General features: G+C 34.8%; 1 protein-coding gene across 3 annotated transcripts; it reads left to right on the forward strand.

Annotated features, from left to right (window-relative positions):
* Nucleotides 1-30,715: 30,715 nt before the first annotated feature.
* On the forward strand, nucleotides 30,716-40,132 carry Tbx22 (T-box transcription factor 22). 3 transcript variants are annotated; one of them, XM_046421867.2, is made up of 9 exons: nucleotides 30,716-31,000; nucleotides 31,587-31,645; nucleotides 31,709-31,833; nucleotides 32,645-32,746; nucleotides 34,166-34,340; nucleotides 35,282-35,446; nucleotides 35,815-35,879; nucleotides 36,228-36,313; nucleotides 39,519-40,132. In XM_046421867.2, exons 1-9 carry the CDS (start codon nucleotides 30,823-30,825, stop codon nucleotides 40,130-40,132), a joined length of 1,569 nt encoding a protein of 522 aa, XP_046277823.1. In that variant the 5' UTR covers nucleotides 30,716-30,822. The 3 variants fall into 3 exon arrangements, with proteins under 3 accessions (XP_046277823.1, XP_046277833.1, XP_046277842.1); XM_046421877.2 differs by having other exon boundaries at nucleotides 31,590-31,645; XM_046421886.2 differs by having other exon boundaries at nucleotides 31,590-31,631; nucleotides 31,704-31,833.
* The last annotated feature ends 31,957 nt before the right edge of the window (nucleotides 40,133-72,089 follow it).

Genomic DNA, 72,089 nt, shown 5'->3' on the forward strand with positions numbered 1-72,089 from the left:
AAATACTGATAAATAGTGATTTAGTTAGTTAATAAATGACACTGTAATTATGTAATAGAAATAAACACTTTATTATTTGTATGCAATAATCCACCAAGACTCAGCATTGTTGTTAAGAAACAGAGGGGAAACAGATCCTATCATTAAGGAGGCAGAGGGTTCAGTTATATAATAATATATGAAGTAATGCATAACTCTCCTTATAATTTATTATTGTAAACTATAAATATTATAGGTATTTTAAGAAAGAAAGGTGGCAATGTAATTAACATTTACTAAGTTTCTATAGGAGCGGGTATAATAAATTGCATTTAGAAGAAAATCTAATTTTTACTATGATTTATAAGACTCTGCCTAGTCTGAATTTGATGAATATTCCAGTGTCATATAATTCTCTGTCTCTCTACCTCATTCACTCTACTGCAGCCACAGTGATTGTCCAGATATTCTTGCAACAAACCAAATACACCTTACCTCACAGTTTCAATACTTAGATTTCCTCTGCTCTAGAAATACCCTTATTTTAAAATTCTCTTTCCACAACCTTTCTTATAATTTACTCCTTCATTTATTTCAAAGCTCAGGTCAAATGTCAGTGTCAGAGTTGTTTTGTGATCATCCTATCTTAAATAATATTACCTTCAGAAATTCTCCACTCTTCTGTTTCATGGTCTTCATAACACTTATAGTGAAATTTGTACAATTTATTTATTCATTTATTGCTTGTCGTGTGCCTTCTCCATTCAAAAATCAGTTTTATGAATGCAGGCACTTTGAATGAATGAAAGAGTCTAATTTAATCATCAAAAAAGTCCTATAACCTACATGTCATTTGCATTGTGAATCAGAGTAAATAGGTTGTCCAAGTCACTCAAATAAAATGTCGTGGAGGTAAGAATAAAACTTAAATCTATGTGACTCAAAATTCATTGTTCACTGAACCATTCTAAGGGAAATAGAGACAGAGAAAGGGAGAGGCTGCATTAACAAACATAGCCTTGTATAAATTATAGAATTTACACTAGCAAAGAGAAAGCATTTACTCAAACACAAAGTTGGAAAAAAGAATTAATCTAACAAATAGTTTTATAAAGGATGATGTGGAATAATCATATTTCAAGAAGGTTAAAATATAAGCTTTCCTGTGTGTCAAATGTATGTAATGGCAGAAAATGTTGGTGAAGGAATCTGAAGTCAGCTCATAGAGAACTATCACAAAATGAAGAATGTTAATTTAATAATATTGTGGGGAAAGATTGATTTTTTCCCATCTGGTAAGTAAGGTCAGTTTTTTAAACTTTTATTGAAGTATACTTGACATACCATGAAATTCACTTATTTTAAAGATATAAGTCAATACATTTCGTTTATTTGCAGAAATGTACATTCATTACCACAATCTAGTATATTTTAGTATATTTTCATCAACTCATGCCCATTTATACTGAATCCCCATTTCTACACTAAAGATGAAGCAATTAGTTCTTTGTTTTTAGGCATACATGACAGTAGAGTATATTTCTAATTTTTTTAGTTGTAGATGGACAAAATACTTTTACTTTATTTATTTATTTTTATGTGGTGATAAGGATATAATCCAGTGCCTCACACATGCTAGGCAAGTGATATACCACTGAGCTACAACCCCAGCCCCAGTACAATGTATTTTGACATATATACATGAAATATAACATATTCTAATTAGGATTCCATCCTTGAAGTTGTACATGATTTGGAGGTTCACTGGTAATGTATTCATATATGAACTTAGGAAAGCTATGCCAATTCATTCTACAGACTTTCTTTTTCCCATTCCTATCCCTTCCTTTTGTTCCCCTTTGTCTAATCCAATGAACTTCTATTCTTCCCTTTTTCACATTATTATGTTAGAATCCACATATCAGAGAGAATATTTGGCCTTTGGTTTTGTGGGAATTGTTTATTTCACCAAACATGATAGTCTCCAGTTTCATCCATTTGCCAGCAAATGTCATACTTTCATTCTTTTTTTATGGCAGAGTAATAGTCCACTGTGTATATATACCACATTTTCTTTATCCATTCATCGGTTGAAGGACACCTAGGTTAGTTTCATAGCTTAGTTATTGTGAATGGAGCTGCTATAAACATTGATAAAGCTGTGTCACTCGTGTGCTAATTTTAAGACCTTTAGGTATAAACCAAAGAGTGGGATTAGTGGGTCAAGTGGTGTTTCCATTTCAAGTTTTCCAAGGAATCTCCATATTGCTTTCCAGAGTGGTTGCACCAGTTTCAGTTCCCACCAGCAGTATATGAATGTACATTTTTCCCACATTCTTACCAACATTTATTATTACTTCTATTCATCATTCTAACTGGAGTGAGATGAAATGTATTTCTCAAATTACTAGAGATGTTGAAATTTTTTTCATATATTTGTTGACCATTTGTATTTCTTCTGTGAAGTGTCTGTTCATTTTCTTTGCACATTTACTGATTGGGTGATTTGGGGGGTTTTTTGGTATTAAGTTTTTTGAGTTCTTTATATATCTTGGAGATTAGTATTCTATCTGAAGTACAGGTGAAAAAAAAAGCTTTTCTACCATTCTGTAGGCTCTCTGTTCACATTCTTGATTCTTTCCTTTGCTGTGAAGAAGCTTTTAGTTTGATAAAATCTGATTTATTAATTTTTTATTTTACTTGTTGTGCTTTAGGAATCTTATTCAAGAAATCAGTTTCTAAGCATATAAGATGGAGAGCTGGGCCTAATTTTTCTTCTTTTAGGCTCAGAGTATTTGATATAATGCCTATGTCTTTGATCTACTTTGAGTTGAATATTATGCAGGGTGAGAGACAGAGATTCAATTTCATTCTACTACTTGTGGATTTCCAGTTTTCCCAGCACCATATCTGGAAGAGGCTATCTTTTTTCGAATGTATGTTTATGATGACTAGTATGAGACAACTGTATTTATGTAGGTATGCCTCTGTGCCTTCTATTCTGTTTCATTGATCTTCATGTCTGTTTTTGTGCCAGCATCACACTGGGGTTATTTTTTAAATATACTTTTATAGTATAACTTAATTTCTGAAAATGTGATATCTCCTCCATCACTTTTCTCACTAAGGATTTCTTTGGCTATTCTGCGTCTCTTATTTGTCCAAATGAATTTCATGACTGCTTTTCTAATTATCTTAAGAATGTCATTGAAATTTTAATAAGAACTGTATTAAATCTGTATAGCACTTTTGGTAGTATGGCCATTTTGATAATATTAATTCTGCATATCCAAGAACATGGGAGATCTTTCCATCTTCTAAAGTCTTCTTTAATTTCATTCTTTTGTGTTCTGTAGTTTTCATTGTAGATGTCATTTACTCTTTTGATAGATTGATTCCCAAATATTTTATTTTTGTGAGGTGATTGTGAATGGGATAGTTTTCCTGATTTCTCTTTCAGCTGATTCATCAATGAAGTATGGGAACACAATTGATTTATGGGTGTTAATTTTGTTTCCTGCTACTTTGCTGGATTTGTGTATGAGTTCAAGAAGCTTTCTGGGTTTTCTAAATATAGAATCATGTCTTCAGCAAATAGAGAAAGTTCAAGTACCTCTTTTCCTATTTGTATCCCTTTAATTTCTTTCTTTTGTCTAATTTTTCTGACTAGGGTTTCAAGGACTATGTTGAATACAAGTGGTGGAAGATGGCATCCTTGTCTTCTTCCAGTTTTTAGAGGGAATGCTTTCAGTTTTTCTCCATTTAGGATGATATTGACCTTGAATTTAACATATGTATCTTTTACAATGTTGAGATATGTTTATACTATGCCTAAGTTTTCTAGTGTTTTGAGCATGAATGGATTCTAAGATTTGTCAAATTATTTCTCTGCATCAATTAAGATAATCATGTGATTCTAAGGCTATTGATGAGATGAATTAGTACTCTTCTACAGGGATTATTCTGACAACACTGTGTAGAATAGATTAATTCAAGAAACAAATAGACATTAAGTAGTAAAGCTAGTTTAACTTGATAAATAATATACCCATGAGTTGATGAGGCCAAGGTGACAGTATAGGAAATGAATAGAAAGTGTGAAATTTAACCAAAATTGATAAAATTTTAACTATGCTTATAGAAATGCTTGTTTTGGTTGTTTATCCCCTCCAAAATTCATGTTGAAACTGAATCTCCATTGTAGAATTATTAAGAGATATCACATTTTAGGTGATCATTAGGTAAAGAATGTTCCTTCCTCTGGAATAGGTCTAAAGCCTTTATAAAAGAAGTTTTAGGATATATTATTTCTGTCATTCTCTCTCTTCTACTATCTGAGTACATAATGTTAATTCCATTCAGAGAATGGAGTAACAAGGTATCATTTTGTAAGTAAAGACCGGACCCTTACACAGACACTGAGCATGTTGCTAACTTGCTCTTGAACTCAGCCTTCAGAATTGTGAAAAAAAAATGGTTCTTAAAAATTATTCATCCTTTAGGGTTTTTTCTTCTTTTTTAAATTGTTGTTGTCACTTGGTTTTGATTCTGAGGTTCTAATGCAAGTCTTCACATATTCTAAGCACACACTCTATCACTGTACTACATGCCCATGCCCATTGGTATTTTGCTATATCAGAACAAATTGACCAAGACAAGGAATAAACTTGGCAAGTAGGAAAACAATTATCAAATTGTTTATGCAATGGATAATGAATTTATGCAATGGAAAAGATGCTAGAATAACCAACATGATTCTAAAAATTAAAACTAAATTTGTACAAATTGTAGTATCTACTTTCAAAGCTCACTATAAAACTAGAGTCATTAAGATGGCATGTAATGGTATCAAGATAGAAAATAAAATAAATTCTAGAAATAGATTGACATATAATAGTTCAATTGATTTTCAAAATTACAAATTAATTCAGTAGAAACACCAGAGACTTTTCAAGATATTGGAACAATTTACTATCTATATGTAAAAACATTACATCAACCCTAAATTCCATCTCATTCCACAAGGAAAAGTTGATTCAAGATAGATAATCAACTTAAACATAAAACTAAAACTAGAGCTGTATTTGCTAAATGAAAACACAAACCATAAGCACCAAATGTAAATGAAAATGTGATAAGTAGTAATTCATCAAAACCAAAAATCTGATGATCAAATTATTCTATTTACAAAATGAAAACACAAACCATGGATTTAAAAAAGATATTTGCTATGCAAATATCAAACAGAAGACACATAGTCAGAATGTATACCTAACTTCTATCATTTGGCAATGTTACAAAAAGCAAACCAATTAAACTGGGTCAAATATTTCAATGGATACTTCTGAAAAGAAAATAGGAATGGCTGATTAACACAATGAAAGATTCTCAACATCAGAAGTCATAAAAAAGGAAATAAAACCACAGTGGAATTCAATTTCATATATTCCAGAATGGTCAAAATTAAAAAGTCTGGCTGCACAAAATCTTGGTGAGCATGTGGAAAAATCCCAACACTGATACATTGCTCATGAAAAACATTGAAAAACAGTTTGGCAGTTTCATTTATATGCTTCTTTGCCCAACAATTTACTTTAGGTAAATGAAAATGTAAGCTTACACCAGATAATTTTACTCACAGTAGCTGAAAACTGTAAATAACCAAGAGCTTCTTAAAAAAATGAATGGACAAATAAATTGTGATATATCCATAAAATGGAATGTTACTCAGCAGTAAAAAGCACTGAACTGCCAACATGTACAATATTGAAAAAAATGTTTTAGACACAGGCATGATGGCATATGCCTATAATTACAGCAACTTGGGAGTCTGAGAAAGGAGGACTGTGAGTTCAAAGCCAGCCTCAACAATTTAGCAAGCCCTGAGCAACTTATTGAGTCCCTGTCTCAAAAAAAAAAAAAAAAAAAAAAAAAAGATAAAAAGGCCTAGGGATGTTGCTCAGTGGTTAATTGCCCCTAGGTTCAATCCCTGGTACCAAAGAAACTTTTAATATAAAACTGTTGTCATTAAAACAGTATGGTCATCAAAGTAGAAAAATAGATCAGTGGAACAAAATACAGTCCAGAAATACAATAACATATAATCAGTCACCTGATTTTCACAACCACATACTAAGTGTAAAGGCTAAGTCACACACTTAGACAATAATAAAAATGTGAATACATTTCAGAAGCATTTTTAGTCAAAGAAGTTGGACACAAAAGATGGAATACTGTACAATTCAATCCATAAGAAATGCTAGTACAAGCTAAACTAATCTTAGTGAAAAACAAATAAAACAATAATTTATTCTATGGGGCTGATTTGTATGGCCCACAGGAACATGTAATGAAATGACAAAATTGTTCTATATATTAGTTGGAATGGCTATTACAAAGGTGTAAGTACTTTTCAAAACTCATTAAATTCTACACTTAAAATATTAACAAATTAAAGGCTGAGGTTGTGGCTCAATGGTAGAACACTTGCCTAGTACATGTGAGGCACTGAGTTTGATCCTCAGCACCGTATATAAATAAATAAATAAAATTAAAAAATTTAAAAAAGAATGATTTAGAACTGTTAACAAATTAAAACATATAATTTATTTTACATAAATTAAAATTTCAAAAATATTCAGAACTATGATGAATATAAAAAATAAGGGTGTAAAATCTCTAACACATAAGAAAACAGTGTAAAATTGAACAATTAAATCAGTATGAGATAACACAAATAGACAAAACACTTGAACTAAACACAAAGTCCAGATATAAAATAAATATAAATAGATATATGTATGGCAACAGTGCTAATAAAAATGGGTTTTATAATACATGGTTTGGGGCAAATGGGTAGAGATTTGGAACATAAGTAAAGGTGTATTGATAACTCAAATCCTATGCCATGAAACATTCCAAAGCTGGTAAACTGGATGATATAGAAATAAAAACATCTGTTTTAAAATACACTATATAAGGTCAAAGGGCAAATGAAAATTCAGGGACACAGAAAAAGATACAAAATTTATGACAGATATAAATCTCATAGAAATTAGGAAAAAAGGAATCAACATAAATGACTGAAAATTATGCACAATATTCACAGTACTGAGATAATTCACAGCATAAGAAATAGGAATATGTAATAGAAAAATGCTCAGGCTTACTCATAAGAACAGAATTGCAAATTGAAACTACACTGAGTTACCATCTCCAATTAAATTACAATACATTCTTTCCAAAAGAGAGTGTGGAAATTTATTTTCATATAAAGATAGTGGAAAGAGCAAAATGAGGTGCTTATGGAGAAAAATTCAGTACTATTGATCAAAACTTCAAATGCCTGTGTCCTTGATCTCAGTATTGCCACTTCTGGGAATTTATTGCACAAAATACTCACACAGTGAAACACATCAAACAACACATGTGAAGAGTTATTCAATGCAACATTGTTTGTAATAGCAAAAGAATGAAAAGAACTCAGTGCCCATCTATAGTGGATTGATAAAGATAGCCATAATTCATCCAAAAAATGGAATACAGTGCTGCTGTAAATGATAAAATCAATTCCCAGATTCCTATGGACTACAAATAAAAGTGAAATATAATTTAAAAAGTGAAATAATAAAATATAATTACTGAAACCTTCATTAAGTATTCAATCATGCTTAAAACCTTTGTTAGGACTAAAAATTCCATCATAAATTTAGATATGTGAGGGGCTGGGGTGGTGGCTCAGTGGTAGAGCACTTGCCAGGCATGTGTGAGGCACTGGGTTCGATTCTCAACACCACATATAAATAAATAAAATAAAGGTCCATTGACAACTAAAAAATATTTTTAAAAATTAGATATGTGGAAAATAAGCAGTAAAATATGTATAAAAATTTTCCCGAAATAAATTCTATATTACATTTGTTTATGTGATCAGATCACTTCTGGGTAAAATATGGCTCTCAGATATATTATTTCTAGCAATTATAAAGGGCTATAATGTATATATTCTCACTTATTGATTCTTGGTTTTATCTTTTGAGCTTTCAGAGTCTTATCATGTAAGTCAATGCCTGTTCCAATATATTGGAGTGTTGACCCTATGTTTTCTTGAAGCAGTTGCAGTGTTCCTAGGTCTTTGATTCACTTTGAGCTGATTTATGAGCAGGCTGAGAAACAGAGATCTAGTTTCATTCTTCCACATATGGATATCCTGTCTTTTCAGCACTACTTGTTTAAAAGGCTATCTTTTCTCTAACACACAATATTGGTATCATTGTCAAGGGTCAGATGACTATCTATATGGATTTATCACTCTGCAGTATAATTTGAAATCAGGTATTGTGATACCTCCAGCACCACTCCTATTGCATAGGATTCTTTTGACTATTCTGAGCATTTTATTTGTCCATATGAATTTTAGGATTGTTTTTTCCTAGTTTTGTGAAGAATGCCATTGTTATTTTGATGGGGATTACAGTGATATGTTTATCACTTTTTGGTAATATGGATATTTTAATAACATCAACTCTGCCTATCAAAAAGATAGGAGGTCTTTATATCTTTCATGATTTTCTTCACTTTCTTTCTTTAGTGTTCTATAATTTTTATTATAGAGGTCTTTCAACTCCATTGCTAGATTTGTTCCCAGATATTGTTTGAGGCAATTATGAATGCAATTTTTTCATTCATTTCTTTCTCAGCAGGCTTACTGTTGGTGTATTGGGAAGTTATTGGTATTTGCATATTGATCTTTTATCCTGATACTTTGCTAAATTTGCTTATTATTCAGCACAGCAAAGAAATAAAAGCATGAAAGGAGAGACTACACAATGGGAGACAATCTTTGCCTGCTCCTTCTCTAACAGGTAATTAATACCAAAACCAAAACTTAATACAAGAAACACAAATAATCCAACCAATAAAGAGAAAAATGGTCTATTTTCAAAAGAAGAAATATCCTTTTTTTTCAAAAGACAAAATACAAATAGAAAACAAGTATATGACAAAATGTTCAACATCTTTAGTAATCAAGGAAATGCAAATCAAAATTCCCCTGAAATTTCATCTCATTCCAGATAGAATGGCAATCATCATGTGTACAGACAGCAGTAGTCACCGGTGAGGATGTGGGGAAAGAGGCAAACTTGTACATTAGTGGGGAGACTGCAAATTATTTCAACTACTTTGGATATAAGTATGGAAATTCCTCTAAACACTAGGAATGAAATCAGCATTATGATTCAGAAATTGATTCCTTGGTATTTATTCAAAAGAACTAAAATCAGCATACTATAGTGACTCATACATACCAATGTTTATAGCAGCACAATTCACAATTACCAATTATGGAAACAGCCTAGATATCTGTCAACATATAAATGGATATATAAAATGTGGTGTATATATACACAGTGAAGTATTACTCATCCATAAAGAAGAATAGAATTACATCATTTGCTGGTAAATGAATGGAACTGAAAAACATCATGCTAAGTAAAATAAGCCAGACTCAGAAAATCAAGGGCCAAATGTTTTCTCTCATACATGGAAGATAGGAAGATAGATGAATAAAACAGAGATTGCCAAAAAAATTAAAATGAGACCCATAGAATAATGGAAGCTGTTCAAGATGGAAGGAGAGGACAGGAAATGTGGAAGTGCTGCGAACTAAATCCAAGAAATCATGCTATATCCCCTTATCTATATACCACAAATAATCCCACCATTATGTATATATATAGTGCATTAATTAAAATAATAACAATAATAATAATAAAATGGAGATTGGCAGAGTAGAAAAAACAGATCATAATGACTGAAGAGGGTAGAAAATGAAGGTACTAGGAAGTGAAATTGATCAAATTTTGTTATGTTCATGTTTAAATATGGTGTAATGAATCCAACTATTATGTGTACTTTAAACATACCAATAAAAATAAATTAAAAACAAAGGGTAATAATTGTGTGCATGACATGATCAAAACAGAAAATATTAGACATTTTTTAGTTGGCATATACATTAAAAACATAATTGAAATAATTAAACATACACAAAAATTCATGAATATATACATATATATGAATAAACACACATAAAAATATGAAGCATATGAAGCTTTGAAGCAATAGTTTTCTGTATACAGGTCTTCAGGCTACACTTGCATAGAGATGTAACAATTATACTTATTAAAATAGGTTTCATATACAAAAAAAAAACTTGTACACTTGATACCTGGAGCCAAAATTTTAAACATTTCTCTGAAATTAAACTAGACTCTTTCCCTACATAACCATTAAGTTTCATTATAAAAGTAATTGACTATCATAATGCACCAATAAAAATTAATAAAAAGCAGTAATTAAAATAGGTCAAAGAATACATAGAACCCACTTTACATGGTCAATGAACCACAAGAATGAGGAATCTGCAGAAAGAATACCCACTATTTATAACATTAACTTCTAAAAGCTTTTTTCCAGCTGTTTTGAATATTCCATTCTCTGATTGCAAGATTAGACATTTTTTTTTTTTTGCTTTAGTTCAGTTTGATTTTTTTAGTAAGAGAGGAGATTTAGTTCCTTTCTTTTCACATCTTACATCAGGAATGAATTGATTAATGGAGGTATATAACAAAGTATATATTACTACAAAGATTGCAGTATAGCCCAGCTATATAACATGACCAAAAATAAGAGGAAAACTCTCAAAATAATTTATCACTAATTTTGTACTAATGTGGGGTATTTTTTGCTGGGGTACTGGGCAATGAACACTGAGGTACTTACTTAACTACTGCTCCACAAACCTAGCCTTTTTTATCATTTGTTTTGAGACAGGGTCTCACTAAATTGCTTAAGACCTTGCTAAATTACTGAAGCTGGCCTAGAATTTGTGATTCTCCTCCCTCAGCCTCTGAAAGCACTGGGATACAAGCCTGTGTCACCGCTGTCCTCCTGTGTGTCAATTTTTAGAGAAGAAAGTGTAACAAATAAGCAAGAGATTTATTTCTCAAACCTTCATCATTAATTAATTGAAAAGAAAAGAATACAAACTAGTGTTTGGAAATAACAACAGGGATAGAAAGCAAAATTCTCAAAGTTCAAAAAAAGGTAGAATTTAATGAAAGGATTTCCCCCACAACATGTCAGAGTGAGAAGATAATAAGCAAAACATAAAGGAAGACTAGAAATTTTCAAAATTCTGTTTTCATTTTATGCACATTAGCACATGATTTTCCCCAGCTTTTCAGGGTAGAGTTCACTTCAGATTTAATCTCACTTTGTAGGAGCCACAGTTCTGCACTTAAGCATACATTATATATAAATAAGATACCAGAAGTTCATAAAAGTTCATTAGAGGAAAAATAAACTTAAAGATGAAATTAAAGCTGTGCTTAGCGATATGACATTTGAGAATAGAGAGGGAAATTATCTCACAAGGATCAGAATAAGCTACTAGATATTTTGCCAATGTTTACTTAATCCTTGAAATATTTTGAAATAAAAGATTTGTCCTTAAAATGTTTTAATGATTAAATTTGATAATAGGCAGTAATTAATTTAAATGGTCAAAACTATCATTGGTGTGTTTATAAATGACGACTTTAAAACATATTAACATAAACCATTGTATTTTAGTGAATTATGATCAAATCCTTCAACATTGTATTTGTTTGTTCAATACAAGTACAAATTTTATATCACCTGTAGAGTATTTCCACCATGTTTAGTATTACAAATTCACTATGCTAAATTTTTATCTTCCTTCATTGATAATAGCATGTGTAAAAATATTCTTTTAACTTTAATTAACAGAAGAATTTCTGTTATAATAGATTTTATATCAAAAAATTAAGACAAAATATTAAATGATTTTTTTAATAAATGAAAGTTTCTTTTTAGTTTAACATTTAAGATTTTATGATAATCACAAAATACAGTACATGAACTATCACTTCAAACTTAGATGATTTGTAAATTTCAGCTTTGTATCTCATCTTATAAATTGTCAGTAATATTTATTTTAAATGTTCTAGTAGTTATCGCAGGCATTTCCAATTCAACTTTAAATATATGGAATTTATTTATTATACATTTTTATATATCTTTGAAATCATTACATTCTGAAACAAACTTTAGTATACATCTACCAGTTATTTTCGTTAATTTTCAAAACTTTTGTATTCAAATGACAGTAATCCTTTTATGAACAATGTTTTTTCAGGGTGGACTAAAATATACTTTGTACCTAAAGGAAATATGTCTTTTAAAAAAGTGTAACTAAGTATCCAGGTAAACAGTTTGAGCACAGAAGTCTAAATTACTGTATTAGGAGAGAAATTTTTGACCATTGAAACTGGGCTAATTCTCCTATGCTTATATAATATTGAAAAAATGCAGGACCTCAATGTTTATGAGGGCAAATGAAAAAAAACTCAAGCGGTCAAACTTCAGGGGATTTATCTACACACTACAGATGCTAAATAACTGTGATGAGTTTTTAAAATATGGAACAAGAAATGGCTAATTTAATAAAATGTGTTATAAAAATGTTTTTAATAATTTTAATCCACTATAACAAAGATATTTTCTAAGGCCCAGATGATGTCCATAGACATAATGTTTTGTTGATCTGGTTACATGATTTGCTACTTTAACTTAAATAGTAAGATAAGTAACTATTGCCCATGTCATCATAGTCATTCACAAAACTATCCAATAACTGATTATATTATGTAGAAAATGTGCCAAAAGATATCTAAGCCTGGAGAGCCAATGATTCCATAGTAAGAAAACCATATATATATATATATATATATATATATATATATATATATATATACACATACATATATACATGAAAGAAAAAAGAAATACAGTAGAAGTAGATGATTCTGATAGGAAGAAAAAAAAACAATCCAGGGGAAATACTTTATCCTATGTTTTTTTTTTTTTATTTCCAATTAGTAATCAGAGTAACTCTTTTCACAATAATGATCACATGAACCAGAAGTTATCCAAAAAATTTGCTCTTTCTGCCATGCCTCTAAGTTGAATGTGATAAATGATTAGTCAAGCAGTGACAAGATTGCAATTGAATCTTAACAATCCAAGAACATAGTCAAATGGATGAAATAAAGGCAATTGTCAGGTAGACAAATAATCATATTACTTGTAATCACCAGAACTGGAAATTTGTTGTCTTTCAGCAGGTGAATATTCAAATAAATTCCATAATTTTAAAAAAGACAAATTTCAATGCACACAACAACTTAGATTAATCTCTAGGGAATTATGTTGAGTGAAAAAGCTCAAAACCCAAGCCCCAAAAGTATATTCCATTTATGGGAGTGGTATGGGAGAGAGAGAAGCATGTGGAATCTTTGTGTTGATTGCATTGTCCTATATATTGACTATGTCAGTGAGCATACATACAAAAACATGTATGATTAAATTCCTTAGAACTAAATACACATATCAGCCTACATATGATGATGAAAGTGTGTGAACCTGGTGGAAGTTGAACAAAATAATTGGTTTGTATCAGTGTCAATATCCTGATTCTGCTTTTGTACATGATTTTGCAGTATGTTACCACTGGGGGAAAACTGGGTGAAGAAGACACAGAATGTCTACTTCATCTTATCAAACTACATGTACTCTGCAATTATTTTAAAATAGAAGTTCTTAAGAAATGTATGAGAAAGGAGACTAGGGTACATTATTCATGGTTTTTAAATTATACTATTCTATACTACCTTTCATTTCTAATTACAGTGTGAATGCATCAGAAATCAAAATATTTCACTTTGATTTTTCAATCTAGGTAGGATTATACTATATAAAGTAATTATAAAACAGCCTAAACTTAAATTTGAAACAAATGAACCATTTGAAATGGTGTCATTCCAGAAATTTTTATTAAACCAGTGGACATAAATTAATGAGGATTATTATTGTTGTTGTTAATGAGTACTCCATAGAGTTTAGCTAGATGCCAGGAAGATATTGTCTTATTCTTACAGGAATTTATGAATAAGAAATACTCTTTTTTTCATATTTTATAGCCAGGAAAATTGATGCTATGAAAAGCTGAAAAATTTGCAAGCTTATCGAGTAATAAGTGGTAGACTCAAAATTTACGTAGGTCTTACTCTTAATCCAGTTCTCTTAACCAGAATGCTTCAATGTTGAAGGTATAATTCCATCACTGAAAAACTATCTAAGGAAAACTTTTATTATTTTATATAATTATGTACAAAACTATAATAATCATAGGAAAATAATAATTTTATCAAATTTTCACAAGTTTTGTGTTCTACCTTAAAATGGTTATTTAAATATGGAATGGATTAATGACAATATATGTTATAATGGGAAGCATGCTAGTATAAAATTCAAATTTATAATACTGCATATTGCTATAGTTTTAAGATAATAAAATATAAAAGACAACAATAAAGTTACAAAATTAAATACAGGGGATTTATCAAACTGAACAATTACCAGAAATCTAGACACACTTTTTTTTGTTATTGCAAGAATGAAGTGTTTAGTAGAAAATTCAATCATGTGCCAGCTGAGATTAGTTATGTTGCAGTACCTACTTTGTAGTTAACTTTTGAGTTTCAAAAATTAATACATGATTCAGTTATTGAACATATTCACAAATATGAAAATTAGGTGTTTTCTTTGAGGGTTTATAGATCAGTTTTAAATACATTGCAGTTTATATTTTATTTCTTTTGCTTACTGAACAGAGTGTACCAAATAGCATAAAACTAATTTCTTGGAACTCAGTAAGATTACAAAATGCAGTAATGATAAGAGCCAATCCATAATGCATAAACTTTCCCCCAATTCAACAGAAAGTATACTGAATAAAGTCACATTGACTTAAAATGTTCCTGATTATTTGATCCTCAATTGTCTTTTTTGGTTCTTTTCATTTTTCACCATAGAAAATTAAAATGATTTGGTTGATCTTTGTCCAAGTTTTTGAAATGTATTGTAATAAAGAAATAAAACATTATTTGACATACTTTAAAATGATGTGTCATGTGATTAGAGATAAAGGTAACTCAAGTGCCTTCTATCAATACCAATAAAATATCAATTCATGGAAATATAGAAAATTCAATAGTTCTTCTTAATATTAAATTTGTGATTAAATGCCACTCTAATGACAACCATATTTGGTATGTGCATTTTAATTACACCTTTATGGAGAAGGACCCCATAAATTTGGAAATTAAAACTGGAAATGACATTGAGATTAAATAATGAAATAGTTCCTCACTTTCTTTATTTTCTTGCTAACACAAACAAGAAGAAAATCAAGTAAACAGTAATAACATTTAATGCTAATTCATCAAATCACAGGAAACTTAGAATTAGGGAAATAACATAAAACAAAAAAAAGCAGAGTGATATTATTTAGTAACATTCTACTTAACATTATAATAAAATACCTTCTGTTATATAAAGAAAGAATTTAGAGATCATTTATGTGTGATTATAAATCTTTTGAAGTTTGACTAGTTTTGGTAAAAATAAGTATATTTTCCATTTTGAAGTTTTATTGAGTTTTGGATTCCCCACAATCCTTTTATTGTCTGCAATAAAGGTTTCTTAACTAAAGTAATAATGTCTACTTTATTTTTTTTCTTTTGGTAAGACACTTTCTGACAACTCTCCTTATGACCAACTCTCCTCAATCAATTAGATGTGCTATTTAGTCTGCTTCAGTTGTTGAGATGGCCCTAAGCAGAACAGTCAGTTTTCAATCCATGTTTTTCTTCAAATATACATGGCTTTTAAATATAAAAAAAAAGTACATTAATAGAAAATACATGGACATAACTGGGTTTAAACTTGTCATTGAAAAAGAGTGATAAACTTTAACTGAAAAAATCTAGTCCAGAAGATTATACAAGAATAAAGCCTAATTTTATTAAAGCATAAATAGTTTAGCCAGCTCAATACATTTTTCTTGGGTATTGAGAAATGAATGTGTTGAAGAGAAATTGGAATATTTAAACTTTCATAAGCTTTATTTTAGAAATATTATATACTTCATATACCATAAAATCTCATATATTATAATGTCATCTTTTAAACATCACATTAAGAAGGCAATAAAACAGCTGGCAATGTCATTCAGGATCTTGGGTTGGAAAGTGTATTGTGTTTCCTCAAAATGTTGCTGCTTAACTTTTACTATAGTGAAAAAAAAAGCCACAATTGCTTTTGATTTCAAAGCTACTTTAACAAACCTTCAAAGATCTTTTCAAAATAATGTTAATTTAAAGCCTAGCATAAGTGTGCAAATTAACAAAACAAAAAATGTTTTGCATCCTAATTTTCAAAGCCATTTCATTGTGTTCCCTAGCTGCTGAATGCACCTGGAACTGGCTACTTATACTATTGAAAATAAAGGTAAGTGGCCATATTAGACACAATTAAGCAGCTGTTCTAGCACATGGCTGGAAGAAAGTGAAGCTTTTGCAGAGCACTAAAGGTGCCTCTTCCGCTAACTGCTAAGACACTCAGTTTGCTCTGAGAGATAGTGCCAAAACAGCAAAGGCCATCACCCTAAACAACATGTTTTCTGCTGGCTGCCAGAGGTGACAGCTGGGCTTTTCTCCTGGGCTCTACACAGCCCCATCTCTCCAGGATTCATCTCAGGGACCTAAATTTCAGACTGTTCAGAATTTTTTTAATTTATGACCCTTGAACAGTGATCTTGCAGAGTCACTGTAACTCTGAAATTGGCCATTCATTTCACTATTAATGTAATCTCTTTGAGCCTTGATTATTTCATAGGGATAATGGGAGAATGAAATTATCTATATCATTTGTTTTTGTTTCTGTAGCAAGCTTCAAAAATAAATGGCAGTGGTTATGGTTAGAGGCCCCTCACCTGAGATTGGTGTCTCTCCAGAACTCTGTCATGATTCCCTGAGCTGTGGGAAATCCCACCCTTGTTCTCCTCCACTGAGCAGCATCCCCAAGTCTACTTTGACAGGAGACACCAGGAATTTATTGCATCTTTTGAGGTCAAGAGAAAATGTAAGGTCCTCTTTAAAATGTTAAAATTTTCTCTCAGCAGATGGCCACTCTGACAACTACTCCAGTATCATATACCATGCCATTACCCCAAAGGTTGGAAATGAAGGATCAACTGGCTGTCAGGGAACACTATAGTGTTCAGAGGAGGGAGGCAGAGGGATTCCGGTCTGCTGAGTTGCTAGAGTGTAACTGGTGACAACATAGACACAAACCTCTTTTGCTCCAGAAGGCTAAGACCTTGCCACCTCAGGGTGGGCCAGCACTTGCATTCAGCCCTCTTCCCACACACTCCCTACATGAAAAGACTAGCCTGCATTCTGAGAAAATGTTTTGTACTGGGAGGCTCAACCTCAGGTCTTGCTCCTCAATGCTTTCTGTTCTCCAGCACGGAAAAACAGCTTCTTTAATAAATAATTGCCTAGTGCATTACTGGGGAAGAAAAATAGTTACACATTCCTTTGTTTTGCTTGGGAAGTGATGGGATTTGGTTGGTAATTGCCCGCCTGATCAAGAGCCATTTCCTTCATGGTTAACCAAACATCAACTGGACTCAGTTGGGCCGTTTTAAATATCACCAAAAGTGAATAGCCCCAATTACGACAGGAAACACATTTTCCAACATGAAACGGAGGACCAGAAACAGATTTGTCCATGTTTTAAAATGCACTTCGTCTGTCTTAAGGTTGGGCTTGCATGCTGTTCTTATTTGAAACTCCCACTCCCATCCCCCTCCCCCACCCAGACACACATTTTTCATTTAGGGGCTGTAGATGCAATGTTGGAAAATCCTTTTTCTTAGTTCTCTTCAAAAATGGCTGGGACATGTTTATGTTTATTTCAGTAAAATTTTCGAGCATAAAAATTGAAATAAAATGCAAAGGAAAATCATAAATGAAATACAACTCTCCCTTTTACTTTCCTGGAGAAAAGAGGAAATATTCGCCATAAAATTAGAAAGAGTATTTAATCTCCATTACACACTTTTAACTTTCTTCGGAAATAGTCAAGAAAAACAGATTTTTGCGTGGTTGGCTGTGAATTGGAAATCTCACAAACTGAGAATTCATTTATATACCCGTCATGCATCTCAAGCTCACAATTTAGAGTCCAACTTTGATAAACAATGGGTGGCCCTCTTTGACTGCTGGTTTTCCATGCTGAGTCCGCGCACATGTTACCTGTTTCAGAGTTTTAGTTCAAGGGGCTTCTGGTTCTTTCTGTTGACCCACATGCCCTGGCGTGGTAGCCGATTGCAGAGTGGCCATGGTTTCGCTGCTTTCCTTGAAATGGTGCTTCCCGCAATGGAAAAAAAAAATGCTCAATTGATCGTTCAGTCACACTGATCTGTAATCTATCTTCTCTGGGAGTCAGTCCACTGAGAGTAAAACCAAATATTCATTTTTCACGTTCTGATGGGTCACTCCGTGCTAGTAATCTTTTCTGGCTTAAGGCCATAGCCCTTTTGTATTCCCTCTTAGTTGCCCTGGAGAAATAAATCAACTAGGAAAAATCAAATATGTTCTAGTCTGCATCAGGATAATCTGTCAGCCAATATATTTCTGGAGAGAGAGAGAGAGAGAGAGAGAGAGAGAGAGAGAGAGAGAGAGAGAGAGAGCTAGCCTGACTTTTCCTTTGGGAGGTGTAAGGTTTGGATATCTGGCATATCTGGGGACCGGTCGCCAAGAATTACGGCGCTGCCGAGGGCAAGGAATGGGTTGGGTAGTCTGCTTGATATCTGAGGCTGAATAGGTTTCTTAGGGAGAGAGCTGTTGCACTGCAAATTGGGAGCTGAAGCCCGAGAGGGCAGAACCTGCTGAGCTGTTATTGATTGACTATTGAAAGGGTTTCCAACTGTTAGTGCTCTCCATTGGTATGGAAATAGATCCATTACACTTTAAGAGCAATTCACTCCAGGTTCTCCAAGATATTTTTTACCCCCAGGAAGTGTGTTATATTGCAGCTCAAAACAGGACACTGTACAGAATCTGCACAGGAAGCCCAGGGAGGATGCGGGTTGCTGCAGAGACAGCCTTTTAGCCTTCATGGCTGGCCTTGAGTCAAAGCAAGGAAGAAGATGTAGGAAGGGTCGGACTCAGGAAATATCCTTCCATTAGCCACTGCTGACTAAAACATCACATTTTCTTGCACCCTGGTTGGAGGCCACACTCTGACATCTGTGGAGCTAAATATCTCAGCCTGAAACTCCACTTTACCTCTACTGGGCTAACATAGCCTGGATTCTTTTTCATTTTCTTTTCTTTTTTTTTCTTGGTTCTTTTTATTTATATATGACAATATGATTCATTTTGACCTAATGATAAAAGCATGGAGTATAATTTGTTCTAATTCAGTCCCCAGTATTCCCTCTTCCCCTCCTCCCTCACCTTGATCTCTTCCCTCTACTCTACAGATCTTTCTGCTATTTATTTAGTTTAGTTTTTTTTTTTTAATAGTATCTTGTGGATGTACTTCTTGACACAGAGATGAGCATCCTTGCTTCTTGCTTCTTAGGAAAAAAACCCTGCTTACTCTCCAGGCTGTTGGTTTTCTTTGGGTATCTTCTGCACAGCACAAGGATTCCCCTTAGCCTCTGTCTTTCCTGCTAGTTTTAATGAGACAAGTGCATAAAATTAGGAAAGCCTCACTAAATTCAAAATTGCTGGCTTCATCTTTGTTCATCTGGAAGCTTTGTAGCAGAGATCCTGAGATCAATTATTTTTAGCATGTGATCCTATGTGGAATATTAGTAAACCTTAAAATTAATGAAGACTAGTATCTTTACCTGTTGAGGGTACTGTTCTGATACCGGAGGAGTCCCTCTTCTAGTCTGAGATGCTGCAAGAAAATCCCAGGTCACGGAAATGATGCATCCTTATAGTTGGGGTTTACAAAATACTTTTAGAGAACCAGGGAGTGAGGGGAAGACACCCATGTGCCTTCCTGGAAAGTGAGGACTATGGCTGGTATGGAAGCCACTGGGCTGAGTGTCTTGTGAGAAGATAAACCTGACCAAAGTCTCTAAGCCATGATGTTTTCTCCTCGGGCTCTTCCCTAAGGAACACTAGATCACTGATCCAGGAGGATTTTTCAGAGTCCCCTTTGCATTTGCTTAACTTTAGAGGGGACAGCAGAATGACACCTATTATTTTTTCCTGCCTTTTTCTCACCAGAACTTCTCAAGCACTGCAATTATAAGGCACATGTGTGTGCGCATGCACACACACACACACACACACACACCTCCAAGGTAGTGAGACTACAGAAACATCTTTTACAGAAAGGGATAAAGGGATGTCAAGGAAATTGCTATAAGGTGGTGTGGTGGGTTCTGCACATCTCAGAGAGAGGAAGAGAGATAAAGGAAACAAAAAAAAATAAGAGACAAAGAGCTATAAAGATGGAAGGAAGAAAGAGTGCTAAGCAGAGAAAAACAAATTGAGAGACACAAAGAAACACACAGGAAAAAATCAAGTAGAGTAACAGAGGCAAAAATAAAAGCTAGAGAGAACATACACATAGAGAAAGAAAGAATGACAAAGGGAGAGGGAAATAGATTGTTTTATCAGTAGGTCATGCCTCTGTAACAGTTAGGCTGTCTTGTTGCTTCTAAAGAACTTGAGAAAATATAGTGGGATCACTTTCAAACTGAGATTCTCAGCTCAAACTTCTGGAGTCCTATATTCTAATATAATCGCTCTAGTTTATCAATACATCATTCATAAACACAATAGATAGGGAATACATGTTATATAAACTCACTGTTAGCTAAAAAAAATTCATTCAAGACTGACTTTCACACTTTTCCAATGCCAAAATGAAATGATGGAGAAGAGAGGGTAGAACTTCTATAAAAGAGAAACTACTCTTTTGGAAAATGCCTCATAGCACTCTCTATATGAATGCTTTCATGCATATTTACTTAAAAATAGAAACCTGTAGGCACTTTCAAAATACACACAAACACACAAATAGCCATTGTGAAAACTTTTCAAGAGAAAAGGCTTATTAAAACATCCAGAGACAATCTAGACAGAGACAAGTAGGGATGTCTATGTGGTAGCTGTTAGGAAAGGAAAAAGGATGTATTTGTGTGCCAATGTAAGTGATTAGTGGTTTAAGCCTGCCAAAATGTAAAGAAGTGACTAGATTTTAGTTTAGGCTAAGTTTTTCAAAATTCATGCACTTATAATAAAATATACCAGAACCACAATCTAAGAACAGAAATCAATTGTGACAACAGATAACAAGTACTTTAGTATATACTAAAATGCTAGGAAATCAGACTCTCTAAATCAACTATTTGCCAAAAGGTCTCTTGCAATATCATCTTGAAAAAAATCAATAATCACTTTTCATAAACAATGTGCATGTACACATGATTTAAAACCTTATGGATTCACAATCATAAAATATAGAAATGGATGTGTGTTCCAACTTTTCAACAACCTCTTTGGTGCTGTCATGTGAGTCAAGTTTTAGTCTGGAGTTACAAAGACTCAAGTAAGAGATATGGAAATTATTTAACTGGCTGTACTGAGATGATTTATTCAAGCCCTTTAAATGAACAGTGACTAGAGTGAGATGTTACATCATTGTTCTGAGGACCCAGTGCTAACATTCTATTTGCTAACGCACTTAATCATTGATATTACTTTCTTTTCCTACTCTCCTCTCCCAGGAATTAAAACATGGTGAATTCTAATAGTGAGTTCTTTGTAGTTTTAACTTTTAACGGTTCCTCTTCTCTATCTTTCCTATTTATCTTTATTGTTCTATTATTAAAGCCACTATTTTTCATCTTGGAGTACTAGGAGTACTCAGTGTATCCTATGGATTTAGGATACACTGAGTACTTGGAGTACTCAGTGTATCCTAAATCCATAAACGTTTACTTCATGCAGAAGCAGTTTTCTTCTCATAATGTTAATGTAGGAACTGTGGAGAAGTAGACGTGGTGAAAGTAGGCATAGATTGGCCATAAGCATAGCCAATGTAGATGTTTGTCTTTATTTGATGTTCTGATAGACTTAGGGAAAATACCTCTTCTTAGAAATATTTACCACTACCAGTACTTCTATGGATGTTAGGTATTGAGAAGCCTTGATCAAATAGAGATCATTATGGAAATATATAATGTGGCCTTTAATATCTTATTCACATGTTCTAGACATTATAATGTAGGTTTCTAGAGCAAAAAGAGGGAAAAGTATTGAAAATACCCAAGAAGAAGTAAATTATATGGACAGGAGATTTGGTGGGCCCAATGTATGGAGTTCATGAAGATTTCCTTCTTAGTGGCAGAATTCAGTTTTTCAGCTACATGGCTGCCCAGATCAGACCAAACCAAAGGAATATGACCCATTGATTTGAAATCAAGTCTTTGACTGTGTTCATTTCATATAAAGTCTTTTGGTGAAAAGATGTTTGGGAGAGGGTATAAAGCAAGTGTTTATTTAATTTCAGAGAGATGCTACGATTCTTCAAAAACAGCATTTTTCCAATAATTAATTGGTGGAATAAACTTGGTGTTTGCTTGTTCAAAAGAAAACTGTGCTGGTGGTATTTTGTTAGATGTGTAATTCATTTAAATATTTATATATTTAATTAACTGTTTTGTCCATGTTCTTGTGCATGCTAAGAAACTGCTCTACCATTGACCCTCACACCCATTTACTTTTGATTGACATGATAGTACATATTTGGGGGGTACAATATGATGTTTTGATTCATGTATACATTGGGTATTGATCAAACATATTCATCACCTTAAATTGTTATCAATTGTTTATGGTGAGTACCTTCAATATCCTGTCTTGAATTATTTATTTTAAAATTATCAAACTGGTAAATGTGGCAATTTCTCAAATTCTAACCCAATTTCTTTGTAGCTTATACATAAACCTTACTTGAAGGTAATTTGTAATCTCATTTTTATAAGAGAAAAAGGTAGTATGAAAGAAATGATAAAAAGGAAAGATTAGAGGTAAGAGAAATATATTAGCCATAAAATGCAAATTACAAAAGCTTAACATTAAAATACATGTAATGCAAATTTGAGCCTAACAAACTATTATTTCTAGAAATGTTGATTTGGCCTTCAGTTAATATAGGACTATCAAAATATCTATGGAAAACTAGAGTGATTACATAAAAATATACAAGGTTTGACTGAAGCTCAATGCTTTAATGAGAAGTGTTTGAGGATAGAAAGATGCAGAATGCATTTTCAGTTTTAAGTAATTTACACTATCACAGTCAAAGGAAACTGAATGGTGGTTACACAATGACTATTCCAGCAATTACTCAAGTCACTATAGAGTAGGGCAACATCTGGATTTACACTTTTTATTATTTATTTTCTTTTATTCATCTACTTGGCCTCAAATTAGCCAAGGATAGGATTATTGGATTATTCTCATAATTCTGGGGGTGAAACTCCTAGATATGAAATTTTAAAGCAATCTGCCAACCTCAAATTATGAAATGAGTGCAAGAAATGAAAAAATTTGTTGCATGCTATTGATATCCTTTAGTGAGAATGAGAAATATAATGAATCTAAACTTAATACTATAATCATTATAGGAAAGCCTTCATCACATGATAATAGTAGGAACACATGATTAAATTCAATTTTCTTCAGCTAATGTGTTGGACAGCTTAAGCATTCAGCTTCCAAACTACCTATGAGAAGTACAGAATGAACATAGATATAAATTTGTCTCCCTACCCTTTCTTCCGCACTCTAGGAACAAGGATGACAGAGTTTGACTTGCATAACACAACTGCTAGATACATGAAAACTCAGATTGCTTTACAGATTATATTAAATTAAGAAATGGAAAGATCCAGTGTGTGAATTTCATTAATATTACTTAGGCCAATTCACTCAAATATCTAGAGTGAGAATACAGCTTTGTTTTAGGGGCTTATAATTAACAAACATTATTTAATTATACAAGACTAACATACACTAATATTACATTGGTAAAATACTAAAATATCTTTCCAAGAATTAAGTTAATAAAATCAGATTTTATATTCTATAAGACATGTTTCCTGGGAATTTTTAAAACTCAAAGGAAATCTTTTGGTTTAATTCATTAATTTTACTTACTAAACAAGTTCTAAAATTGAGTTAAGAAAGATGAATTCTCTAAGGACTTCTGACCTTTTGAATCTGCTTTAGAATTGAACCAAATGTTGGGAGTTCCATCCAACATTGGTCCAAATTTCTATTTCTTCTACTTTTCCTCCTCCTCCTCCTCCCCCTCCCCCTCCTCCTCCTCCCCCTCCTCCTCCCCCTCCCCTTCCTCCTCCTCCTCCTCCTCCTCCTCCTTCTTGTATCTGCCTAAAAGGAATTATGGTTATATAGTTGAAACAAAGATTAACATATTCAGGGAATGAACTTCCATCATCTCTTTAAGGTTGAAAACAACTGTAAATGCTTACTGTGTTCTAAGCATTGTGTTAAGTGTTTTGCATAAATTATTTTACTAGGCCCTTATATTGATATATACACTACAGAAACATTCTCTTTGATGAAGGTATTAGAGGTAATATCTTAGATGTTTAGAAGACAGTTATTTAATTATAAAAAAGAGACTTGTATAAGGTCACTCAGAAAGTATGAGTTAAAATCTGAATCACGTCCATCTGGATTCAAAGTCTGTTTTTCTAATGTTTAGTTTTACTTATATATTATCATTTTCCTGGTAGCTCATTTAGGAATTCAAATTTGTCATCTAGGAAGTCAAACTTGTGGTTGGGATTTACAACTCTGAGAGAATATGAATTTTATAATTTCTTTTTATTTTTTGTGTTTGTTCTAATTAGTTGTACATGACAGCAGAATGCATCTAAACTCATTGTACACAAATGGAGCATAACTTCTCATTTCTCTGGTTGTATACAATGCAGAGTCATTAGTCATGTAGTCATATATGTATATAGGCTTATAATGTTAGATTCATTCTACTGTCCTTTCTACCTCTATACCCTACCCCTCCCTTCACTCCCTTTTGACCTAATCAAAGGAACTCTCTTCTTCCCTAGCCCTCCCCCCATTGTGAATTAACATCTGCATATTGAAGAAAACATTTGGTCTTTGGTTTGTTGGGATTGGCTTATTTCGCTTAGCAGGATATTCTCCAACTCCATCCATTTACATGTAAATGCCATAATTTCATTCTTCTTTAAGGCTTAGAATATTTCCTTGTGTATATATATACCCCGTTTTCTTTATTCATCTTTTGAAGGGCATCTAGGTTGCTCCCACTGGTTGGTTATTGTGAATTGAGTTGCTACAAACATTGATGTGGCTGTGTCACTGTACTATTTTAAGTCCTTTGGGTATAAACCAAGGAGTGGGATAGCTGGGTCAAATGATGGTTCTTTTCCAATGTTTCTAAGGAAACTCCTTACTACTTTCCAGATCAGTTGCACCAGTTTGCAGTCCCACCAACATTGTATGAGTGTGCCTTTTCATGCACAACCTCACCAACACTTATTATTGTTTATATTCTTTATAAATGCCAATCTGACTGGAGTGAGATGAAATAATAGAGTAGTTTTGATTTGCATTTCTCTAATAACTAGAGATGTTGAACATTTTTAATATATTTGTTGGTTGATTGTATTTATTCTTCTGTGAAGTCTCTGTTCAGTTTCTTAGCCCATTTATTGATAGGGTTTTGTTTTCTTGGTGTTAAATTTTTTGAATTCATTACATATCCTGGCGATTAGTGCTCTATTCAATGTGTGTGTGATAAAGATTTTCTCCTTTTCTGTAGGCTCTCTCTTCACATTGTTGTTTCTTTTGCTGATAAGAAGCTTTTTAGTTTGAATCCATCTCATTTATTGACTCTTGATTTTTTTTTCATGCGCTTGTAACTGCATGGACAGCCAACAGCTATCTTATAATTTCTCTGTTCAAAGATCTGGTAGTATTGAGAAAAGGGAAAGAAGAGGAAAGGAAGAAATACAGGAGAACATGATCTTCCAAATTTTCATCTACATGAGTTTATTTCTCAAGATTCTTTTGTCTATAAGTGATAAAAACCCAGCTTCAACTCACTTATGCAAAAAAAAAAAAAAAGATGAATTAGTCCTTCATATAATTTGGCTAGTTCAGGTAATGTTGAATTCAGGTACTCAAATGATTTTGAGAAGAAACTGACTCTGCATTTCTTGACTCTTCTGTCTTGAGGGTTCCTTTCATTACATGACAAAATACATGTGATAATCAACTTAAAGAAGGATTTATTTTGGCTCATGTTTTCAGAAATTTTAGTCTACAGTTGTTTGGGCCCATTGTTAATGAACCTGTGGTGAGGGAGAATGTTGTGCTGGGGAGCACTTGGTGGAGTAAAGCAGCTTGGAAGGAAAAATAAATAAATAAAAGTAGGGGGTGTCTTCATGGACCTTTCAAAGTCACCTCCCAGTGATTGACTTCTTCTGACTAAAGCCCCACCTCCTAAAATTTCTTCCACCTCCAAATAGCCCATTCATCCATGAATTCCTCAATAAATTGGTCCATTCATGAAATGAGAACCTTCATGATCTTATCACCTTTTAAAGGTCACAACTGTGAACACCGCAGCATTGGGGATCAAACCTTCAACACATGATCTTTTGGACGACATTTTTAATCCAAACCATAACAGGAAGACTTTCCCAAGTAATGGAAAAAAATAAAAATGGTCATGAGCAACTTATTTCAGATTCACATTCCATAACCTTAGAATTACATCAAAATACCTTAATTGTGGGGAACAATTGGAAGAGACAATCTCCATCATGAAGTCACTTGTGCTTCTGCCATAGAGAAATTAGGTACCCAACCAGTATCAAAATACTTATTTTATTGTGGGTATGTGTATGTATGTATACATATATGCACATAAGTCCCCATATATATTTAAAATCTTTATTTATTTATTTATTTATTTATTTATTTATTTATTTTCTTCCCTTATAATTTAAGTAGGAATTGGGATCTCTCCATATATATTTGGGATGAACCCTTCAATCAGTAAGTATTGTAGAACACAGGCAATTCTTTTTTTTCTTCTTCTAGGCAGACAGACACAGTTCCGTTAAAACATAAATTTGGCCAGACACAGTGGTGCAGGTCCATAATCCCAGAAGCTCAGGAGACAGAGGCAGGAGGATCCCAAGTTCAAAGCCACCCTCAGCAACATAGTGAGGCCCTCAGCAACTTAGCAAGACGTCTCTAAATAAAAAAATAAAAAGTGCTGGCATATGACTTAGTAGTTAAGTACCCATGAGTTCAATCCCTGGTACCAAAAAAAAAAAAAAAAGATTTTTTCAATGAACCCATACTGTGTTTATAGAAACCTAGAGAGTCTCTGAATCTTTGTCCTTTATATATTATAAATTTTGGATAAATGTAACAGTGTTTACTATAATTTAATCTTGATAATATACTTCTATGTACATACAATTCACCAGAAACATTATTTTCATAGCTTCCTTTGTTTCATGAATGTGTTAATGAACATACCCATTTATATTTTTTAATAAAATGTATAGACTTTTATTAAAGATTGAATTCATTTCTATGTTTTATAAACTGGCACAGGAATCATATTCCACAAGAAGGCTAGTAAATTCAGTACACTCTGAGACACATCTATCACCTCACTATCTTCATAGAAAATGAACAGATTTTATTTTTGTTAAACACAAATTTATTTTTTCTTCAAGTAAAGAATGTTGTGTTCATAGTAGAAGGTTTTTGGGGTAATTTAAAACCAACGATTCACTGTAAGGATTTTCCTGTTGTTAATTTAAAAAAAAAAAAAAAACTACTCTTCTTTATAATGTGGGCATCTGTGAATCATAGAGCCTATCTGTACATGCCATTCCATGGGTTGTAAACTCAATTATAAAGGTTCATGTGTGTTCCCAGATGAAAAATAGAGACTGCTCAAACGTGACTCCCAGACTTAGATTATGAATTTTTGGCAAAAATATGTGTTCCTTGGGTCCCTAGTACCTGACAGCATTGAGCTTCAGCAGCTAAACAGGCTGTAAAGCTGATTCTGAGATAAGCAATTATTTTCTCTCATATACGAGATAACAGGAATTAACTGTTAACAAGTTCAGCACACTGGAGAGAGTGCTGGTCCACATTTCTTCCAGTGTGATATCATTAGACACTTGCTAAAATGGGAATAAAAAGTTTTGTTTACACACATTTAAAAAAATCTTCAGGACTATACTACATGCATGTATTAAATATTAAGAAAGATATTTATTCTAAGAAAGAAAATTGTATCTCAAGATATGCTATTTCCTTGACTTAAGAAAACCACATCATGTAGTATATAGTCTGAAATATTGTAACAAACAACATGTTAATAGAAACCTGTTTTACAAAAAATTTTACTATTGCTATACAAGATAATGTCCCATCTCTAACCAATAAAATTAACTAGGGTTCAAAAGCAAGAAAATGTCTACATTAAGAGACACTAATGAATATGCTATATAATAATTAGCCCTCTAAAATTAACAAATAAACTCTTGACTTTTCTGTTTCTGCACTGTCTTTTGGCTAAGAACATGCAATGAATAAAGCAATACACATTTTAAGTAAGAAGGAATGAACAAATATATCCCTTCTTTCCTTCCTTCAATGGCTGAAGAAAGAAAAAAATGCCCATAGAGATGTGGGCACAAAGATCACATCCAGACCTGGCTGTTTTCCAGTCCAAGTGCTTTGTACACTGGAATTGACTTTGCTGTGTGAGCTTCACTCTGCATTTCTGGGATAGGGAAAGTATCTTTCCCAGTTGTACATGGTAAGCAGTGCATAATTAATCATTGAACCACACCTTTCATCAGCATTCAGACTGTAACTATCCCTATGCCATGATACTCATGGGTTAGAGCACTTAAAGCTATACTCAATACATAAAGTTGTTCTCACTTTGACTGGATACCTCAGTACTACCACTACCACAACTATCACATGGAATATCTGGGCAGGGCATACTTGCAGATAAGTGGGTGAAATTAAAAGGTTATACAAGTCTCTTATTCTCAAACTCCAGTAATAAGATACTATAAGGTATTTCTAGTTCCGTTCCATTTTGGATGGAGATAAATTGGCTCTGAATGCTCTTTGAACAAATGTGTCAAAAGATAATAGGAGGACCTTTCTAGAAATATGAAAATATCATTAGATAAAATGCAGTCTACAAGAATCCAGGAGTTCCTGATTTCTTACTTCTGATGAAAAATGGGTGAACAAATCCATGCATAAAGACAGACTTCTCACATCTGCATGTGTAAACATGTTCCTTGGAAATGATAAAGTCTCTTGTGGCACAAAGAACATCTTTATTCATATGAAGGAAAAGGAAAACCCAATCCAGTATGATATTTCAGGAGACACTGGAATCAATTATTTAATCCCAATATTTTCAGATGTATGCATTTTTTTTGGAGCAAATATCCTTTTATTGCATTGTTGGTGGCCCTTGGGTTGTTATTTTGTTTTTGTTTTGTTTTCTTTTTTGGTACTGGAAATTTAACCCAGGGGTACTCAAATATTGAGACACATCTCCAGTCCTTTTCAATTGGTTTTTGTTGTTGTTGTTGTTGTTGTTGTTTAGAGACAGGGTCTCACTAAGTTGCTTAGGGCCTCACTAAATTGCTGTGGCTGGCCTTCAACTTGCGATTCTCCTGCCTTAGCTTCCCTAGCCACTGGGACTACAGGCGTGCCTTGATGTTAGTTGGTTAAATTGGGTAAGAAAAAGCTATGTATGACAGTATTCAGCTCCAGAGAAAGGCCTTGAAAGCCCACATCTGCTCTGATTTTTGACAGTGGCAACTGAGATCCTCCTGCCCAACCTCACCTGAGCTTTTCTACCAAAGACTGACATAACCACCACCCAGAATGAGACTGCAACTCCACAGCAAACTCACCCAGAAAACTTATACTCCTTACTGTTTCCCCAGTGCCTCACTGCAAAGCAAAAGACCCAGATCCATTTCTCTAGATCTGGTTAAATAATATTTGCACTTTTGTTGGAAAAGTGGCCCCTCGTGGGCAATTATTTCACATGTCTTTGAGTTTTACAATTTAATGTGAAACAGTAACTTTGTGTCTCCCTTTTCTCCTCCCCCTCCCGCCTATCTGGAGCCCCTTTCCAACCAACCCCCAACTTCTCCTCCCAGTCAGACTCTGAAGTGTCACTCACAGTGTTTTTTTTTTTTTTCTTTCCTTTTTTTTTTTTTCTTCCAACAGTTTCCAAAACAAACACTGGAGGCTGTGACCGATCCTGTATTCACTCTGGGATGCAACAATATCTCCCAATCCCAGCGGCCTGAGCCGCCATTGGCGGCAGGTCCATTCCCTAAAACGCCAGCGTTTGCCAATCTCTGCGCTCTGCCAGGTCCTGTAATCAGGGATTTGAGGACTGATGGTCCGCACATGTCCACAGAGAGGGAGGAGACTGCTAAAGGAAGGAGGACTAGGCTTGGGAGGTTTTAGATTCCAGTTTAATCTGCATTTCTTTTCATTTTGTCTATTTGAAGAAAAAATATATATGTATATATAAAATTACACACACACCCACACACACGCTCTCTCGCGCGTGCAGGATCAAATTGTTTTTCGGATTTGGGATATTTTCAGTTTTCCCTTCTTAGACTATCATCAGCTCCCTCCCTATTTCCCTCACCTCGCTGACCCAGCTAAGGTTGAAACGTTGCGGTGCACAGTCACTTCGTGCCCTTCAGGGATGGCTCTGAGCTCTCGGGCGCACGCCTTCTCCGTGGAAGCCTTGGTGGGGAGATCTGGGAAAAGAAAATCTCAAGACCCAAGACAGGAGCCACAGCCAGAGCTGCAGGAGAAAGAGGGCGGAGAGGAAGAGGAGGAGAGAAGAAGCAGCGCTGCTGCTAAGAAGAGTGAGCAGCCGGGTGAGTACCCCTAAGCAACCCCATTTCACTGAGACCGCCCCCCGGGCTCCTTGGACCAGTGTCCCTCAGCCTAGTTAGCCGCGCTGTGGGAGAGCCGCTAAACATAACCAAGGATGTCCTGGCCAGCCCTACAGCCCTGCTGTGAGCCATTGAACTCCTTGTCCAGCTGACCACAGACAAAGTTTTAGACTCCGTGATTCCCTTTTCCTTTTCAGGGAAGGGGAGGGTCCCATAGACTTGTGGAAAAGTGCGACTCGCAAACCTCTTACCAAACCCTAAGAGCCAGAGGTTGTTCCTGGCAGTAGGAAGCTCAGTGCGCTCCGAAATCCTGAGGGGATCCAGCCTCAGATATGAACTTTTCCTGGAGGGTGATGAAGTGCGAATCCAAAGGGCCGCGTCTTTTGCGTGGTGCAGCCTGGATCTCTCTCTTAATTGTGGAACTCCAAAAGTTGTTGTGTGGAGTCGAGATCTGCTACTAGGGTTCCTGGGGAAGGAACTGGGGCTGCTTTTTCCAAGATTGGCGCTTAAGAGAAGGGCATACACAACCCTCAAAGTTCTCTCAACCCCTGGGTGTCTCTGTGATCAGCAGAAAAACGACTCAAGACAGAATCTTTAACAACTGCCTTCTCGGGCTGTGGAGGTGATGTTGGTGGAGGCAGGGGCAGCCGTGGAGTTGTAGGCAGTAGCGGCGGCAGCAGGGAAGGAAAGGGCGATGGCAACAGTCCTGAAAGTCTGGAAGAAAAGGATGTTATTCAAGTGGAACTTCAAGGATCTGAGCTGTGGAAGAGATTCCATGACATCGGGACTGAGATGATCATTACCAAGGCCGGCAGGTTAGGCTTTGACCAAGCTTTTCATAATATTCATTCAGAGTAGGACTTCAATGTAACCCTCTCCTTATGTGTGGAGGCTCTGATTTTGTGTTCTGGTGCTCTTTCCTCTCCCCCTTCCTTGGCATACATCAGAAAGCAGCCACAGGCTCTTCAATCTATTGGGCTAAGACAAACCTTGCCCAACATAAATGACTCGGTTTTCTTTTCCCCTACACCTTGACTCCATGATGACAAAAATTGGATCTGGGCAGGTGCCAGATGTCAAACCCATGTCTCAGGCTGTGGTCAAACCTCTGAATTTAAGCCTCACAGACCAGTGGAAAATATTCCATTTAATAAGCCCCCCAAGGCCACCACCCTTGGTCCAAGCCACTGTGAGGTAGATCTTTCCTATGGGCACATTTTGGTGTGGGGCAGCCCCTTATAGCAGCTGGCTGATTTTTTTTATGAGTCTCTTAAATTTTAGCTTTTCCCAAATCTGCCACGCAGAACTTACTGCTGAAAACTCAGGGGAGGAACAGAACTTTTTCTCCTTTTTCTTTCATAGATTTTTATTATGGTGTGTGTGGGGGGGAGTCATGGATAAAGACTTATGGTAAGGATATTCTGCTCTACTCAGAAATCCTAGACTTGTTAAATTAACCATATAACCAACAATCTTTTCTCATGTAGCAAATGCCATTCCCTGAAACTGTCATGGAATGGCAAGGGTATCATGAGTCCTTTCACTTTTTAGTGACATGCATATTTGTTCATGACTTCCCCCTTTCCAAAATATTTGAAAGTAACTAGGTTTACTTATTTCTCACAGGCGGATGTTCCCTTCTGTTCGGGTCAAGGTGAAAGGGCTGGACCCAGGGAAGCAGTACTATGTTGCCATAGATGTGGTACCAGTGGATTCCAAACGCTATAGGTAACTGGCCCATATGAGGATACCTCAGGCTCAGCCTGGGGGCAGGGATTCAGATCTTCAGATCTAAACCTCACAACATTATTTTAAAAACCTTAACATATAGGGAGAGAGAATGGACCTTCCTTTGATCTCAGGAGTAGAATTTCCCTTACTTAAATGGGAATTCAGAGTAACTGAATAGCAGGGTTTTTTCTTCTCCCTTCTTTTGAAAGGCAGGCAAGCCAATTTTTAATGTCCCCCAGGCCTCTATCCTACCCACTGTTCTGGCCTCAGGTACACAAACTGTGAAGGGCATGGGCTCTGTATTCCAAAAGGGAAGTAGTTTGAAGGAATTTGGAAGCCCTTTTGGCTCTAGGTGGGACCAGGCTTCTGAGGACATGCTGGACTTTGGCAAAAGGCACCCAGAATTATAACCTGATTTTCTCCAAGGCTAGATGAGGGTCATCACACCTAGGTACATCTTCATTCCCTTCTTTTGCCCTTTTCTTGAAAGGGTGGCCACATTCCAGAGGGCAAGAGAAAACTTTTTACCCTCTTTTCTTTAAGTATTCCTCTAAGAGCATGCTACAAATGGTCAAACTATTCTAAAGTCAATATGATCTTCTAAGCTAGCAGCCCAGATGCACTGGCCTATGGCTTTGACTCATGGACCCTAGTGGGGTTGGGGAGGGAACTGGGAGAGAGCAGCTGATACTGGGCTGTGAGTGTTCCACCTGGAGGTGGGTACAGAACCCTGCCCTCCAAGGAGAACAACTACCAGGAACCCAGTGCTGTTCTTGAGAGCAAGGAGAAAGTGAAACTCTCAGATGCTGAAACTGTGGCTTAGTAACAGCAGAACAAACTGCTTGCTTTTTGCATTGCAGTTGGTTTGGGAATACAGAGCATTATTGAGAGTTTGTGATTAAAAACTGGGTGAAAATCTTCCCCCAGAGGCTGCTCAGGGTGGGGATCCTAAGGGTTTCCTGGTGTGAAGCCTTATTGTCAAAGGGGGTTCCACTAAGACTAGTAACAGTGGGCTAGACAGACACACTGCTTAATCCCCACTTCTTTCTGATACTTATAGCCCTAAGCTTGTGGAGTTTGCTCCCCTCCCTGCACCCCCAGGCATTTCTGCATGGTAAAACTCATTTGATCAATTTCTGTTGTGTTTTCTGTGAGGAAACATAAACTAGACTGGTAAATCCCATGACATTTTACTTCCCCTGGCATTCCATCACATTTTAATAACATATGTTTATTTACTGTTTGTTTTCTGCCCTTTAACACTTTTTGGAAATCAGTGTTGATCTTCTGTTATTTGCCTATGGAGTCAGCAAATTAGCCTTTGGCCAGGCCCTTAGGACCAGAATTCATCAGTTTGCCTCCATTCAATTGGCTTTGGCAGGCTAAGCTTAATGCCAATATTCTGCGCCTTTTCAGATACGTGTATCACAGCTCTCAGTGGATGGTAGCTGGGAATACTGACCATTCGTGCATCACTCCCAGATTCTATGTCCACCCGGACTCCCCCTGCTCAGGAGAGACCTGGATGCGGCAAATCATCAGCTTTGATCGGGTGAAACTCACAAATAATGAGATGGACGACAAAGGCCATGTAAGTGAACACAATCCTATCTGCTAAAGAGGGTGGTGCCAATGCTTCCACCCATGGGTGGAACTGTCTATAAGCTCTGGACCTGTGACTTAAAGAGCCAAACTAGAGTTCAGGAAACTTTTGTTTGAAAACCGAAAGTGCTGGCCTTTGGGAATAGTGAGAGCAGGGAGTTTGAAGACCAAAAGAATTAAGAATTAATTAATTAAGCCAGAATTGCCTGGTCTGAAAGAGCAAGAGGAAAGGGGCTGTTAGACAGTTAGCCACAGGAGCAATCACTGTTGGTGCTTGCCTTCCCTGTAGTCAACAGAGTTGCTAGATGAGTACTTTCCATGTGATGTGGTGGGAGGATGCAAGCAGGGGAACTGGAATGCAGTCTGGAAATCTCACCTACAATCTGCTCCCATAGACAGTCCCTGCCTGTTTTCAGGTCCTGTGGATCTTAAGTCTTCATCTTTTCTGCCTAGCTGGCCCTATGCCAGCCACAAAAGGAGAGAAGCAAGATCCAGAATGAGAGAGAGGGGAGGGGGAGGGAGGGAGAGAGAACTATCCAGAATTACAAGGTGGTAAGTGTCAGATGTTTGCCCATCGTATTCAGGCCATCAGTTACTGTACAGGGAACCTGTATCAGGTGATCAAATCCCTATGACTATATTTCTACCACACATGGTCAGCCACATTTGGAAACAGGGGCCCCAATCTGGAAAAGGAATAACAGTTGTCTCTTGTCTATGAGGTGGTTTACTCTGGAAACTCTTCAGGCAAGAGGTTATCTATAGGGGACCAAATGGCATAACAAATCTTTGTGTGTGGTTACCTGACTCTCCCAGTTTAACCTTACCTCTTTCTTTGTGTGTGACCACATTGGGGGTGGTCCTTAGAGGACAACTATGTTGCGAAGGGAAGCCAGTTTTTCTGGCAGCATTTGACCATTTCTCCCCCAGATAATTCTGCAGTCCATGCATAAATACAAGCCCCGCGTGCATGTGATGGAGCAAGACAGCAGAGTTGACCTGTCCCGGATTCAGTCCCTGCCAGCTGAAGGGGTTAAAACGTTCTCCTTTAAAGAAACTGAATTCACCACAGTGACAGCTTACCAAAATCAGCAGGTAAAGCTGGCCAGGTCCCAGGCAAGTGGGAGTGGCCTCACAGGGACTTTGGGATAGAGGCAAGCTGCACTCTATAAATTGCTTTATAAAAATTTTTAAAAATCATGGTTTTACTGTTTTGTCAGTAACTCAAATTGATAATACATTCTGTGATTCGTACATTAGAAAGGAGAAAAGAGAAAAGGGGTGGCAGAAGATGAAGGCATAATCATTCAAAATTTGACTTAGCTATATGCTTACATTTTCTTACAGTGATATATTATAGGTTACAGTCTTGTATGGTTATTATAACCATTATAAGCAATGGTGAGAGAACTGAGGTTACTGAGAGCACTGACTTTCTCTTTCTCTTTCTTTTGAATCCATAGATTACCAAACTCAAAATAGACAGAAATCCTTTTGCTAAAGGTTTTAGAGATCCAGGAAGAAACAGGTAAGTAACAATCACGCCTTATATTTATGTAGCCCTTTTCACAAGTATAAAAGATAAGGAAACTGTGGCTCAGAGAATCAGAAGCTGTATGTTTTGTAACTAGTGGGTGGGAGGAAATTAACCAGATATTTTGTCTCAAAAACTTTGCTTATTCCTACTTTCTTTTTTATTCACTTATAAGCTATTTATTATTCTAGAACTCTGGGTTTGATTGAATATTATTCAAAAGTCTACCTATAAAAGAAAAAAATTCAGAAAATTGCCTATAAAAGATGTAAATAGTTTGTATAAATTAGTATTTTCTAGAACTGCATTCTGAGGTCGCTAAAAGTTGAATCTCTTTTTTAGGGGTGTATTGGATGGACTTTTAGAGACCTATTCATGGAGACCTTCTCTTACTCTGGATTTTAAAAACTTTGGTGCAGACACACAAAGTAAGAAAACTCATAATATTTAGTTTTACTTTTACATGTTAATGAAATAACAAAGGCCAGAGTCCTTGTACCAAATGTTACACCGGGAATAAGTATATGCCAGAAAATATTTGTTTATAAGCATACGTGCTTATGTTTAATGTGGTGAGGAAGAAAGATGAAAAAAGGGAAGACAACTGGCATGAAGACAGGTGTTTTCTTGAGTTATTTTATACCCTTATCACCAGAGCTCACCTGGATTCTTCAGCATCTCACTGTCTCATATTTAGAATCTGCCTATGGTCCATTTGTGGCCTGATTTGTAACTATAGTAATGAATATTTTTATATTTTTGGGGAACTTTTCAGTGCATGTTAAAGTGATTTCTTTTGAATTACACCATCACTTAGCTCTAATTTTACTTTTTTAAACAGGAAAATGTTGAAACATGTTGAAAATAATACTAAGTCATCCCAAGTGGAATATTTATTTTTTACTTATTTTTTAAAAAAACTTTGGTGCAGACACACAAAGTAATTGGATAGACTTTAGATTTTTTACAGATTTTTTTTTAGTTCTCAATGGACCTTTAACTTATTTATTTATATGTGGTGCTAAGAATCGAACCCAGTGCCTCATACATGCTAGGCAAGCACTCTGCCACTGAGCTACAACCCCAGCCCCAATATATTTATTTTTATGTGAGTAAAAGTATATTTTTCCTTATTTTCAAGCTTTTTAAAAAGTTATTGAAGAATGTATGTAAGATAATAACAATGTACTGAAGGTTTTAACAGAAAATAGATTGTATAATAAACATGGTACAAAAGATGGGAAGAGAAAAATGCAAGCTACTATAACATTTTATCCTGGAAGTGATAAACTATAATTCAAAGACGAATAATATAAATATAAAACAAACAAACTGTTACAAAAGTCATACAAAAGTAGGATAAGGGCGAATCTGTATGGTAAATTTTGCCTATTTTATTAATGTTTAATCTTTGAAAAGTTTTTAACTGATACATGAAAACAAAATTTGTATTTTTAGGAGGCACCAAACAATATTTTGATACATATATACATTTCATAATATTTAAGTCAATTTAAACATTTATGTCTGTAAACATTTATCATTTCAACATGGTGATAACATACAAAATATTTTCCTCTAGCTTTCTGAAATGCTTAGTACATTATTGCTATTTGTCATCAAACTGTGTAATAGCACAACAGAACTTCTTGGTCTTACCTAATTATAACTACCTTCCAGATAGTACATTTCTTGACTAAATAACTATAATGTTTGAAAAATGCAGGTTTTCTGGTAAAATAATGTATGCCTTCCTTTACAATGATATTTAATAATAAATGAAGAATTTTTAATTGCAAGTAACATGGAATTTCCCCATTACCTTTACTCCATTGAAGCTGCTTATCTTTAAATATTAATTCAAAGTTAGACTTATGGAGCAAATTATCAACCTCATACTTAAGTTGCATTTTCCAGAACAGGATGCCATAAAAATTAATTGAAATGTGACAAATCAAGTTTAATCAATCGTTGAATCATTTCATTGGCTTGACTATACAAATGTGGATTATGAAGTTGCATATATAAAATATAAAATATTTTTACATTATCAATTTAACTGATAACATCTAGGCAACAAGCTTTTAGAATATCTAAGTCAACACATTGTGAAATAATGAAGAAGAAAGTTTAACATGATCATTCATTTATAATTTAAGAGATAGAGGCTTCTTAATCATTCATTTCAGGTACCCAAAAGATACTCAAATTGCAAAGATAAAGAATATCACCCAGGGACATTTTATTTTATTTTATTGATTTAAAAAAATTAATGACAGCAGAATGCATTACAATTCTTATTACACATATACAGCACAATGTTTTATGTCTCTGGTTGTATATAAAGTATATTGACACCAATTCGTGTCTTCATACATGTACTTTGGATAATGATGTCTATCACATTCCATCATACTTGCTAACCCCCTGCCCCCTCCCTTTCCCTCCCACCTCTCTGCCTTAGATGAACCCAGGGACATTTTATCACTAAGCCTCATCTGCAGTTTTTGTTTGTTTGTTTGTTTTTAGAGACAGGGTCTTGCCAAGTTGCTTAGGGCCTTATTAAGTTGCTGAGACTGGCTTCTAAACTTGCCATTCTTCTGTCACAGCCTGATAAGTTTTAATAATTTATTTAAAATATATTTTCCAACCTGTTGATGAAAGATTAGACTATATCTACATATACAATATAGTTAAAAAAACGACAGCAACATAAAAATAACTTCCTTAAGTCTAGTGAATATCCAACTGTTAAGCTGAAATCAAATAAGATTTAGAGTCTAGATCATCCTGGACCTTTTAATTTTTCTTAAATTTAGTATATGCTAGGCAACCATAAATTTAGTATATGCTGGACATCATTTATCTGAATTATTTCATTCTCATGTTGATGTTTCTTAACTGGAAAAAATATCTTTAACCCCTGGCATAGTGAGCAATAGAAGCATTATCATCCATGATTTTCATGAGAAAAAAATACTAATGGTTTTACATATGTTGCTTTTACTTATGAAAGATTTTTTTCATATGAATTTATATTTATCAGACTGAAGATGCCTATAGAATCCCAAAGAACCAACTTTTTCAATTTACTTAACAAATTTTTAGTACATTTTTTAAATGTGAAAAATAAAAATCCAGGTTTTGTTCATATTATTGACTAGGAATTATATATTTGGCTGTATTTGTAATTCATTAGATAAATATTGTTAAAGTGTCTTGTACAGTCCTTGAGAATAGTGAATGTTTAGTACACAATACACAATAGTAGTGTTAAAAGTAATAGTGGTGGGCTGGGATTATGGCTCAGTAGTAAAGGGCTTACCTAGAATAGGTGAGGCACTGGGTTCAATCCTCAGCACCACATTAAAAAATAAATAAATAAATAAATAAATAAATAAATAAAATAGAGGCTAAACTCTTTAAAAAAAAAGTAATAGTAGTAGTAATAGTAGAGACACTACATTCAACTTCAGTGAGAGGAATGAGCATAACCTTTCCCAAAGAAGCTCAAAGAACTATAAACTTGCAGGAAAACTGATCTAAGAATGAAGCATGAATGGTGATGTATTTGATAAGTAATTTAGCAAGAACATGAAGTTCTTTGTTCATTGACTGAATTGTCTTTCACAGGTGGAAGCAGTGGCTCCTCTCCAGTGACCTCTAGTGGAGGGGCTCCCTCCCCTTTGAGCTCCTTACTTTCTCCACCTTGCTCTCCACCTACATTTCACTTACCTACAAGCTCCCTTGGAATGACCTGTCCAGAGGCATACCTACACAGTATCAACCTGCCCCTTTGCTATAAGATTTGCCCAACTAATTTTTGGCGACAGCAACCTCTTGTCTTACCTGCTTCTGAAAGGCTAGCAAGCAGCAACAGATCTCAATCTTTAGCCCCACTCATGATGGAAGTGCCCATGTTATCTTCTCTGGGGGTCACCAATTCAAAAGGTGGTTCCTCTGAAGACTTCAATGGGCAGTGTCTACATGCACCTCATTCTGCCAATCAAATGTTATATGGATTGCAGGCATCTGGAAATATGTTCCCACCAACCCCCATCACACAAGAGGTACTCAGTTGCTCTTTCCGCCCTTCCTATGGCTTTTATAGGTATAGCTTCTCTATGCCATCCAGACTGGTAAACGCTGCCAGCCACCTCAAAGCAAGTGACAACAGTCAAGTCTCTTTCAGAGAAGGCAAATGTAATCATGCTCATTGGTATCCAACAATCAACCATTGCCTTTAATGGAACAATCACATTTTTAATACAATTTCCATGTAAACACACATTTTCTTTATTTGTAACCAAAGAAAGGTCAACATCTGTTATGTTTTCAAAAATTTCATTACCAGACAACTTTGCTTTGTTATACATTTAAAGTGCCTTATCAAATCTTTATAAGACAATGTTTATGCAAATGTGACCTATAATAAACTCTGATTATAGAAGCCTTGGGCCTCAAAATAAGGTTCTCAGTAAATATTATTTGATAAAATATCCCATCAGTGAAAATTGTTGTCAGATGGTGTGGTCTCCAATTATACAATAGCCAGCTTACCATGCCATCTGCCATTTGCATATTGATAATGACCAATAGAAGATGGATGGAATTACTGTGAAAGTGTTGAAACAGTTATCTGTGAAGATCGGCTGCATTGTATTTATCTAGCTAGTTATTATAGAAGAAATTTTAATTGTTTGCTTTATTTTGCTCTATACCTTTATACTATGCTGTTGAAGAAAATACTAATCTCAATTTTGAAGTGCAAATAAGAACACAAACTTTCAAGTGTAACTTTTATTAATCTTTGTAACTAAGCAACTATTTAATTCTGAAGGAACACAAAGATCAAATGAAAAGTAAAATATTCTAAATAAATTTGATCTTTTATTTCCTTTTAGTTTTGGATCATTTATATATGAAGTTTATTTATTAGTTAATCCATTAAAACCTGGTATTTTATACACTGTTTGCAAAGACAAATTATTTCAATTCTCCAAGAAGACTAAGATATTATTATCAAAGAGGGAAAACACAACTGAATTCATAAATATGAAAATAGAGTCATAGGTACAATTTAATTCCAATATTTGTATCAGTCATGGTAAGTTAGACTAGACAAAATGGATAGTAAGACTTTATTTTAGTTTATGAAATCAAATAGTTTCCCTTCACCAGACCTTAGATTTCTGAAAGTAATTATGAGGAATATCCTACAATAACCTGTATATCTTTATGATCAATCAGATTTTAATTTTTCACCAGTAGTTCTAGCCATTTTACAAAGCCAAGGCCATTCAAATCACAATAGCACGATTTGTCTTTTGACACACTAATCAATCTGCTAAACTGGCTTTTACTAAGTTTTCCAAAACATATTAGTAAGAACATAATTATTATTTATTTTGTTCAAAGTGTTACTTCATCCTCAATATGCCTTATAAATTTGCCTTCCTATTAAAATTATATATGCTTCACTCCTGGAGATTTGGCTAGAAAAGCACATGATTGCATTCAAACCACATATTCTGATAAAGATGAAATATTACTTGTGGTTTAAACTAAATAGAGACCTATTACAGGACTTTGAGTCATTAAAAATATGTATTATTTCTCTTGATTAACAGGGATTAAAAGCAATGGGACACTTTAGTTTTGTCTACTACAAAATATGAAGGTTAAATGCTAACTTTAATTAGTAAAATTAATTATGACTTCAGTAGAAGCTGCCATATCAGATTATAAAATACTTATCCTAAGTTCTTACATGAGAGAACCTCAATACTGGCCAAGAGAAAGTATTTAGCTGAAAAATCCAGAAAACCTCTGGGTTACCTTGATTATTTAAGAGAACCTATTAATTTTGTGGCTGCTCCAGAGTACTTATACCCTGTGCTTTATATTTCATACAATTTTCAGACATATTCCTCACATAAAACCAGTAATATGGAATTACATTAGTAATGATGATTAATAGAAAGAAGCAAAATCTTAAATTCTAGAACCTAAGCATTTATGCTGTCATTTTACATATGGTAATAAATTATCATTTTACAATTTTAACTGAAGAAATGGCCAAAGGAAAGCCTTCATAGAACACAAGAAACCTCAAGAAGTGCAATCAGTAGCCCTCTTCTGAGAAAATTTTTCATTAGCAGAAATCAGCTAACAACTCTAATTCAAGCATATAAATATTTAATGCTCTTACCATTTTCTGTAAAATAAATTCTAACTCATTGAAAGATGGTGCAAAACCCAAGTAAGTTAGTAAATTGTGGTCATGGATATGGAATAAAACTAGAAATTCTTCCACTTTTAACTGGCTCAACCAAATTTTAAGCTTTCTTTTAAAACTTACAAAAATCAAAAGCCACTCTGGTTAGACAAAATGTGAAATTGTTGGCCAATGTAGCTGACCAAATAATACTTAATAGACTTCAATTCATTTTTGACTTTTTTAATGATGCATACATGTGTGTCCCCTTTAAAAGAGAATATATTAATTCAGCAGACTAAATTTATAAATCTGATTCTTTTATTTTTTTTAATTTAGAGACAGGGTCTTGTTGAGTGCTAAGTGTCTCACTATTCTGCTGAGGCTGGCTTTGAACTCACTGTGCTTCTGCCTCAGCCACCCAAATTGCTGGGATTACAGGTGTGCACTACCTCACCCCGTTTATAAATCTGATACTTAATCTGACCTGGTTATAAGACTTACTCCAAAAAACTTGGAAAAAATAAATTTTTCATCAAATGAAAATTTACATGTTAATTCAGGAAATAAGTAAATGTTACTTGATACTGCATAGTTTTTAATCAAGCTCAGACCTGCTAAGATTAGGGAATCAAGAAGGTATCATTTTGTAGAACAATCAGTCATGCTGAAATCTAAGTCTTAAAGTTTGAGTCTGATTGCAGAATATGTATAAGTGGATAAATTCTCTATTCATAACATTTTAAAAGCCAATATATAACCTTAGGTAACATAACTTATAACATTGAACTTTTCAATACTATCATTTCTTGCCACCGTGCAGAGTATCTAAACCTTCTAAACATTACGTTTTAAGTCCAAAATATAACTAGGAGACACAATATTAGAAACTTCAAATTCATTAATATCATTGCTCCTTTTTACTGCACCACAAAATGAAAGAGGTTTATTTTACCCAAGCTATGATGGGAGATGTTCATAATATTTCACTGCTGTTAGACATAGGTTCTACCCATGGTCCAGGAATGGACATGGTTTCACTCTGTGTGAGTTTGAAGCATATCTGTGGCATGAAAACAAATGAACTATTAGGATCAACAAGTGATGAGTCAGTGAATAATCAGTTTTTGAACATCAGAGTTCTATGTGCTGAGAACATGACAAGGTGCCAACAAGAAGTAGAGGCAAGCATATGCATTGGGCATTTTGGAGAGTTTCCTACTCATTCTCTTTATCATTTCTATTACATGCTTTGGGGGAAATCATAGCACACATAAATCAGGTAATGTTTATCTTTTATATACCACTTTGTATATCAGTATTTCTGGCTAAGCCAGAACATGGCTGAACTAAATGTTTGTATTAATACATAAGATGTATCTTACAATAGTCCACATACATACTTGTGACAAATCTAGATGCTTTGAGATAATATGTCCATGTATACAGTAGGATAATATGCAGTGGTTGTCTCATTGCTGAATTTCACTAAGCCTTTCCCTATTTGAATATGCAATTTTATAAGTTCCAGATTCCACATTAATAATATGTGTGTATGTATGTTACTTTATCCTTGTGCGTGTGCGTACACACACACACACACACACACACACACACCACATATTTCCAGAGGGTTTTTAAAAAATTTGTTTTAAAATAATTTAATCTGAGTTTTTATTGTCCCTCTCTTTTCTAAAATGAGATGCCACAAAGAGCACCTACTGATTGCATACTTACACTATGAATTATACATACATTTGTGTGGGAAGGCAGATTTAAATATACTTAGAAATGTCTAGTTGCATATACTGTACTTTGTGAACTCAATTGACAGGGCGGTAGTGTAATGTTTTTACTCCAATTTAGGGATATGCTGCTTTTGTGCTGAAAAATATTCAACTAGCCAAAATAACCATAATATCCTGGTATACAGCAACAGTTTACCAGTTGATTTCACTGGAATTTAACATGTTTATTGGAACAGTTTTAAACAAACCAAATATATAGCTGAAGCATTGGTGGCAGTTGCTTTGATATAAGTGCCATGGTATACATTTAATCTTCTTAGGTTTGGTCTGCAATTAAATGATAATTTGTATTAAAACTGTGTAAATAAACATGGGTTGGATGACAACATAAAACAGAACAAATAGATGTATAGAACATTCGAAACCTATCCCCTATTAAAACTATTTACATGTGTGGTGCTGGCCAAAGTTTGGCATACTGTTTCAATAAAATATTGAAAGGAAAAGGACTAGTATCATTTCCTTTCAAAGTTTCAAATATTCATGTTTACAAATTTGTACTGCACATTAATATGTAAACATGCATTATAGTGAACAGATGTATAGAGAATAGTTGCAAGATCTATTTCATTTAAATGTATATACATATCTATTGCTTTATTTTTTAAACTGCCTAAAAGAGTTATAGCATTTAAAGTCAATTATCATAGAAAATCTTGAAATTACACTACAATAAATTGTATTATTAGACTTTTTTATTTAAATAGTCATATTTTTGTTATTCTTAAAGATGGCAGAAAATTAAAAAAATTATTTTGGATTTAAGATCACATACTAATGCATATGATAAAATATAATATCTTTGTTGTAGAAATGTTATAAATAATTCAAAAATTTTCTAGAACACAAAGGTAATAAAATCATGAGTTTGTATTGGATAAAAGCTATATCTTTGAAGGCTTTTTTATTCAATACATAATTTAGTCTATCTTCCACTTTATGGTGTTTTTTTGAAAATTAATATGTTAACTTTATTGAAAATTTGGCTGAAATTGAGTTTTCTTGTTGTGAAATTATTTTATGACCTTATCAATTACACTAATGTTTAATTATACAAGTTTTCTTCCTCATTGAATTTTGTAGATTTTAGGAAGAACAGTTTCTTAGAAACACAGATAAATAGACTGCCCTGTGAAACAGGCATGGTTTCTTAGTAAGACCCATATTGAAGGAGAAAAGTTACTCATTGCAGCACCTACACATTATATTTGGCTTTATTTAGAGGAACTCATGAACAAGCCAAACAGGGTCTGTTTGATTTATGGTTATGCAAAACCTAGGTTATATCCTCTTCAAATCATGAATCTACAGAAGAGAATGAACTGTTGAACAAAAATATCATGACTTTGTAACCTATCACCATGATTCTTGTCTGTTCTTGTAACATTAGTGAAGTGGGGGTAGGGTGTCACATTACAAAAGCCTCTATGGAACCCAGCACCACACATGGGATTAGGATAAACTAATCTGGTGTTTTCACTCAAGGGTTGTAACCAAATTCAGCAGTTCCCTGTGTATGATGAATCACGGAAATTGCCCTGAGCCCTCGGTTAGTCAAGATACAGTGCCTTCCTGTGGGTAGTGGCTGTGTCTGCTATCAAAAACGTGAAACTTCCCACACACTAATTATATTTTAGTTTAGTTCTTCATATGGATGTCTTTTCCACTAGACTATGAGTGAGGAAGAAATGGTATATTTTAAGGGTTATTTGTTTTCCAGATTTTATAAATTTATAAATGCATTACTTAAAACTAAAAAGCAAGCAGAAAAGAACACAAAATAACACAAAGAATACAAAAGAACATAAAAACTGCTTGTAATCACAAGCAGTTTACAGTTTGACTTCTAGTTACTGTGTATGTCTACACACACTGGGCATACATTTTTGTGTGGTTGAGTTCATATAGTATTATAAGGTTTCTTTTCATATAAGGTCTCAAAGAAGTATTTTGAAATCCAAGAATATACTAAACCTATCTGTAACTGTAATCATTTGATTTTTCTGGGTCTTTAATGGTTTTATATGAACTCTAGGATTTAAAAAATTCTGTAAAGAATTAAATTGGATTTTTCCATATTTTTGTTTTTCTGATTTTTAAATTTGATACATAATAGCTGTACATTCTCAGGTGATACAAAGCACTATTTTGGTACCTGTGTACATAATAATCTCATCATGATAATTAGTATATCCTATATCCATCACCTTAAACATTTGTCATTTGTGGTAAGAACTTTCAAAATTCTCTCTTCTATCTATTTTGAAATAATTGATACATTATTGTGAACTAAAGTCACTCTACTGTATAATAGAATATCAGGACTTATTTCTTCTAATTGTACCTTTTTAAACTTTGACCCAATTTCGCCCATCCTCTCAATTTCCTTGATTTTTACCAGTCACTAATAACTATTGTTTTATTCTCTATTCCTATAAGAACAACTTTTGAAAACTTGAATATGGTGAAATAATATGGTACTTATCTTTCTGTGCCTGTGTTATATCACTTAATGTAATGGTTTATTTGAATCATCAACTTGATTGGATTAAGAGATGTTAGGAGTTGAGAGGATTATGAGTGTTTCAGTGAGGGTGTGTCTAGGAATGATCAATAACTTAAATGAAGACCTTCCTTAAGCATAGGCAGCATCAACCAATAGGATGATGGCTTGGATGGAATAAAAGTTGGAAGAGCAAAGACACAGCAGCAGATGCAAGCTTGATTCTTCTTGAGCAGGTTCTTGATTGCTGCTGCAATTGTCTGATGATATCGGACTCTTTTTCACTTTTCCAAACTGGGCTCTGACAGTGATTGTCCAGAAAGCTTAGGTCTCACACTAGGGTAACACCATAGATCCCTCTTGTTCTGGGGCTTCAGCCTCTTCGTCTGTGCAGCTAATGGTTCTTCCAGTTCTCCTGCCTGCAGACAGATATTGTGGACTATCTAGCTTCTGGTCACAATGCCAACCTAATAAATCCCCATTTTATAATTATACTTCCTATTGATTCTGTTCCTCTAGAGAACCTTGACTAATACACTATAATATAATATCTTTCAGGTTTATGTTGAAAAACATCTGTAATCCTGTGTTTATTGCAGCACTGTTTGCTAAGATATGAAAACAATGTAAGCATTTATCAGTGCATAAATGGGTAAAGAAAATGTGGTATATATACATATGGAATCCCATTTAGTTAAAAAATGGACATTGGAATTTTGATAGGGATTGTATTTAATGTGTAGATCACTTTGTATAGTATACACATTTAAAGAATATTAATTATTTCAATCTGCAAACATGGGATATCTTTAAATATATTTGTAATTTCCTCAATGTTTTATCATTCTCTATAGAGAATTTTCATCACTTTGGTTAAATTCATTGCTAAATACTTTTTGTTGCTACTTTAAATGAAAATGCTTTATTGAATTATTTTTCAGAAAGTCTCCTGTTGGCATATAAAAATGCTACTGAATATTATATGTTGATTTTGTATACTGCAATTTTATTCATTTATTGATTCTGATACTTTTTTTTGGTGGAGTCTTTAGGGCTTTCTATAGGTTTGCAAACCATTCCATCTGAAAAGAGGGACAATTTAACTTATTCCTTTCGATTTTTTTTTTCTTTTGCCTAATGGCCCTGGCTGTTTTCCAGTACTATCCTGAGTACCAGTGATGAAAAGAACATCTTTGCATTGTTCCAGATCATACAGGAAAAGCTTTCCTTTTTCCCCTATTTAGTATTATACTGGCTAAACATGTATTTACATGACCTTTATTATGTTGAGAATTATTCTTTCTATACTTAATATGTTGAGTATATTGTTGTTGATGTTTTTTTTTTTTTTTTTTTTTTTTTTTTTTTTTTTTTATGTGTGTGTGTGTGTGTGTTTGATACTAAGAATTTGACTCAGGGGTGCTTTACCACTGAGCTACATCCCCAGCCCTATCTTTCTATTTATTTTAAGACAGGGTCTTGCTAAGTTGCTGAGAGACTCACTAAGTTGCTTAGGCTGTCCTCAAACTTGTGTCAGCCTCTCCAGAGGCTAGAATTACAGGTATGTGTCACCATTCCCTGTGAGGTTTTCTTTTTTTTTTTTTTTTTTAAGAGAGGTTGAATGCATCAAGTGCTTTTTCTTTTTTTAAAAAAAAATTATTCATTTATTTTTATGTGGTGCTGAGGATTGAACCCAGTGCCTCACACATGCTAGGCAAGTTCTCTACCACTAAGCCAAAATTCCAGCCCTGTCAAGTGCTTTTTCTACATCTATTGAAATGTTTGTATGCTTTTTGCTCTTTACTCTGTTAATGTGCTATATTATATCACTTGATTATGATGAAAGACATTTTTAACGTGCTGCTGAATTCTGTTTGCTAGAGTTTCATTATGGATTTTTTTTTGGGGGGGTACCAGAGATGGAACTCAAGGGCACTTGACCACTTAGCCACATCCCCAGCCCTATTTTGTGTATTTTATTTAGAGACAGGGTCTCACAGAGTTGCTTAGCACCTTGCTTTTGCTGAGGCTGGCTTTGAACTGGTGACCCTCCTGCCTCAGCCTCTGGAGCCACTGGAATTAGAAGCTTGTACCCCAGCACCCGGCTTGTTAAGGATTATTTTTACACATATATTAATTAGGTACATTGACCTGTAGTTTTCTTTTTGTTGGGTCCTTATCTGGTTTGGGTATTAAGGTTATGCTGGACTGTATAAAGAGTTTAAAAGAGCCCTTTCCTTTTCAATTGTTTGAAATAATTAAGGGAAATCAGAACTTGTTTTTCTTTAAGTTTTATGTAGATTTCATAAGTGAAGCTATCAAGTACTGAGTTTTCTTTAATGTTTAGATTTTCTTATTATTCTTGATTCAATCATGGTGGGTTGTATGCAGCCAGTACTTTACTTGTTTGTTGTAGGTGTTTCAATTTGTCAGGAAACAACTGTTTATAGCAGTTTTTTATGATCCATTGTATTTCTGTGATATCAGTCACAAAGTCTCCTTTTTCATGTCTGATTGTTTCTCTTTATCTCTCTTTTTTCTTATTCTGTCTAAAGATTTATTTATTTTATCTTTTCAAATACCAACTCTTCATCTTTTTTATTTTTAGTTTTTTAAATTTATTTTTTAGTTTTAGATAAATACAATATCTTTTTTTTTTAAATTTTTTTATGTGGTACTGAAGATCAAACCCAGTGCCTCATGCGTGCTAGGTGAGCACTCTACCACTGAGTTACAACCCCAGCCCTTATTTTTAGTTATTTTTGCTCCAGTTTTGTTTATTAGCACCATGATCTTTATTTTCTTCTACTTATTTTGGATTTACTTTGCTTTCATTTTCCTTGATCCTTGAGATGTAATAATAAGTGGTTTATTTGAGGTATTTAATATTTGTCTGATGCAAGAATTTATTGCTGTAACTTCTTTCTTAGGATTGCTATTGTTATATCCTGTAAGTTTTGGTTTGTTTCCTTTTTGATTTGGGTCAATGTTTTTAAATTTATCTTTTCAATTTCTTCATTGACTTGTTCATTGCTAAGGGGCATGCTATTTAATTGTCATGTATTTGTTTTCTAAAGTCCTCCTGTCATTGATTTTTAGCTTTATTTCATTGTATTCAAAAATACACTTGGTGTGGTTTTGATTTTTAAACATTTGTTATAACTTGTGTGGTGTATTAATGTATAATCTATCCTGGAGAATATTCTTTGTGCAGTTGAGAAGAATGCTAATTTTTCAATATTGGATGTAATGCCCAGTAATTGTCTGTTAGGTCTATTTGAATTAAAGTGCAGGTTAAATCTGATATTTGCTTGTAGTATTTCTGTTTTGAATAACCATCTATTGCAGAAAGCAGGGTGTGGAAGTTCGTAGTATTTCATTGTCAGCTGCCTCTTTTTTTAGATTAATTAATATTTGCCATACATATTTAGACTTTTTGATGTTGGGTATATATATTTGTGGTTGCTATATCTTCCTGTTATTTTGACTCTTTTGAAATTACAAAATGGCCTTTTGTCATATATTTTTTTATTAGTTCCTTTACACTTCTACATAATACTGGGGTTCACTTTGACTAATCATATATGCATAGAATATAATTTGTTCCATCAATCCCCAGTACATCTTCTTTCTCTCCTCTTCTTTTCACAACAACCACCCCCTTCCTCTACTTTATTGGACTTCTCTCTATTTATTTATAATTTTTAATTAGTATTTTACAGATATACATAAAGATTAAATTAACTACAGTATATTCATATATGTATACAGGAGAGTTTGGTCAATTTTACTCTGCTGCTCTTTGCTTTTCCTCTCCCTTCCCTCTTCCTCTGCATCCCCTTCCTCTACTCCAATGATCTCCCTTCTGTTTTCATGGGACCCCCCTTTTTTATTTATTGTGATCTAGCTTCTGCATATGAGAAGAAAAAAACAAAACATTCAACTCTTGACATTCTGAGTCTGGTTTATATGACAGTTCCACTCATTGACCAGAAAAGAAAATGTAGTATATACACAAAATGGAGTTTTACTCAGCTACAAAGAAGAATGAAATTTTGGCACTTTTCACTTTTTTACATTTTTTGTGTTTTTATTGGTGCAGAATATTTATATACGCATGTAATATAATTTATTCCATTTTGTTCCCAATATTTCTACTTTCACTACCTTCCTTTCTTCTCTTGATCCCTTTCTTCTACTCTACTGAATATATATACACACACACACACATAAATATATGTATGTGTATGTTTATACACATATACATACACACATACATAAATATAATGTACTGATTAAATAATATATGGTGCATTATAATTATATACATGTAATTATGTATGTAATTATGTGTGTAGTTGGTTCATTATAATTACACATAAAAGTGTTATTCATCATGATATATTTATATATGCATAAAACATAATTTGGTCTTTTTATTTTTTTGAAAATTTGTATTAACTAAAAATAGTTACTCCTGTTTTCTTTTTCTTTTTTTTTTCTTTTCTTTTTTTGGGTGGAGTACCAGGGATTGAACTCAGGGGCACTCAGCCACTGAGCCACATCTCCAGCTCTATTTTGTATTTTATTTAGAGGCAGGGTCTCACTGAGTTGATTACTGCCTACTTTTCTTGAGGCTGACTTTGAACTTGTGATCCTCCTGCCTCAGCCTCCGGAGTCATTGGGATTACAGGTGTACATCACTGTACTCAGCTCTGTTTTCTTTTTATTTCAATTTGCATAGAATATCTGTTTCCATCACTTAACTTTCAGTCTATGCATGTCCTTACAGGTGAAATGCATCTTTTATAACCAGCATATAATTGGGTCTTGTTTTTCTATCCATTCTGCTACTCTGTATCTTTGAACATTTTTGGTACATAATGTTTACACTTACTTATTGGGGCAGTGCCATATTTTGATTCATGCATATATCATGTAATGATCCAACCAGGGTAACTAACATTTCCCTCTCCTCAAATATTATCATTTTATATGTTAGGAACCTCCAAACTCTTCTTTACTTACGTCTTTTAATTGGAGAATTTATTCTATTTATATTATAGGTAATTATTTTTATCTAGGGTGATCTAATCCATTAAAATATACATTTTAGTAAATTTATAGGTACATTATATTTAAACATGAATATGAACACATCATAATTTGGTTTTTTTGTATATGGATATAGTATAATATGTCAGATTTAATTCCCCAGTACTTGCACATGTTCTCCTCTTCTCCTTCTTTCCCAATTCCCCTCCTCTAATTTAGAGCTCTTCCTTTTATATTCAGGGGCCCCCTTTTTTATGTTTTATTTTTCTCTTTAGTTTCCATATACAAGAGAAAACATTTAATCCTTGACTTTCTGGGGTCAGGATTATTTCACAAAGCATGATGTTCTCCTGTTCCTTCCATTTGCATGAAAATGCTATAATTTTATTCTTATTTATGGCTGAGTATGGAAAACAAACATTATATATCACATATAGGTATATATCATGTAATAATATATATAATCAAAATTACATTATATATATGTGTATATATGTGTGTGGATATATATGATATATATATATATATATATATATATATATATATATATATATATATATCTCACATTTTTTTTGTCCCTTCATCTTCCCCCCAGGCAAACTCTAAGCAATTATTGATAGGTCAAAATGTGGTATTGCTACATTGTTACTTGTTTTCTGTTGTTTTATAGTTCTTTTTTTCCCTCTCTTTTGTTCCTTTGAGAGTATTGTTTTAATTCTTAAATTGCTGTTAGATTTTTTAAAATGTTCTTTGAGTCAATTTTTAAAGATCATATGATTATTCTTCTTTAGTTTGTTTATATGGATAGTTGCACTAATTGATTTTCAAATGTTGAGTAAGCTTAGTATACATTAAATTGATCCCATTTTATCAGTTATAATTCATTTAAAAATTGATGGATTTTATTTCCAATACTTTACTGAGGGTTGTAAAATATTATTTCATGAAAGACATTGGTCTGTCATATTAACAATATTAAGTTCTCCAAAGCATGAACATGTGACTTTTGATCTATTTAATTGTTCTCAAATAATTCAATTTCTCCCTATAAACTCTGGATTGCTTTTTTTTATGCCTAATACCCTGGCTAGAACTTCCAGTACAATGTCAAGTTGAATTGAAGAGAGCAGGCATCTTTTCTTTATTCTTGATCTTAAGGGTTGAGCATTTATTCTTTTACCAGTAAGTATGATGTTTGTCATCTTTCATTGAGAAAGTTCATAGCTCATTTCTTGAGTGCTTTCATGGAAATTTTTAGAGGTTTTCAAATACATTTTTCAGGTTTATTGCTATATGGCTGTTGTCTTATTATGGTATGTTCCTTGATTTATTTTCATATCTTTATTGGATCTTGCATTGCATTCCTCAGCTAAATTTCTCTTGATTATTGTGCTTAATTCCCTTTAAATATCAATGGAGTTCTTTTGCTAGCATTTTCTTGAGGTAATATTTTCATCTATATTCATAAAGGGTATTTCTTTTCTTGAAGTTTTTGTTCTGGTATTAGAATAGTACTAAAGAATCAGTTGGAAAATGTTCCCTCCTATTTCATAGATGAGTTTGTTAAGAATGTTGTTATTTCTTCCTTAAATAGTTGGTGGAAAGCACCAGGGAAGCCATTTGGTACTGAACTTTTATTTGTAGTTCATTTTTTCTTCACTATTTTAATCCCTTTGTCTCTTATAACTCTATTAGGACTTTGTATTTCCTCTTGACTTTGAACACTTCATATTTGTTGTCTCATTGGCAGGCATAAAGTTATTCACAGTATTCCCAATAATGACTTTTTTTTTGTAAATTTGATAGTAATGTTTTAGGTTTCATCAATGTATATATTTTCTCTTTTATCTTTGGTTAGTCTAGTTAAAATATCATCATTTTTTTAAATCTTTTTTTTTTCCAAGAAGTAACTTTGGTTTTACTGATTTTCACGATTTTCTTTTTCTCCATTTATTTCTGCAGTGATTTTCAGTATTTTCTTCTTTCTATTTTCTTTAGGGTTCATATATGCTTTCCATTCTTTTAAGGTGGGAAATTTACATTATTTACTTGGGTCCCCTTCCTCCTCCTCCTCCTTCTTGTTTCTTTCTTTCTTCTCCTCGTTTTGTTTTTCCACTTATTTTTTTTTCTCCTCTTTCTCTTCCTTCTCTTTCTTTCCTCTTCCTCCTCTTCTTGGTATTTGGTATTGAAGGCAGAGACCTTACCCATGAGATGGCCCCTGTCAGTTCTCTCTTCATTTTTAATATATTTACAGTCATGAATTTCTAAATATATATTTAGCTGTATTCTGTAAGTTTAATTATGCTGTTTAGTTTTCATTAAACTTGATGTATTTTTTTCAAATTTATTTTTATTGGTTCTTTTTAGTTGTACATGACAGTAGAATCCATTTTGATGGAATGACACAAGCATAGAATGGAATATTACTCAGCCATAAAGAACAATGACTTTATGACATTTGCCTGTAAATGGATGCATCTCAAGACTATCATGCTAAGTGAAATAAGTCAGTTCCAAAAATCCAAAGGTTGAATGTTTTCTCTGATATGTGGAAGTTAACCCACAATAAGTGGGGAGAGGAAGAATATTTCAATAGATTAGGCAATGAGGAATGGAGGGAAGGGAGGGGGATAGGAAAAGGAAAGACAGTGGAATGAATCCAAAATAATATACATACATGAAAACATCACAGTGAGCCCCACCATCATGTATATCTACAAAAATGGAATCCTTGGAGTATGTCCTAATTTGAATTTGTTTATTTTGATCCACTTATTTTTTAAAGAGAATGTTATTTAATTTTAATATATTCTGCTTTTTCCCAACTTTCTTTCTATTACAACTCTCTAATTTCATTTCGTCTTGATCAGAGGCCATACCTTGTGCAATTTGAATCCTTTTAAATTTATTGAGGTGCTTTCTATGATCTAGCATATGGTCTATCTTAGAACCAATTCCATGTTTACTTGAGAAAAATGTGAAAAATATGTATTAGGTTGTTGCTGAATGGATAGTTCTGTGGAAATCTGTAAGTCTATCTGGCTCATAGTGTTTTTCATGTCTTCAGTTTTCTTGTTAATCTTTCATCTTGTTGTTTTGTCCATTACTGGAAAAGAAGCATAGAATTCTTCAAATAATATTGTTGAATCAACTATTTCTCCCCTCAAATCTACCAGTTCTGACCTTTGTATTTTGGAACTCTGTTTTTGCTGCATTTATGATTATTTTTTTTTATTTTCTTCATGGAATGGATATTTACTCATTATACAATATTTTTCTTTGACTATAGTAATACTTTTTGTCTTAAAGTATGTTTTGCTGCTAGTGTAGACACTGCAATTTTATTTTTTCACAATTTGTATAATATTTCTTTTTCCATCCTTTTCTATTTGGGTTTTTTATTCTCTCTCTCTCTCTCTCTCTCTCTCTCTCTCTCTATATATATATATATATATATATATATATATACATATATATATATATATATATATATATATATGTGTGTGTGTGTGTGTGTGTGTGTGTGTGTGTGTGTGTTTGGTTTGGTGTTGACTTTGCAGTGCTGGGGAGCACACCCAGAGTCTGTGCATGCTAACCAAGTGCGCTACGACTGAGATGATTTTCCAGCCCAGCCCCTAAAGTATGACTTCCATAGATGGCAGAGAGGTGGATTATGTTTTAAACCATTTTGTGTATCTTATTTCAATTTAAATATTTATTTATTTAAAATTAATGTAGTAATTAGATATGGATATTATTTTGTTTTTTATACAGCTGACATCATTTTTATTCTTTATCACTCCATTAAAACCTTCTTTTTTGTTAATTAGATGTTTTCTACTGTCCCATTTTAATTCCCTTATATCTTTGACCAAAAATTAATTTTATAAGCAGTTTCCCTTGAAATTGAATTTAATACCTTAAAATCATCTTGTTTGAACTAATACTCACTTAATTTCAAAAGCAGGCAAAACTTTTCTCAGGTATACTTATGTGCCTTTTAAAGTCCTCAGTGGTATTATTTTCATATAATTTACATCTTTATACATTATTAGCCTGTCAACATAGTTTTGTAAATATTACTTCATGGAGGTATCTTTTAAATCACGTAGGAAAACAAAAGTTTCAAAAAAATATGCCAGGCATGGTGATTGCACACCTCTAATCCCAGTGGCTTGGGAGGCTGAGGCAGGAGGATCAAAGCCAGAAGTTGAAAGCCAGCCTCAGCAACTTAGGGAGGCTCTAAACAACTCAGTGAAATGAAACCCTGTCTCTAAATAAAATATAGAAAAGGGCTGGGGATGTGGCTCAGTGGTTAAGCACCTCTGATTTCAATACCTGGTACCAAAAAAAAAAAAATCCACTCTTAATATTTACATATGTACTTACCTGTACCCACACTCTTCATTTCTCTGTATAAATTTGAGTTCTTGTCTCATGACTTATTTAAGCTTGATGGACATATCTTAGTACTTATTTTTTTTTAATTAAGGTAATATCATTTCTTTAATTTTTGAGGGATAATTTTAGGGAGATAGAATCATTAGTTTAAAATATTTTTATTTTAGCACTTTGGATATATCATCCTATAACCTTTTGGACTCTATGGATTCTGATGATATTTCATTTTTTTTTTCTTAGTAAGAGAAAGGTTTATTTGGACTCACAGTCTCAGAGGTTTCAGTCTTTCATTATTTGACTCTGTGTCTCACATGTGCATGATGGTGGAGGCTTATTTATATTGTGGAAGCAAGGAGAGTAAGATGAGCTACTGTCCCATAACACCCTTCAAGGACATACTCACAAACAAATGGGCCCGCCTGTTAAAAGTTCTACCCTATTCAATAGCCCTATGCACTGAGTACTAAATCTTTAACATATGGGTCTTTGGTGGACATTTCAGATCCAAATTTGAGCAGTATGTAAAGTGTTAAAAATTGCTAGTGCGCCCTATTGTTATTAAGCATTATACTTTGCACAGTTAATGTTGTTTGGACATACTCTACACTGCATTTTTGTTGGTTCAAAATACACAAGGATAATACTAACACACAGCAAGGGGTAGGGGAAGATTAGACAAAAGGGAAAGGTGGGGGGACAGGAATGGGAAAGAAGTGGAATAAATCTAATATAACTTTCCTATATACATATATGAATACACCACGGTGAATCTCCACATCATATAGTATCACAATACTGGGATGCTAAGTATACAATAAGATATCCTCCATGTTTGTACAAATATATCAAAACATACTGTATTTTCATATATAACTAAAAAGAAAAAAAATGTTCTGCAACTGTGCTATTTCTTTTCATATTCAAACTGTTATATTATAATTTTATTTGGTTTTACATATAGCTTAATTTTCAGTAAATATCTTGGCGTGTTTAAGTCTTATAATCTCAATCTTTTTATAGATCTTTATCAGATGGTGGAATTACAAATTATATGCAAAAATTTGATTAGTTAGATGAATATATCTGTGATCAATGAATCTTAGGGAAAAAATGTGAAGAAAATCCTATAATCTTTTTAAACATGCTGATATTTCCTCTATGAGGACCTCATCTTTAACTTTATTGAATAGGCCTTCTATGTAATAATTTGCTTCTTGATATTTTCAAAATATTTTCTTTTCCTTTGCCTTTCAAAAATTTGACTATGATGTGCCCACATATAGATCTACTTGCACTAATCCTTTCTGTAGTTCACTGAGTATCTTTGGACATACAGATGACATTCTTTTTTCAATCAGGAAATTGTTTTGCAATGACTTTTAAAAATATTATTTTGTTCTTACCTCTCTCTCATCTCCTTTTGGTACTTTCATTATGTGTTATACTGTTATACTTGATGGTGTCCCACAGGTCTGAGTCTCTGTTCATTTCACTTTATCCTTTGGTCATTTCATTCCTCAGACCATATACTTGTTAATTGTTGTATTTTAAAATTTACTGTTCTTCTCCCATTTCAAGTACTCTGTTGAGTTTCCATAATGATTTTTTTCCATTTAATTATTGTGCTTTTCATCTTCATAATTCCTCTTTGGCTCTTTTTAATGATTATGTTAGCTTACTTAAAGACAATATCTACTAAATTCCACATGTGAGTCACCTCAGTGATGTTTTCTTTAAGTTATTATTTTATTTAAGTAATTATTTGTGTATATACCACAATTTCGCATTTCTTTTCATTGGTTATACACTTTTGTTAATAACTGGGTATGTTTAATAATGTGGCAATTCTAATGATCAAAGTCCTTCCCTTTTCCCATGGCTTATTCGGTCTGTTGTTACTGTTACACCTGTTGGCTTAGTGCTTTAGGGACTAATTTGGTGAAGTCTCTATTTTTTTTTCTATACTGCCATTGAAGTCTGCTCAGTTAGTGATTGACAGTGATTTCCTTAAATACTTTGAATCATTAACTCTCCCAGTGTGTGTGTGTGTGTGTGTGTGTGTGTGTGTGTGTGTAGACAGAAAATTAAAGAATAATGTTCTTCTGATTATTGAAAGCTTTTGATTATTTTTGAGAATTATGTGAAAGTTTATTTTGATAATTTTTTTCCAGGGTCCTTGTCAGTTTCTGGAGGAGTGGATTTTTGGAACTCTTATTCTACCATTAAGGAAGTTCTTCTCATTAGGATCTTTTAAATTATAAATCCAGTTTCTATTATGTTTATGTAATTATTTTCACTATATACTTTATCTTGAGTTTGGTTTTCATGTTTTGTAATTTTAGAAATATTGATCCATTTATTTAAAATTGTTCAATTTATGAATACAAAATTACTTATAGTGACAAATTCTTCAGTTTGATTGGGCTATCAGTGTCTGAAAAATAGTATTAGGTGGTTTGAAGATCTTTGAGGGTCTTGTCTATTGAAACAAGGCTTAGATGTCAAGTCTAAGAACCATTGGAAGTGTGTGGGCAAGAGAAGACTGCAACAATAGCAGTATTTTATGTGGCAACTATGCAGGACATATTGAATAATAGATGGTCACTTTCACTTTACTAGGCTCATTTCTGTTTCTAGGCAGTAAACTTGTATGGTCAGAGAAAGTTCTAAGATTATTAAGCTTTATTTTTTTTCTTTTTTAACTTTTCAACAAACTCATCCACATGCCTCATAGGCCTAATATTTATTAGCTATCTATTACACACAGAATTCTGTATATCACTTTTTAGGAGGCCACAATGCATCTGTATAAAATATTCAATATTTCCATATTCAGTGAGACATTTTATATTTCAGGCTGTCATCAAAATTTGAGAGGTAAAATGTTAGCAATTTCACAAAAGCACTCTATATTTCACTGGGTCTGCTTTATGATGCTTGAATTACTTCACACTGTAAACTTGCTTTAAAGAAAAGCTATTTAAACTGTCTTGCTATACTTGTTAATTGATGAAGTCTTTCACAGTTTTTTTTTCAAATTCAAAGAATTCAAATTCTCACAACCATTCTATTTTCCTTTATGATGCTTTCTACAAATCTTCTCCAGTAAAATTTGGGAGATGTGATCTTCTACAATTTCCTCAAAGTTTAACCTAACAGCTGTAAGCACTTAACAACTAATCAGCTCAATTCAGCTCACCTGTGTGAGTGATCCTTGACAGCACCATCTGCTTTGAGTCAGGGTTTTTTATTTTCTTTTTTTTTTCCCTAAAAGTCTTAAAGGTAAAAGAACTAATGAAATTGCAAGATTACTTTAAGCTATTTTGAGCGTGATTCAAGGTACAGAAGGTTTAGAAGACACATTTACTTTGATGAATATTTATGGCACCAAATGACTATCCTATAGTTGGCAATAAATACTACAGTATCAACCAGAAAAGATGGATATAGATTCCAAAACAAATATCAAGAAAATATTAGCTAAAAATCAAAATAAAAATTCTAGGTCAAAAAATTTAAAGATAGGAAATATTTATGAAAATGTTTTAATATGGCAGTAATTATCATGTAACTAAAATAAATGCTAAATATTTTAAAAGAAAGATATGTCTTAAATATCTAAAATGAAACTAACATTGTATTAGGAATAAATAAAGAAATTGAGAAGATCACAGTAGAACAAAGTAGGGCCTTTGTCATTACTATTTTAAGAATTAGATTTTTCAAGACATTAGTCAGCTCTGGAGCTAAGATAGAAAATGCATAACTTGCTTATAATCTTATTTGCATCATTTGGTATTGTTTCACATTACTTCTGTGTAGAAGTTGACATCTGATAAAAACATTTAAAACCTCACCCAACCTATAAAAGCCTTGTTATCCCACAAGAGCTATGAGGAGTTAGTAAGTATGAAATGCATTTTACATATAGCCATGCATAAATTGAAGAAGAACCTACTATTTTTAAAACACCTACACAATTGAGAACCTTCAGCCCTTTCACAGTCATTCATTCACTCATCCCTTTTTATAATAGCCTTATATAAGTGAGCCCAATTGTTAACTCACTAACATCAAAGAGGAAATCCTAGGGTCCCTTGCCTAGAATTAGTAAGATTCAGAGGTAGACTGCCTGGCTTGATGTAAGGTCCAGGTGCTCCCCATTAAATTTCAAGGCCAGAAATGACACAAGGTTAATTCCACCTCTGCCTAAGCCAAAGATAGCTCTGCTCTTTCACCTTTTCTAAATTTTCAAATTGAATTATGCTGGGCATAAATGCTGGGCACTTTTTATATCCAAAGAAAGAACTCTTTAGTAAGCCTGTTGCTTGAATTTCAATGAAACATAGTATATCAGAACTGGATGGCCCATTTAAATGTTATTTAGTAAATTCTATCCTTTATTTTACAGATGGGAAAACTAAGGTAAAGAGTAGTAGATAGACTGGTCCAAGGTTTTCTGCTAAATGCCACTGGAGATGTTCCAGGAAATTCACCATTATCCATAGGTCTATCACATAGTGTTTTTCCTTATGAATTATATAAGAAAGTATGACATTTATCTTACTCTTTAGCTGCAGAAATGATTTGATGATCCTGTGAAAAGTAGTTACTCTTTTTAGAAAAAGAAAATATTCCTCAAGCAACTGTTAAATTCAGATACATCATCCCTTGGCAACAACTCAACACCCATTTAACTTTGGTGTTAATTCGAAGCATTTGATTTTCAAAACATAAATAGTGAAAGGATTCTCTTACCTTAGAAACAATATTAACCAAACAAACTTTCTCCTATAAACCCATCTCCCAAATCATTACAATATTCACTTAAATAGAAAAACAAGTATAGCTGTTTTGTGATATTTTCCATAAGACAGCTTCTTAGATCTTCTATATGAGAAAATGTTGCATGACATAATGTTTTCAGCTATTTTTAATAATACTTTAAAATATGATTGTTAACAATGGGTAGAATTAAATGGTTTACCAGAAAAGAGTGAAATATTAGAGCTAAAGCTTTGGAATTATAGGAAAACAAGTGGGGTTTGGATGTGGTTTTGCCTGAATAAGCAGTAAGACACTTAACCACTGATGTTCAGTCCTCTCAACTCTAAAAATAGAACAGTAAGTACTTCAGAAGAAGTCAGACTTAATTGTGTGAGATAATACATATAACTGTGATCAGTAAACTATACACAAAATTGTAGAAATGTAAGGCACTATGTTATTCAACATCTTTATTGTTGTTGTTTTTGTTTGGGGTATTATGGAATAGGCCCTAGGGTGTTTCAACACTGACTCACATTCCCAACCCTTTTTTTTATTTTTATTTTGAAACAAAGTCATACTAAGTTGCTTAGGACCTCACTAAGTTGTAGAGGTTGGAATTGAACTGTTGATCCTCCTGCCTTAGCCTCCAATCCACTGGGATTACAAGCAAGTGCCAAAATGCGGGCCAAATGGGAGGGACTTTTTCTTTTTGGTACCAGGGAATGAACCCAGTGGCACTCAACTACTGAGTCACATCCCCAGATTTCTATGTTTGTTTGTTTGGTTTTTTCTTTTTAGTTTAATTTTTATTGTTGGTTGTTCAAAACATTACATAGTTCTTGATATATCATATTTCACACTTTGATTCAAGTGGGTTATGAACTCCCATTTTTACCCCATATGCAGATTGCAGAATCACATCAGTTACACATCCATTGATTTACATATTGCCATACTAGTGTCTGTTGTATTCTGCTGCCTTTCCTATCCTCTGCTATCCCCCCTCCCCTCCCCTCCCCTCCCCTCTTGAAAAGTCTCCCTTGCAGGGTCGGGGGGCTGTCTGCCTACCTTGCAGGCGCGGGCGGCGGCTCTGCTCTGCCCCTTCTCCAATTTGTGTGAGGTGTCTACCACGCCCGCGAACCCCTGGGCCTGTTCTGCCAGTCGGTTGCAGGTCTGCCTACCTTTTGGGCGCGGGTGGCGGCTCTGCTCTGCCCCTACTCCAATTGGGGTGTCATGCCTACCACTCCGGCAGGTCACTGGGCCTGTTCCGGGCGCGGGCGGCAGCTCTGCTCTGCCCCCCCTCCAATTGGTGTTACTTGTCTACCACACCTGCGGACCGCTGGGCCTGCTCCGGGCGCAGGCGAAGGCTCTGTTCTGCTCCTACTCCAATTGGGGTGACGTGCCTACCACCCCGGCCAGCCACTGGGCCTGTTCCACTGGTCGGTCGCAGGTCTGCCTACCTTGCGGGCACAGGCGGCGGCTCTGCTCTGCCCTGTCCCTACTCCAAATGGGGTGATGTGTCTGTCACGCCGGCAGGCCACTGGGCCTGTTCCGCTGGTCGGTTGCAGGTCTGCCCACCTTTCGGGCACGGGTGGCGGCTCTGCACTGTCCCTACTCCAATTGGGGTGTCGTGACTACCACGCCGGCAGGTCGCTGGGCCTGTTCCGGTCACGGGCGGCGGCTCTGCTCTGCCCCTACTCCAATTGGGGTGACTTGTGTACCACGCCAGCAGGCCACTGGGCCTGATCCGCCGGTCTGTCGCAGGTCTGCCTACCTTGCAGGCGCGGGCGGCAGCTTTGCCCTGCCCCTCCTAAAACGCCCGCGGTCCGCTGGGCCTGTTCTGCAGGTTGGTCGCAGGTCTGCCCACCCTGTGGGCAGGGGTGGCGGCTCCGCTCCTCCCCCACTCCAATTGGGGTCACGTGACCACCACACCGGCGGGCCGCTGGGCCTGATCCAGGCGCGGGCGAAGGCTCTGCTCTGTCCCTACTCCAGTTGTGGTGACGTGTGTACCACGCTGGCAGGCCGCTGGGCCTGATCCGCCGGTCTGTCGCAGGTCTGCCTACCTTGCAGGCACGGGCGGCAGCTCTGCCCTGCCCCTCCTACCACGCCTGCGGACCACTGGGCCTGTTCTGCTGGTCGGTCACAGGACTGCCCACCTTGCAGGCACGGGTGGCGGCTCCGCTCCGCCCCCACTCCAATTGGGGTCACGCGACCACCATGCCGGCGAGCCGCTGGACCTGCTCCGGGCGCAGGCGGTGGCCCCGCTCCTCCCCTCTGGCTCCACGACAAAGCGAGAAAGACTCGGGTGTCTGTGACTCACCCTCCCTACCAGGAGACCAACTGTTTCTGTCGCCGCTGGTATAGATGAAGTTGTCTCCTCCGCCGCTTTCTGATGAAATCAGATCTCTGCCATGTTGGTATCCCATGCGAATGGCAGCATTTCGTTCCCTTTGCCGGGTGACCAAAGCAATGGGTGAGTCCTGACCGGCCCTCACAAGCCCCGTCTCAGTCCCGTTGCCACTGCCCACGAAGGCTCGGTTGGTATTTACCTCCACAGTACTCAGCAGGATCCAGACCGAGAAGCAGTTTCTACGGGCTCCTTAGCCCTGGGCCAGAGCAGTTCCGGGAGCCGGAACTCGGCCGCTCCGTGCTCGGTGCATGCTCTGATAAGAGCAGGCTCCAAGAAGCAGTTTCCGCGGGTTATTTAGCACTGAGCCTGAGTAATTTGTCTACCAGCCGCAGGCGAATGGCAGCCTGAAATTACCTGTTCTATGGCTGAATGAGCTTCGGTCAGTCGAAAACAGGGATGGTGACGTCAGCTCTCCAAGATGGTGGCCGCTGGCCTCCTCTGTGGTCTGACTGGTGTGGAGAACCGAATTGGACCGCTTCCTTCCCCCGTCTCAAACCCAGAATTCAGCACTGAGTATGGTGCTTGCACAGCTGGCAGAAGCCCACAGAAACTGCAGCACTGTATCCCTGCGTCGCTATCTCCTCGTTTCCCAGCGCGCGCCACAGACTCTAGCCGCGGGGCGATTTCCCGAACAGGCAGCGTGACCCTCCGTGTGGACAAATCTCTTGCGTTTGAGCCCCCGTAGCCGATCCTCGTGCGATGGAAATCCTTCCTCCAGGTTCCGGAGCACCCCACTTTTGCTGGAAATTCCTAACAAGATAGCCTTTAGCCGTCCTGACTCGTCATTCTCCCTCACAATGACGTGGCACATGGGGGCAATGCACTCCCCTCGCCGCCATCTCTCCTCTTGTAAAAAGCATCTCTATTCTTAAGGTGACAATTTTTGACAATTCAAAAGGAGAATGTGGAGACAAATACATATGGATAGATATTTTGGTTTGAAAAAAATAGTTAGGGTCCAGTTGATTTAACTCTCTTGGCAAGTAGATTTTGACCAATTATATTAATCAGAGGTGACTGATAAATATGTCAAAATATACTCTACTGCCATGTCTATCTAAAAAGAACAAATAAATTTAAAAAAATAAATACATGAAAAAGTAAATAAATGACCAGTTTTGATTCATGTATCTAGAATCTAGAACAGTTTGTTAAGCAGGAGTCTACATTTGAATGACTGTGTTTATGTTTATACAAATAAAACCATTTTCATAATTTTTGGATTGAAAGCATATCCTTTGTAACTCAGCAAAGTTGCATTTATATGTTTCATCAATGCCTTCATGGTCATCCTTGTCTTTGCAGCAGAATACACACACATGTGTATACATCTTCTTCCATAAGTCACTTCATAAGTAGTGTTTATTCAGGTTTTTTGCTGCTGTGACTAAAAGACCTGACCAGAAAGATTGTAGAGGAGGAACAGTTTATTTGGGGGCTCATGGTTTCAGAGGTCTCTGTCCATAGAGAGCCAGCTCCATTCCTTAGGACACCAGTTGAATCACAACAACATGGCAGAGGGAAGCAGCTCACATGAAGATCAGAAAGCAGAAAGAGGCTCCACTGGCCGATAGAGAATATATACCCCAAAGGCACATTCCCAATAATCCACCTCCTTCAGCCACACCCTGCTCACCTTCAGTTACCACTCAGTTAATCCCATCAAGGGATTAATTCACTATTTGGGTTAAGACTCTCATATCCCAATTGTTTCTCCTCTGAAATTTCTTGTATCATCTCACAATGAGCTTTTGGGGAAATCCTCACATCCAAACCACAACAAATAGTAAGGAAATATTCTGATGTGCTTATGTAGTACTCCACAAAGTAATGGTACTCTTCAATTGAAGAATATTTCCAATCACTCACAGAATCCTGGGATATTTTCTCAACATGTAATATTTCCTCTATATAAACAGGTATTTTATGTATGATCTTTGCAAGCTTGTTGGGTACATCCAAGATAACATGTAAAAATGAGTTGTTTATGATTCAAGGCTTTGTAGTGAGAAGTGAATGGAAATTGAGATGATAAAACAGCCTGGGAGGGTTCTAAACAATGTATTTTGGAGAACTAGAACTGCAAGGGTTGTATGAGGCTAGTTAGGCCAAGCTCTCACTTAACCATCTGAAATCTCATAACTAAACTTGGTCTTAGTATATTCAGTGATTACCCATTTCCCTAGCCTTATCAAAATGTGTTTGACCAGTTATAAAACCAGGCCACACCCGATCAGTAGATGAATGGATTAAGAAAATGTGGTCTCCATTCACAATACAGTTTTACTCAGCCATAAAGAAGAATAAAATTATGGCATTTGCCAGGAAATGGATGGAACTGGAGGACAACATTCTAAGTGAAATAAGCCAATCCCAAAAAATCAAAAGTAAAGTATTTTTTTCTGATACATGGAAGCTAATACAAAATATGGAAGGTATGGAAAAAGAATAGGAGAAAGATCAGTGGATTAGACAAAGGGGAATGAAAGGAGAGGGAGGGGGATAGGATATGGAAAGACAATGGAATGTATATGACTAACTTTCCTATGTACATATATGAATACAGCACAGTGAATATCACCATTATGTACTAGTTAAAGATACTAATTAAAATAAAACAAAAAGTAAATACAGAAAGATCAATAGAAGGAAGGGAAAAGGGGGGGGAGAAGGTAAGGGAAAGGGGACTGAAAATAGAACAAATTATATTTCTTATATTTCATGTTTTTTTAATTGTGTCAAAATGAGTCCTATTGTTATGTGTAACTAAAAATAACCAATAGAAGTAAAAAAGACACAATAAGGGGTTGAATCTTTATATATGGAAGTTAGAGAAAAACAAGAGAGAAAAGTGGGGAGTCAGATATCATAAAAAGGAAGGGAAGATCAGTGGAGTAGAAGAAGGAGATTGGCGGGGAGAAGGAGGGACAGGAAAGGGGAGGAAATGAGAGTAAATTTGACAAAATTTCTCTAAGTGCATGTATAAATACACCACAGTGAATTACACCTTTCTGTAAATATATAAGACACCAATTAAAATAAATAAATAAACGAATAAAAAGTAAATAGAAGGAAGACCCGTACAGTAGAGGAAGGGGTATAAGAGGAGGGAAGAAAAAAGAGAAATAAGGCACTGGGGACTGAAATTGACCAAATTATATATTCCATGCATGTATAAACATTTCAAAACAAACTCTAATATTATGTAAAACTATAATGCACCAATAAGAGTTAAAAATGTCCTTGGGTAATGCTTCATATCTCCAAGGTAGTTTCTTTTTAAACTGTTTATAGCTTTTATAAAGATCTTGTTAACCATAATTTGTTGTGTTTTGTTTGTTTTTGTTTGCTACTCCCATAATCCAAGGTTGTCAGGATTTCAAACACTGTGGCAGGTAAGTGCTGGGGGTTAAAACTAGGGTAAGTCAGTGGTCAGATTCTTGGGCAGACACAAATGCAGATTGGCATTGTGATAACATCTCCTACTATCCTATAAGTGGATAACCACTTTGCCTACATAGAAATTTAGATTAGTTACTCTACTGCAGACCACACTGCTTATCTAGGAGTGGTTCATTAACTCCATGTGGGTCTCAGAAATGTTTGACAGGCAAGATATACTTGTTTCATCTCTTATTTCATTTTCTGTTTTATCACTGTAAAGGTATAGGCTGCTCCAAATGGAAAAATTGGTGTTTGTTGCTTTCTTGGTAATTCTTCAGGGTCTATGCCCTTAGAATCTTTGCCTTGGCATCTGGCAGCAGGACTTATTCTTTGTAGAACTAGAAGGGTGGTGTCCTTTACTTGAACACCCCAATTCATTAATTTATTCATTTATTTAGTACCTACTCTGTGGCAAGCACTGGTGTAGAGCCTGAGGTACACAGATGAACAAAAGAGAAAGTTCTTTTCATAAATATATTCCTGTTTGAGCCAAACAAATCGAACCATTCATTGGTACAATTTTACTAAACTCTCATGTCTCACAGGGCTGAGTTTAGATTTGATTTTTATTTTCAAACCCTCAATACTGACTGTACTTAGCACCAAGTAGGTGCTCAGTGTATGTTTAAGGGATAAACGAGGGAATTAAGAAATATTGGAAACTCACAAGTAGAAGTGTTAGTAATTGTTATCCCTTTTATGACATAAGTTTTCTGGAGGCATTTGCAAATTCAAGGGAAGAAGGCACAGTACATCACTATCTTGGAGAGAAATATATTGGTGGCAGTTGAGAGTAGTGTTTAAGTGTATGAAGTTTTGGGCAGGATTAGTGGCACTCAGTGGAACATGCCTGTGATCCCAGTGGCTAGGGAGGTTGGGACAGGAGGATCACAAGTTTAAAACCAGCCTCAGCACAAGTGAGGCACTAAGCAACTCAGCAACACCCTGTATCTAAATAAAATACAAGTGGGGCTAGAGATGTGGCTCAGTGGCCGAGTGTCCCTGAGTTCAATTCCTGGTAACCATCCCCCCCGCAAAAGGTGTGTAGTTTTGGTCTTTCTTGAAGTCAAGAATGAGTTTTGGGGGGCTGGGGTTGTGGCTTGGAGGTAGAGTGCTTGCCTGGCACGTTCAAGGCCCTGGGTTTGATTCTCAATGAAGTATTTTGACCAACTACAACTAAAAAATAAATATTTGAAAAAAAAAACTACAAAAAAAAGAATTAGTTTTGGGCTGCAATTGTAGCTCAGTGGTAGAGTGCTTGCCTAGCATGTGTGGGGCACTGGGTTCTATTCTCAGCACTAAATATAAATAAATTAATAAAATAAAGGACCATCAACATCTAAAAATATTTTTTTAAACTTTTGAAAATAATAAATAAATAAAATAAAGTTATTGCATCCACCTAGAAAAAAAATTAAAAAGAAAGAATTGGTTTCAAATTATCAGTTCTTTCTATTACTTATTAACCCTGAGCAATTTACCTGCGTCTTAGTTTCCTCATAAGTAAATCCAGGGCCAATAATACTAATCTCATATAATTTTGGTGACAATTATATAAGATGAGGTATATAAGCAATTCCTGGCTCACAGAAAGTGTTTAGTGTTTATTAATATTAAATAAATTTCTTAAACTGATACCTCAAGTAGATGCTATATATACCTTTGGAAAAGGAGCCTGTGGAGCTCTCAAGTTGTACCTGTATTTCATCTATCCAGAGAAAACTTGCCCATTCTAGGTTGGTAACTATTTTCTCTAAAAGCTTTCTGATGTCACCTGCCTTTCTTTCTTCTCTTCCGCATATTTTCTTATTGACTGGCTTCAACAGGCAGAAAAAAATTCATCTCAAAAAATGAAAATGAGAACAAGTAATGATTTGGTAACAAAAGAAAAGTGCTCTCCAGAGGGAAAACACAAAGTAGGCAAACTTTCATTTTGCAGCAACTTAGAAGTTCAGGAATAAAGGAATTAAAGTCAGGATTGAGAGTAGCTGCTTGGCAAAATTTTCTGTTCTTAACCTCCCTGAATTGAGACCTTTTCCACAATTCCTAAACCAATATTGAATCATATGTTCATGCTCACAGTTCAGAAACAGACCTAGGAGAAGTGATGAAAGGCAGAGATATTCTCAGACTCTGAACATTTGCAATATGGCAGGTATGTTACTAAGCTTTCACATGTATTAGATATGCACTCTTCAATCAACTTGCACAGATTATATTATTAGTTCCATCCTGTTGGTAAAGAAAAGTAATCTCAGAATTGTTTCCTCAGCATCACATCTTTTTGTGGCTGAATAGAGATTGGAACCTGGGTCTGCCTGTTCTCAGAAGCTGGGTTCTGTATACAACACAATGCAATCCTTAAACAAAAAGGATAAAGTTGTGGCCAACTCTGCAATCCAAGAGTTTTCATACTTAGGCAGAATAAAGAGAATTTATGGACTCTCATAAATAAAACATAATCCGTCTTTTACTCTCAGGCTGTCTTTAGTGCTTTTGCTTGTTCAAAGTTTGTTTTGTTTAAAGTTTGCCCCATTAGATGCTTAGCAATAACCAGCCCCCTGCCCAGTGACTGTAAAAGCCCCAATGTATCTAAGACCAATTAGGAAGATGTTGGAGCACAGTAAAGAAAAGTGGGTTTCCCTCTGTTCCAGTATGAATTTAGGAGAAACTTTAGGCTTTATCACCCAAAGGAATGTTTTATTTTGTTTTTCCAATGTATCCTTGTATCCCTTTCACCCTTCCTATATTCTAGAAATTGTCCGTTAACAATTTTGTGAGAGAAATAGAAGAATACCTAAATTCCTCTCTATCAAATGTAGTTGTAACATAGTTATTGCATCTTAAGAACAGTATGTGAGACTGAATTAGTTCCTTCACTTCCTCTCCCACCACATTTTGGGAGCTAAGAAATTTTAAGATTATCCACAAGCATAATTTTTTTGTCTTCTAGCCCAGTATTTTGAATAAAGATTCTGACCAGTTAGATCCAGGGGTTGTCCATGAAGTTGGTAAAGCACTTGGACATTAAGTAGTCTCATGGATTTGGAGTTCTTCAAGGGCACTCAGTAAATATTGAAAGAATGGACATGATCAATGCCAGTCTTTAAGCATCTCCTATGTAAGAATATATAAGACTTTTCATATATCTCACATAAAGGCAAGGAGGGGGAGGGTAGAAAAATAAATAAACCTGGGTCTGTATGGATATGCAATTTTTATTCAGCCAGGCTCTGCTTAGTTCCCAAGAATTTATATATTATTTTTAGGTGTCTCTGTCTAGTGACTAGGCAGCATGTAAATAGAATTACTCCACCAGAAAGGCTAGTGTTTGATTAACCCAGTGCATGTAATTATGGAAAAACTCAATTTAAATTATTTTAAATTGCTACATTCCTGTCATTATTTCAAGTACTTAAAATGTATTACCCTACCTTAATCATAACAATCCTAAGATTACTAAATTAACCCCATTTTATGAGTGATGACAGTGAGGTACATATAATTAAATAACTTGATCAATATTACATGACTAATAATGCAGCATATCTACAATTTGAATGCATAATTTTCCATTCTTAGAAACAAATAGCTAACCATTATTCCATAATGCTTGAGCTCGTTAGTGCTTTTAGGTCCTGAAGGTGAGGATGGGTGTAGGGTGGAGTATGCTCCAGCCTATTTTATTCCCTCTTTTGTTGTTGCCACTTTGCAGGCCAGATAAAACAGTAGATCTTTATTTTGTTGCCTCCGCAGCCTAATTTTAAAAAAATCCATTTATGATGATATATAATCTGCACCCCCAATCATCACTATTATTTCCACCACTCTCCTTTCAAAAGAAAAGGTACCTGTATTATAGATTATGAAATGCATACAGAAGTTGGACAATGATATATTTGGCATTAGGTTTTTATATAATTTGCTCTAATAATCACATAACATTATAAAGTATTGCCTGAGATTCATCAAAACATGTCTTTTGTCAATGACACAATGGGTTGGTTTGTTGAAAGGATAAACAAGATTGATAAACCCTTAGCCAAACTAACCAAAAGAAAGGACTCAAATTAATAAAACTAGAGATGAAAAAGAAATTAACACCACAGATACTACTGAAACACAGAAGATAATTAGAAATTATTTTGAAAATTTATACTCTAATAAATTAAGAACCCTTGATCATATTGGCAAATTTGTAGTCACATGACCTTCCCAAATAGAACCATGAAGATATAAAAAAATTAAGCAGAACAATATCAAATAATAGAATTAAAGTAGTATTAAAAAGTTTACAAAAAAAAGCTCAGAACATACAGATTCTTAGCCAAGTTTTTCAGACCTTTAAAGGATTACTATCAATCATTCTCAAATTATTCCATTGACTAGAAAAAAAGGAACATTGCTAAATTTATTCTATGAAGGCAGTATAACCTTGATACCAAAACCAGACAGACATATTGAGGAAAGAAAACATAAGTCCAATATCTTTCATGAACACAGATGTAAAACTTCTTAATTAGACATTGTTAAACTGCATTCAAAACACATTAAAATGATAGTGCACCCAAGCATGGTGGCACATGCCTGTTATCTCAGCAATTTTGGATGTTGAATCAGAAGTATCTCAAGTTTTAGACCAGCCTTTACTTAGAGAGACATTGATTTCATGAATTTGGTTCTGTAATAATAGATGACTACTTAAGTGAGTTGCAGTCATAAAAGGTCATCTTCTTTTTTATTAGTTCATATTATTTATACATAATATCAGGGTTCATTTTGACATAATTATATAATCATGTAATATACTTTGATTTAAATCAGTCACCAGAACTTTCACTTTCCCTCACCTCCTTTCTGCCTGGTCCCTTCCCTCTTTTCTACTGAACTTGCTTCTATTTATAGACTGTTTTTTGCTTTTTTTTCCTATTTTTAAATAAATGCCTTATTGGGGCTGGAATGGGTAACTCAGTGGTTAAATGCATGTTTACCAGGCATGAGGCACTGGGTTTGATCCTCAGCACCACAAAAAAATAAATAAACAAAATAAAGGCATTTTGTCCATCTACAACCAAGTGTCTTGTTGGCCAGGAATGGTGGTGCATGCTTGTAATCCCAGTAGCTCAGGAGGCCAAGACAGGAGGATCACGAGTTCAAAACAAGCCTCAGCAATAGCAAGGCACTAAGCAACTCAGTGAGACCCTGTCTCTAAATAAAATACAAAATAGGACTGAGGATGTGGCTCAGTAGTCAAGTGCCCCTAAGTTCAATGCTTGGTAGTCCCCACCAAAAAAAAAAGTGCCTAGTTGTTATACATGAAGGTGAGATCCACTGAAGTTTATTCATGTATGTCCATAGGAAAGGCAAGTTAGATTCATTCTACCTTGCTGCCCCTTTTCCACTCCTTTTCTCTCCCCCTCAATCTCCACTGATTGTTATGCTATTTTCATGGAATTCCCCACCCTTTTGCGCCCCCCCTTAATTTGACTTTAGAATATCAAAGAATACATTCCTAGTTTGACTTTCTGGGTCTCACTTATTTCACTTAGCATGATGTTCTCCAGTTCTACCTATTTACCAGCAAAAGTCCTACTTT

This window comes from Marmota monax, unplaced genomic scaffold (assembly GCF_021218885.2).
Source record: "Marmota monax isolate L192 unplaced genomic scaffold, Marmota_monax_Labrador192_F-V1.1 WCK01_AAM20220418_F8-fsc00258, whole genome shotgun sequence".
Classification (NCBI taxonomy): Eukaryota; Metazoa; Chordata; class Mammalia; order Rodentia; family Sciuridae; genus Marmota; species Marmota monax.

Excerpts from the sequence above, each read along its gene's own strand:
- Tbx22 (XM_046421867.2), top strand. The coding sequence starts at position 30,823 with ATGGCTCTGAGCTCTCGGGCGCACGCCTTCTCCGTGGAAGCCTTGGTG. Across the intron at positions 31,646-31,708 it reads TCTCGGGCTGTGGAGGTGAT|GGCGATGGCAACAGTCCTGA; the intron begins GTTGGTGGAGGC and ends AGGGAAGGAAAG. Across the intron at positions 32,747-34,165 it reads GTGGATTCCAAACGCTATAG|ATACGTGTATCACAGCTCTC; the intron begins GTAACTGGCCCA and ends GCGCCTTTTCAG.